Source organism: Triticum dicoccoides, chromosome 7B (genome assembly GCF_002162155.2).
Source record: "Triticum dicoccoides isolate Atlit2015 ecotype Zavitan chromosome 7B, WEW_v2.0, whole genome shotgun sequence".
NCBI classification, from domain to species: domain Eukaryota; kingdom Viridiplantae; phylum Streptophyta; class Magnoliopsida; order Poales; family Poaceae; genus Triticum; species Triticum dicoccoides.
Window position 1 is genome coordinate 247,570,388 of NC_041393.1, and position 72,089 is coordinate 247,642,476.

A 72,089-nucleotide genomic window follows, 5' to 3' on the forward strand; every position below is an offset into this window, starting at 1 on the left:
AAAAGTGACAGAAATTATGGAGGAACTATGACACTATTATTTTGAGGTCCATGAACTACAGAAGTACTTTATTGCAACTCATCCGAGTGATAAAACTTAAGTATAAAATGGGTGGAGTAGTTCCGCGTTCCAAGCTCGGGGCTCGTCGATATTATGCTCGACGTTGTAAAGACGGTACGCCCCGTTGTGGAGAACCTTGGTGACGATGAAGGGACCTTCCCAAGAAGGAGCAAGCTTGTGTGGTTTGTGCTGATCCACTCGGAGAACTAAATCTCCTTCCTGGAAGGCTCGACCTCTCACATTTCTGGCGTGGAAACGACGCAAATCTTGTTGGTAGATGGTCGACCGGATCAGAGCCATCTCCCTTTCTTCCTCTAAAAGGTCGACTGCGTCCTGCCGCGCTTGTTCAGCCTCTGCTTCGTTGTAGATTTCAACTCGAGGAGCATTGTGGAGAAGATCACTCGGCAAGACTGCTTCAGCTCCGTAGACCAAGAAGAATGGAGTTCTTCCGGTTGACCGATTAGGTGTGGTCCGCAGCCCCCAAAGCACTGAGGGAAGTTCGTCGACCCAAGCTCCAGCCGCGTGTTTGAGATCACGCATCAGTCGGGGCTTCAATCCCTTAAGAATCAGTCCATTAGCTCGCTCTGCTTGTCCATTCGACTGCGGATGGGCGACTGAAGCGTAGTCGACCCGTGTGCCTTGGGAGTTACAGAAATCTCTGAATTCCTCCGAGTCAAAGTTCGACCCATTATCCGTAATGATGCTGTGCGGGACTCCATATCTGAATATTAGTTCCCTGATGAAGCTAACAGCAGTACCGGTGTCAAGGTTCTTGATTGGTTTAGCCTCGATCCACTTGGTGAACTTGTCGACTGCCACCAGTACATGCGTGAAGCCGCTTCGTCCTGTTCTCAAAGGACCGACCATGTCCAATCCCCATACTGCGTAAGGCCAGACGAGTGGGATGGTCTTTAGAGCCGATGCAGGCTTGTGCGACATATTCGAGTAGAACTGACATCCCTCGCACTTATCCACTATCTCTTTTGCCATCTCATTCGCCTTTGGCCAGTAAAATCCGGCTCGGTATGCTTTGGCCACGATGGTCCGAGAGGACGCATGATGACCACAGGTCCCCGAGTGGATATCATTGAGGATGAGTCGACCTTCTTCTGGTGTTATGCACTTCTGACCAACTCCAGTCGCGCTTTCTCTGTATAATTGTCCTTTGATTACGGTAAAGGCCTTAGATCGACGGACGATCTGTCGAGCCTCTTCCTCATCCTCCGGAAGCTCTTTTCTCAGGATATACGCGACATATGGAACTGTCCAGTCGGGAATGACCACCAAGACCTCCATGATCAAGTCGACCACCGCTGGGACTTCAATCTCAGTCGGATCTGTGGCACTCTTGGGCTGTGGAGTTTCTTCAGTGAAAGGATCTTCTTTGACTGACGGAGTGTGTATATGCTCCAAGAACACACCACTCGGAATGGCTTCTCTCTTGGAACCTATCTTTGCTAGATCATCAACTGCTTGATTTTTCAGTCGGGGTATATGATGGAGCTCCAACCCCTCGAACTTCTTTTCCAGCTTCCTCACTGCACTGCAGTATCCAGTCATGGCTGGGCTTCTCACGTCCCACTCCTTCATCACCTGGTTGACCACTAAATCCGAGTCGCCATAGACCATCAGGCGATGGACGCCGAGTGAAATGGCCATGCGCAACCCATATAAGAGGGCCTCATATTCGGCCTCATTGTTGGACGAATCAAAGTGAATCTGGAGCACATATCTGAGCTTATCTCCTCTGGGGGAAACCAGGACAACCCCAGCACCGGAACCATTCAACATCTTAGAGCCATCAAAGAACATGGTCCAATGCTCCGAGTGAACTTCAGTCGGCTGCTGCTGTTCAATCCACTCGGCGAGGAAATCTGCTATTGCCTGGGACTTAATGGCTTTCTTTGCCTCAAACTTGATATCAAGGGGAAGAAGTCCAATCGCCCATTTGGCCACTCGACCAGTTGCATCTCTGTTGTGCAAAATCTCTGATAGTGGAGCGTCGTTGACGACTGTGATGGAATGATCAGAAAAATAATGAGCAACCTTCTTTGTGGTCATGTATATTCCATACACAAGCTTCTGATAATGAGGATATCTCTGCTTGGATGGAGTCAAGACTTCAGACAAATAATACACTGGGCACTGAACTTTGAGAGCTTTTCCTTCTTCTTCCCGCTCGACCGTAAGCACAGTACTGACGACTTGTCCTGTGGCTGCGATATAGAGCAACAGAGGCTCTTTGCTGATTGGAGCAGCAAGCACCGGCTGGGTGGAGAGCAGAGCTTTTAGCTCGGCAAACGCTGCATCAGCTTCTGGAGTCCACTCGAACTTGTCTGTCTTCTTCATCAGTCGGTAAAGAGGCAATGCCTTTTCACCGAGTCGTGAGATGAATCGACTTAATGCGGCCAAGCATCCAGTAAGCTTCTGGACATCGTGCACTCGCACAGGGCGTTTCATTCGGAGAATTGTGCCAATCTTCTCTGGATTAGCGTCGATTCCCCGTTCGGAAACGAGAAAACCTAGTAACTTGCCACCAGGAACTCCAAATGTGCACTTTGATGGATTGAGCTTGATATCATACCTTCTGAGGTTGGCAAATGTTTCGGCGAGATCAGCGAGCAGGTCGGAACCTTTTCGTGACTTGACAACGATATCATCCATATATGCTTCCACATTCCGACTGATTTGAGTGAGTAGACACTTCTGAATCATTCGCATAAATGTGGCTCCGGCATTCTTGAGGCCGAATGGCATGGTGATATAGCAGAAGCACCCGAATGGAGTGATGAAAGCTGTTTTTACCTCGTCGGGTCCGTACAGACGGATCTGGTGGTACCCGGAGTAGGCATCTAGAAAAGACAGTCTCTCGCATCCCGCGGTCGAGTCAACAATTTGATCTATGCGAGGGAGAGGAAAATGATCTTTCGGGCAGGCCCGGTTGATGTGCTTGAAATCAATGCACATTCGGAGCGACTTGTCCTTCTTAGGAACCATGACGACATTAGCGAGCCACTCGGAGTGGTATATCTCTCGGATAAATCCTGCCGCCAACAGTCGAGCCACTTCCTCACCAATGGCTTTTCTCTTCTGGACGGCGGACCGCCGAAGATGCTCTTTGACTGGTTTTGCAGATGAGTCGACTCTTAGGCGATGCTCAGCCAGTCCCCTGGGAACACCTGGCATGTCAGCGGGCTTCCATGCAAAAATGTCCCAGTTCTCACGGAGGAACTGGATGAGCGCTTCTTCCTATTTTGGGTCGAGTGTTGTGGAGATGCGGGTCGGAGCTCCATCGGGGTCGGTCGGGTGAATGTGAACAGGCTTCGTCTCACCGGACGACTGAAATGCAGACTCTGTGGCGGGTTTCTTGGATCGTAGCAAGTCACTCGGATCTGCATTTTGCTTGTATTCCTCGAACTCGACCGCTGTCACCTGGGAATCGGCAATCTTTGAGCCCTTCTGAAAGCACTCTTCTGCCTTTTTCCGATCACCGGTGACAGTGATCACTCCTTTGGGGCCGGGCATCTTCAATTTGAGGTACACGTAACATGGTCGAGCCATGAACCGTGCGTACGCTGGTCTCCCCAAAATGGCATGATATGCACTCTGAAAATCCACGACCTCAAACGTCAACTTTTCTTTGCGAAAATGTTTCGAATCACCAAACACCACGTCCAAAGCTATTTGGCCGAGTGACTCGGCTTTCTTCCCTGGTATAACTCCATGAAAGCTCATGTTACTAGTGCTCAGTCGGGACATCGGAATGCCCATTCCTTTCAGTGTGTCTGCATACAACAAATTCAGCCCGCTTCCACCGTCCATTAGCACTTTTGTCAGTCGAGTGCCTTCGACAACTGGATCGACCACCAAAGCTTGCCTCCCAGGGGTGGCAATATGAGTCGGATGATCAGATTGGTCGAATGTGATGGGTATTTGGGACCATTTCAGATAATTTGCTTTTGCTGGGGCAACCATGTTCACCTCTCGGTTAATGACTTTCAGTCGACTCCTGCTTTCCACATCTGCAAAGATCATCAGAGTGGAGTTGATATGCGGATATCCTTCCTCACTGTCCTCCTTGTCTTCGGCCTTGTCCGACTCCTTCTCCTTGTCCTTAGACTGTTTTCCCTGAAACTGCTGGATCAGGAGTCGACATTGGCGAGTGGTGTGCTTCGGGTAGATGATATTCCCCTCTTCGTCTTTCTTCGTGTGGATGTGACATGGCATATCCATTACGTCGTTCCCTTCTTTATCCTTTACCTTCTTGGGGTTCCAGGATCCTTTTGGTTTCCCCTTAAACTTTCCCTGAGTCACGGCCAGAGCCTCTCCAGGAGCTGCCGGTTCAGCCTTCCGCTTCTGTTTCCGACTGGTGTTTCCTTTTTCCGACTGACTCGGCTTGTGCTTGCCGCTTCGGAGTCGGTCTTCTTCTTCGCCGTTGGTGTACTTGGTAGCAATCTCCATCATCCGACTCAAGGTCATGTCACCAGTTCGAACAAACTTCAAACTCAGTTCTCTGTTCTTGACGCCGTCTTTGAAGGCGCAGACTGCCTGATGATCAGACACATTCTCCACAGTGTGGTGCAAAGTGATCCATCTCTGAATATACTCTCTGAGAGTCTCATTAGCCTTCTGCACGCAGACTTGCAACTCTGTCAATCCAGCTGGTCGCTTGCAAGTTCCTTCAAACGTTCTGATGAACACTCGGGACAGATCTTCCCAAGTGTAAATGCTGCTAGGAGGTAATTGAGTCAACCATGCCCTGGCAGAACCTTCCAGCATGAGGGGAAAATGCTTCATGGCCACCTCGTCATTCCCACCACCAATCTGAACTGCCACTCGGTAGTTTTCAAGCCAAGTTTCAGGCTTAGACTCACCAGTGAACTTGCTGACTCCTATTGCCAACCTAAAATTGGGAGGGATAACTGCGGCTCTGATAGCTCTGCTGAAACATTCAGGACCAGAAACATGCACTCGACTGCTTGTGGGTGCATCTCTGTCGAGTCCGCCTCGATGGGCTCTGTTCCGGTTGACCAAACCTTGCACGATAATGGATCGCGCGTCGAAGCCTGGTTCTCTGGGGTCGACTGGAACCCTTCGCCCTGTACTGAACTGACGCCTGTCATCTTGCTGCCGAGGAGCGTAAGACCCACCCCTCGGAGGGGAATGGGGCACTCGACGCCTATCATCTCGGTCGAGTCGGTCACCATATTGGCCTCGCCGATTCTCGTGCCCCTCACGCCACGGAGGCGATCTGGGACTGTGAGCCGACTGAACCGTATTCACAGTGACGGATCGACTGTGAATTCTGTTGCGCGACTGAGACACGGCTGAATTCTGATCTCCTGCTGCCCGGAGCAGATCCCTGATCTGCATCAAACCTCTGCCAGCTTCCGACTGAGAAGGCTGGATGGACTCTGCTATACGGGTCGCAGCTGCTAAATTCTGGATTGGGGTTCGATATACCTGAGTCGGCGGGAAGAGTTGACGTCGACTAGTGTCGGGAACTCGTTGCCGCGCGCGCTCGTCGAGTGCTCGCTGAAGATTCTCCAGTCGAGTGCGTTCGGCCAAATTGGCCAGACGTGCCTCCTCCAAGGCACGAGCCTCGGGGGTTTCTCCTGCGATGGGAGTACGCAGGGCATCCACGTTCCTGCGGCGAAGTTCCTCTCTTTGCAGAGAGTCGAGTGGTTCGGGCTGGTACTCTTCGTGGCCTCGTGCGGGGTCGCCTCCGTCACCTGCTCCATCATCACGGGAGAAGCCGGGGGGACTGCGGGGCCCGTCGACCATCAAGATTTCCGCCGCTGGATCACTGCTATCGCACTCGGATGCAGTCTCTACGGAGCCAGTCGACAGATCGAACAAGCCGTAGAGAGATTCGTCGGGCTCGATTGCCGCAACTTGGATGGTGGCCGACTGGCGAGCCACCGCGTGCCTCACCCATCGCTGAAGCCTCGACCGGCCCGAGCGCTTGCGCTGGCGGGAGACCGGGAGGGTGGACGATGGAGGAGTCGTCCGATACGGGGTCGACGGTTGCCGCAGCAGAACGCCGCGGACACATGCGCGAAAATGCGTCGCACCGCGGACGGGGAGCGCATCAACGTCGAGTGGAGCCTCCTAGAGCCAGGCGGAGTCGTCGGCGATGAAGGTGAGAGTGCCGAGACAGACCTCTCGACCCTCGACCAAAACTCCAGCAGCCATCATGATGAAAGTACTCGGAAGAATCGCAACTTCTCCACAAAATCGCTAAAACACCAGCCCCACGGTGGGCGCCAACTGTCGTGGTTCTAAGCCTGACAGTAGAGTGGGGGGTAGGTATGGAGAGGCAAGGTCCTAGCTATGGAGAGGTTGTAAACACAAGGGATGTACGAGTTCAGGCCCTTCTCAGAGGAAGTAACAGCCCTACGTCTCGGAGCCCGGAGGCGGTCGAGTGGATTATGAGTATATGAGTTACAAGGTGCCGAACCCCTCTACCTGTGGAGGGGGGTGGCTTATATAGAGTGCGCGGGACCCCAGTCAGCCCACGTAGGAGAGGGTTTAAGGTGAGTTAAGTCCGGGGCGTTACTGATAACGCCCCACATAAAGTGTCTTTACTACCATAAAGTCTACTTAATTACAGGCCGTTGCAGTGCAGAGTGCCTCTTGACCTTCTGGTGGTCGAGTGAGTCTTCATGGTCGAGTCCTTCAAGTCAGTCGAGTGAGTCCCTCGTTGGTCGACTGGAAGGCGACCTCTTCTAAGGGTGTCCTTGGGTAAGGTACTTAGATAAGGTTCATGACCCTACCCTAGGTACATGACCCCATCACCGGGGGCCGTAGATTTCACTAGTGGCTTCTCTCGAGAAAAAGAGCATACGGCGGGTAAACAAATTACTGTTGGGCAATTTATAGAACTTCAAATAACTATGATGATATCCAGGCAATGATCATTATATAGGCATCACGTCCAAGATTAGTAGACCGAGTCCTGCCTGCATCTACTACTATTACTCCACACTTCAAGCGCTATCCAGCATGCATCTAGTGTATTAAGTTCATGGAGAAACGGAGTAATGTAGTAAGAACGATGGCATGATGTAGACAAGATCTATTTATGTAGGAATAGATCACATCTTGTTATCCTTAATAGCAACGATACATATGTGTCATGTCCCCTTCTGTCACTGGTATTGAGCACCGTAAGATCGAACCCATCACAAAGCACCTCTTCCCATGACAAGAAAAATCGATCTATTTGGCCTAACTAAACCAAAGATTCGAAGAAGAAATATGAGGCTATAAGCAATCATGCATATACGAGATCAAAACTCAAATAACTTTCATGGATAAAATAGATCTGATCATAAACTCGAAGTCCATCGGATCCCAACAAACACACCACAAAAAGAGTTACATCAAATAGATCTCCAAGAGACCATTGTATTGAGAATCAAAAGAGAGAGAGGAAGCCATCTAGCTAATAACTACGGACCCGAAAGTCTACAATGAACAACTCATGCATCATCAGAGAGGCACCAATGAGGATGATGAACCCCTCTGTGATGGTGTCTAGATTGGATCTGGTGTTTATGGAACTTGCGGCGGATGGAATTTTGTTTCGTCGACTCCCCTAGGGTTTTTGGATTTTCAGGATATTTATAGAGCAAAGAGGCGGTGCGGGAGTGATGACCCACAAGTATAGGGGATCAATTGTAGCTCATTTCGATAAGTAAGAGTGTCGAACCCAACGAGGAGCAGAAGGAAATGACAAGTGGTTTTCAGCAAGTTAATGTCTGCAAGTGCTGAAATTATAAGTAACAGAGTAGTTTGATAATAAGATATTTTTGTAACGAGCAAGTAATGATAGTAGTAAAAAAGTGCAGCAAGGTAGCCCAATCCTTTTGAGGCAAAGGACATGCCAAAATGGTCTCTTGTAGTGAGCAAAGTGTTCTTGAGGGTACACGAGAATTTCATCTAGTCACTTTCATCATGTTTGTTCGATTTGTGTTCGCTACTTTGATAATTTGTTATGTGGGTGGATTGGTGCTTAGGTGCTGTTCTTACTTGAATAATCCTCCTACTTATGATTAACCCTCCCGCAAGCATCCGCAACTACGGGAAAAGTATTAAGAATAAATTCTAACCATAGCATTAAACTTTTGGATCCAATCGGTCCCTTACGGAATAGTGCATAAACTGGGGTTTAAGCTTCTGTCACTCTCACAACCCATCATCTAATTACTACTCCACAATGCATTCCCTTAGACCCCAATATGGTGAAGTTTCATGTAGTCGACGTTCACCTGACACCACTAAGGGAATCACAACATACATACTATCAAAATATCGAACACACATCAAGTTCACATGATTACTTCCAACATGATTTCTACCGTGACCTCAAGGACAAAAGTAACTACTCACAAATGATAATCATGCTCAAGATTAGAGGGGTATTAAATAGCATATTGGATCTGAACATATAATCTTCCACCAAATAAACCATATAGTAATCAACTACAAGATGTAATCAACACTACTAGTCACCCACAAGCACCAATCTATAGTTCTGGTACAAAGATTGAACATAAGAGATGAACTGGGGTTTGAGAGGAGATGGTGTTGTTGAAGATGTTGATGGACATTGCCCTCCCCAAGATGGGAGAGTTGTTGGTGACGATGATGATGATGATTTCCCCCTCCGGGGGGGAAGTTCCCCCGGCAGAATCGCTCCGCCGGAGGGCAAAAGTGCTCATGCCCAAGTTCCACCTCGACACGGCGGCACTCCGTCCCGAAAGTCCTCTCCTTATTTTTTATAGGTCAAAATGACTTATATACCAAAAGATGGGCACCAGAGGTGGGCCTGGGTGAGCACAACCCACCAGGGCGCGCCTGGGCTCCCTGGCGCGCCCAGGTGGGTCGCGCCCAGGTGGGTTCTGCCCACCTAGTGAGCCTCCTCTGGTACTTATTTGCTCCAATATTTATCAAATATTCCATAAAATTCTCCATGAAGTTTTAGCTTGTTTGGAGTTGTGCAGAATAGGTAGCCTGATGTAGCTTTTTCAGGTCCAGCTGCCGGAATTCTCCCTCTTGGTGTGTACCTTGCAAATTATGAGAGAAAAGGCATTAGAATTACTCCAAAAAGCATTATTATACATAAAAACATCATAAACAACAGTAAGAAAACATGATGCAAAATGGACGTATCAACTTCCCCAAGCTTAGACATCGCTTGTCCTCAAGCGAAAACCAAAATCGAAAAACATGTCCACATGCTTAGAGAGAGAGGTGTTGATAAAAACAAAATACAGACATAGAAGCATCATGTAGATTATTATAACAGCAAGAAATTTAAACATAAGACTTTTATCATAGAGCTTTTATCATAGACTTCCCATGAATAAGTGACAATTCATCACACAATTGAAGTATAAAGCATAAACTCTATTAGAAACCAACAAACTATGTTGTCAGTCAACTTTGCAACTACAATTCATCATATTTTCAGGAAGGGTCACGTATCGGAGCCTTTAGGCAAGTCCACATACTCAACCATCTTATAGTCTTCTATGATTGCTAACACTCATCGCATACACATGAGCAAAATGTTTCAACCGGACACATAGAAAGACTGGGGCTTATAGTTTTGCCTCCCAATGTATTCACCTCAAGGGTGATCTCAACAATAATAACTCATGCCACCCATATTCAACTGGACATATGTTCCTAGATCTTTCCTCACCACATGATGCTTGCCAAAGGAGAAAAATAAAAAGGAATAGAGAGAAAACTTTGACTCTTGCATAAAAGGAAAAGATAGGCCCTTCGTAGAGGGAAGCAGAGGTTGCCATGTGCTTATTTGTTTGTATGCTCAACCCCTTAGTGCAAAAGAACGTCACATTGTATTGCCCCTTGTGATAGCGACCTTTATTATGCAATCTGTCGCTTTTATTCTTCACCATCACAAGTTCGTACAACGCTCAATTTTGTCTTACACTAAATGATCTCACACTTTTAGAAGCAATTTTTATTGCCTTATTGCACCGATGACAACTTACTTGAGGGATCTTGCTCAATCCCTAGGTAGGTATGGTGGACTCTTGAAAATAAGATTTGGGTTTAAGGGTTTTTGGATGCACAAGTAGTATCTCTACTTGGTGCGAAATTTTTGGCTAGCAAAGATAGGGGCAAGCACCACATGTTAATGGATCTAACAATATGACTTCTATGTGAATATGAACAAACATAAATCATTAAGTTGTCTTCCTTGTCCAACGTCAACAATTTTGGCATAGAATATTTTGATGGGGGCTCACAATCACAAAAGATTTCTAGGATACATATTTATATGTGAATCTTCTCTTCCCTTATTAATTCTTTCATGAGTTGCATCATTGACTAATGCTATGTTTATCAATCTCTAATAAAAAAATTCTACTTATACTTTTCCTTATGTGGTGTCATCACCTACCATAGGATTAGCATATGATCTTCTTGATTTATTTCCTTTCTTTTTATTGCAACATGAAAGTAAAGAAAGCAAAAACTCAAACTAACTTTATGATATATCTCGCAAACGATTACAAGGATAGATCACTAAGCAAAACTCTCAAAAAGAAAGGACCGAACTAAACTTTTATTCATCTAATAGCAAAGGATCGAACTAAAATAAGTAAAGGCAAAATATAATGGGGATGATACGATACCGGGGCACCTCCCCAAGCTTGGTGGAATCCAAGGGGAGTGCCCATATCCGATACTCAATTTTCTTTTGGCGATGAAGAAGAAGGTGGTGGTGATGAAGTGGATGCGATCTTGTCCTCAGGTTTCCATGGCAGAGGTCCACCATCGTAAGAGGAAGAATGAGTCTCACGGGTCCTGCAACTGGCAGCCAAACTCATACCTTTAAACCTCGCCTCATATTCAAAGACTTGGTTTTGAAGATCATAGATCTGGCTTTAAAGGAAGTTGATTTGCTCGTTGAGGGTGAAGATGATGTCCTTCATGGACTTGCTATCCACCTTGAGATCATGGGAAAGGTCTGTGATCATGAGGTGATTGGCATTGAGTCCACGCTCCACCATCCCCTTGCACCGGAAGACCTCCTGCTCCATAGCCTCAAGCCTGGCCTCCACGGTTCCCGTACCCTTGGGTCCTTGCACATCGCAGATGTGCAGCACCCCCTCATGCATCTGGATGGCCTGAGGGCGCTGCACCACCTCCCGCAAATATGGGTTGATGACGTTCTTGAAGAATTTGTCCTTATAGGAGCTTGAAGCAGCCATGGTAGATGGGATCTGACAGAAAACATCAAGGAAAAGAAAACAGAAGATTTCTCCGTGATACATTGGTTAATAGGTTCGGGGGGTATATAAAGATTTTTTATCTTGGGAAACAAGCAAACGGAAGAAAAACAGAGTCCGAAAGGTGCCCCAGGTGGGCACAACCCACCTGTGCGCGCTAGGCAAGCCAGGCACGCCCTGGTGTCCTGTGCCCACAAGGGTTTCCCGGTAGTTTCTTATTTTCCTAATTTTCTAAATATTCCAAAACTGCTAAAAAATATTTTTGCGGATTTTTCAGAGTTCGTTTACTTATCGTATCACGTACCTCTTTATTTTCACGATTCTGGAGTATTCCGGAAGGACTCTTTTATGTGTTCTTCCCATGTCAAAGTTTGGATAACATTGCTTTCAACATTAATGGGCGTACCTGAGATATAATGTTTTATTCGTTGCCCATTAACAACTTTCGGGTTAGTACCTTTGGCATTATTTATTTTGATAGCTCCAGACCAGTAAACCTCCTCAATAACATAGGGTCCTTCCCATTTTGAGAGGATTTTTCCTGCAAAGAACCTGAAACGAGAGTTGTACAAAAGAACATATTCTCCAACTTTAAACTCACGCTTTTGGATTCTTTTATCATGCCATCTTTTAACTTTTACTTTAAACAACTTGACATTTTCATAAGCTTGGGTTCTCCATTCATCTAATGAGCTAATATCGAATAATCCATTTTCATCGGCAAGTTTGAAATCATAGTTGAGTTCCTTGATTGCTCAATATGCTTTATGTTCTAATTCAAGAGGCAAATGACAAGATTTTCCACAAACCATTTTATAAGGAGACATACCCATAGGATTTTTATATGTTGTTTAGTAAGCCCAAAGTGCTCCATCTAATTTCTTAGACCAATTCTTCCTGGACCTATTGACAGTCTTTTGCAAAATTGATTTTATTTTTCTATTGCTAAGCTCAACTTGACTACTAGACTGAGGATGATAAGGTGATGCAATTCCATGGTTAACATCATACTTGGCAAGCATTTTATGGAAAGCACCATGAATAAAGTGTGAACCACCATCAGTCATTAAATATCTAGGGACTCCAAACCTTGGGAAAATAACCTCCTTAAGCACTTTAATAGAGGTGTTGTGATCAGCACTGCTGGTTGGAATAGCTTCTACCCATTTAGTAACATAATCAACAACAACCAAAATATGTGTATACCCATTAGAGGAAGCAAAAGGTCCCATGAAATCAAATCCCCAAACATCAAATGGTTCAATAGCAAGTGAATAATTCATAGGCATTTCTTGACGCTTACCGATATTACCTATTCTTTGGCATTCATCACAAGATAAGACAAACTTACGGGCATCCTTGAAGAGAGTAGGCCAATAAAATCCAGATTGCAATACCTTGTGAGCAGTTCTATCTCCAGCATGATGCCCTCCATATGCTTCGGAGTGAAATTTCCGAAGAATTTGTCCCTGTTCATGCTCACGTACACAACGTCTAATAATACCATCTACTCCTTCTTTATAAAGATGTGGGTGATCCCAAAAGTAGTGTCATAAATCATAGAAGAATTTTTTCTTTTGTTGGTATGTAAAGCTAGGTGGGAAATATTTAGCAACTATATAATTAGCATAATCGGCATACCAAGGAGTATTATGATCGACATTTATTGCAGCTAACTACTCATCAGGAAAACTATCATCAATAGGTAGTGGGTCATCAAGCACATTTTCAAGCCTAGACAAGTTATCAGCTACGGGGTTCTCAGCTCCTTTCCTTCAGTGATATGCAAATCAAATTCTTGTAGCAAGAGAACCCATCGAATAAGTCTAGGTTTAGCATCTTTCTTTTCCATAAGATATTTAATAGCAGCATGGTCGGTGTGAACAATAACTTTAGAGTCAACAATGTAAGATCTAAATTTATCACAAGCAAACACCACTACTAGAAATTCTTTCTCGGTAGTAGCATAATTCTTTTGAGCATTGTCTAGAGTTTTACTAGCATAATGAATAACATTTAGTTTCTTATCAACTCTTTGTACTAGAACAGCACCAACAGCATAATCATTAGCATCACACATAATTTCAAAAGGCAAGTTCCAATCAGGTGGTTGAATAATAGGTGCGGAAATTAAGGCTTTATTGATTGTTTCAAAGGCTTCAAAACAATCATCATCAAAAACAAAAGGGACATCCTTTTGCAAAAGGTTTGTAAGAGGCCTAGAAATTTTAGAGAAGTCTTTGATAAATCTCCTATAGAAACCAGCATGACCTAGGAAACTACGGATACCTTTGATATCCTTAGGACATGGCATTTTCTCAATTGCATCAACCTTAGCTTTGTCCACTTCGATACCCTTTTCAGAAATCTTATGTCCCAAGACAATACCTTCATTAACCATAAAGTGGCACTTCTCCCAATTCAAGACAAGATTCGCTTGTTCACATCTCCGCAAAACTCGATCAAGATTGCCTACAAAATCATAAAAAACTTCCCATAGACGGAGAAGTCATCCATGAAAGCCTCAACAATCTTTTCACAAAAGTCAGAGAATATAGCATACATACATCTTTGAAAGGTAGCAGGTGCATTGCATAAACCGAAAGGCATACGTTTATAAGCATAAGTTCCAAAGGGACAAGTGAAAGTGGTCTTTTCTTGATCAGGTTGAGAAACAGGTATTTGTGAAAAACCAGAATATCCATCAAGGAAGCAAAAGTGTGTGTGCTTAGATAATCTTTCTAGCATTTGATCAATAAAAGGAAGAGGGTAATGATCTTTTCTAGTTGCTTTATTTAATTTTCTAAAATAAATTACCATTCTACAGCCTCTAACAATTCTTTGTGGAATAAGTTCATTCTTATCATCTATTTATATATAAAAAGTACTTCATGGGCTAACCAGAAAAAAGAAAATTAGCCTAGAAATTACCACAAAAAGTAGAAACATCTGACCGTTAATTTAACACTAAAAAATATATGGGCATTAGATTAGATTTAACTTCAAAATTACCCACCATTGCCATTATATTACCTTATAATAGGAAAAACTTCCCTCACGTCTACCTTTTATATTTCTTTTAAAAGTCTTAACCTACCGTGGCTAACTTATGAAGAAGCGATCTAACAAAATCAAAAGAAACCTACGCTAAGGAACCCTAGCTTCCCTAAATCATCTTCACGGTCTCTCAAAAAAAATCATCTTCACGGCCATTGCATTGGGGTGTTTCCAGGCTTGCACGCATACATCCTTCCTCCTCTCAGGTCAGCGATCCAGCAAATAGGGCTGGAAGGCACATGTCGCCCCTCCAAGGTGGCTCTCACAACAATATGCAGCATGACCAGCGGCCCAAGCAAAGATAGGTTTGTTGATCGCTTCTCCCAAACAATCCAACCCTGCACGGATCATTTGCATGTATTCTCTTTTGTTTTTTTCCTAATACCATATACATTGATCTCAGGATCAATCTTACGGCTTCTCCCAAACAATCCAACCCTGCATTTATCATTTGCATGTATTCTCTATTGATTTTGTTCCTAATACCATATACAGCAATCTCAGGATCAATCTTACAGTCCATCACATATTGTTTACACCAATCTCACAATCAATCTCACAGCCTCATAAACAAAACCCATGATAGATTAGATTTGTACCCATCGCATGCAACCCTCCAGCTTTTTACTTGTCATTTTTGCAGATGATGTAGCTATTACTCCAAATAAATATACACGGCAATGATGGCTTTCTAGCAAAGAAGAAAAATAACTCTCACAAGCAAGTGCCCGAATATCCTCAATTGTGCCATCGGTCCATCGAGCGAGTCTCAAGTAAGTACCATCTGCACAGATCAAAATCAATAATCAGTCAAGATGGTATGACTAAGAGGTAAGTAGCTACAAAGTTCAATCCAGATCTACAATTTGACATTCATGAACCTGGTATTTCTTTTAGGGGTGTGTAAAGGACTACAAATAACACAAAGTGTACAACATAAAAAATTAGGATAGAGAAAAAAAACAAATCGTCTATCATTTTCTTTTCAGTACCAAAAAGAACAACTATACATTATGAATTTTAAATTGATGCTGAATTAGGAAACTTGAATAGGACATTGGAGAGGGCGGATATGGAAACTTGGGACGTCAGAAATCCAAGCTGCAGGTGAGTATGTGGTGCAATATTCTGGTACGAAGAAAGAACTTCAGGTAGAGCGAGAAGCATGCCATCTTTCAGACTGCTACCAACAGGGCAAGGTTGACTTTCCACTATTGAGAGAGCCGCAGGATAACCATGCCAAATTGCCAAGGAAACACTACATGCAAAATATTCAGATTGTACAAGTCCATGTCCGCTTTCACATCAACGGGAGGAAAGGTAGACATAAAAATAAACAATGGTCGTGGAACTTATGTATTTTGAATGAATGGCCAAAAATACCTCAGAATAGGAACTCTACTACCTGAAGGTAAAGACGAACCATGCACAGTGCAGTTATGCACCTATGAACCTACAAATGAGGTAAAAACAGGATTAACGCGTCAGCATCAGAAGATACAAGGGAGTCAACAGATCATCACATTGTCGAGGGCCTTAAAAATATGTTGGATAGAGATAATGGACTAGCAAAAACACTCAGAATGGCAACCGAAGTTGCAGGCTTGATTGTGAATGATACAATAGGGAATAGAAAAGGATGGATATCATTGTTCAGTAAAAGGCCATTAGGCCGAGAAGAATATCAAAGAAACATTCATAATTCATGGCTCTGCAGTATCCATTATTATTCCCCTACAGAAAAGATGGGTACAGAGGAAATATACAAGATATATTAAAATAAGGTGCAAAATGCAAGAGAAAGCATGTAACAGTGTTGGAATACAATGAGTCATATACAACACCATACTAACCAATCGAAACACTTCTTGGTGTGTGAAAAGCTAAAACTGCAGTTAAGTGTGGATGCCCTTGCATGCATTTTACAGTACAAACTGGACTGGATCAAAAGACACCAAGGACACCTAAGAATGGAATTATATGCTGGCTTGCAAGAGGCAATAGAAAGAGGAGACACAAGGGATGAACAGGTAAGAAAGAGAATACTACTTCCATGCTCTATTTATAAAGTGCCCTGCTTCAGACGCTTCAGCATCGCTTAAGCGGTAAGGCGCCCTGACAGCGCCTTAGAAATATACCCGCTTTAGGCGCTTAGGCGTCGCTTAAGTATCAGAGCGGATGGTGCTCACTTTAGGTTGCTTTACCACCTTATAAACCATTCTGCCATGTGCCATCCAGCTTCATAGATAGCCCAAGATACAAAGCACAAAACTACCAGGATGCCATGGCAATATGTCAGTGAGTTGGATATGCAGACCAATTTGTGACATTCATGTTCAACGCAGCTTGGCCGGAGATACAGTCTATGCTACAGGAAGTAGGCCAAGCTGCATCAGAAAGACCTGATATTGTTGACTGAGTGTTCCACATAAAGCTCAAGGAGTTCATGAGACACAAGAGAAATGGGTACTCAAAACACTTGCAAGTAATACCATGCTGACTTGATCACACCGGTTATTTTCTTTTCTATAGCAAATAAACTAACGAGGACATATGGTCAAGAACATAGTCAACAAAAAAATATTCAAAGGGTAGGAACGAAAAACACGAGTACATATGCTACTAGCTGTTTTAGATAACCATAAGTAGATGGAAAATTAGTACACTGCAAACTATCCTCAAAATAAAATTGAATTTTCTATGCACACATGATATGGCAGAACGGATATGATCTACTACTCGCGGAAGTATTTGTAACATGCATCAACATTCGATGGAAGTAGCTCAATAATACCAATAAGTCGACACTATATATTATCTAACATTTGAAGCAAATTCTATTGTACTACCTCCATTCCAAAATATAAGACGTTTTGGTAGGATAAAATGGCCTACCAAAATGTCTTATATTTTGAAATGGAGGTAGTACGACAATAGTGACAACCGACAACATCCATGGATTGTTAGAGTTCATATGTAAAATGTAATAGCGCCTATTTTCATATTCACTTTTAAAAATTAATTCTATATTTGGAAAATAGTAAAACTAAAACTAATTACAAATTAACTAATTAATTTCTTAGATGTTTTGAATATGAATGGGGGCAGGGGGCCTAACACTTCAGATACCTGTCCCAAGTACGGGAAAATGTGTATGGGGCCATAAATAGATTTACATATTTCACTAACAAGGCGTGCCTTCATGTACATTATATTGCTTTAGCCATACATATGCAGAGAAAGGATAAGAAACAAGAAAAAAATACGAGTATGAGATAGGCAGGAAAGGAAGAAGGGGGACCTGCAGGTGAAGAATGAGCCGCCGAAGTCAGGCTTCCACTGTCGAGGATGAAGATGACCTGCCCGGGCGCCTCGCTCCGGGACGTCCACGATGCGATGGAATACAACACCACCAGCATCCTCACAATCGAGGTGGATTCGAGCAGGATATGGGAGACGAGATCCACGCCCACGTCGCCACCAAGGACGTCGACGGCAGCGGCACTGTCAAGATCGACAAGCTAGCCTTCTCCATTGTGTAGCTTCTCATCGAGCCCTGCTAACCCTACATCGCCGTCGACCGACTTGGCAGATCGAGGAGGCGTACAGGGAGCCAAATCAGGCGCACGAGATGGCCACCCCGTCGCCGCGACAGTCAGCCGAGCTGCAGAGGTGCGTGCAGGTGTGTACGAGCAAGGTCGCGGCAAGGAATCAAGAGGAGAAACTGAGGTGGTGTTGGGAATTAAATCCGCAGCGCTCGGGTGGAACGAATCTTGTACAAAGGAGATCAGGAAAGATGAACATTTGGTGAGCTTAGAGAATAAGGAGAAAGGGGATCGGGAAAGATGAACATTTGTCACTGTGTGAAATAATGAATAGTAGAAGAAGAGTGGAGAAGTCAAGATGACTATGGAATGGGGAAAGTCAAGAAGATATATATTCTTTCTTTGACCTGGAACCACTTGGATCCCATTACTCAACTGGCTCAGCGACATCGCTGGCCACCAACACGCATACATCGTTAGGCACAGCCTCCATCCACAGACGGTGAGGTACCTGGCCATTACTCCCCAATGCAGCAAGTGCATGGGCAACCTTATTACAATCTCGAGGAGCAAACACATAGTTTACGATATTAAAACTAAGACGAATAAACTGGCGAATGTCTCTGTATAGAATGCCTTCAGGAGCTCGATCATAGCTTGTACTTTGCAGGGCCTTCAGTAGGATTTGACAGTCTGATTCAATCACTATGTTGGAGATACCCCATGCAGCCGCTGCCGCCAATGCGTTAAAACACGCTTCCGCTTCGGTTTGTAATGCACTGCTCGCATGCAAAAAAATTCCAGTCCCTGCTCCGCGCGCATCCTCAGCGCTATCACGGATAATGAAACCCCAACCCCCACTCCCACTGGTACTATGAAACGCCCCATCGATGTTGATTTTCAACATGTCCTCATCAGGTCTTGTCCATCTGCTAGGCTGTGCAGCAGCCGGCACTGTCTGCTCCTTACTAAAAAATTGCATTGATTCAATCGCCCAGGACCTAGCATGAGCAGCAGTAACTTCAACTGAGATATTGGTGGGACCCATCGCACGTATGGCCTTTCATAACGTGATAATATAAGCCATGTGTCTGTACATGAAGCAGAGTGGATACTTTCAGAGCAAAATATATAAACGTGATGATATAAACACCCTTGCTACAGCTGCTGCTGCTTGCACGTGTATGAAAGCAAATACTGACCAACAAAACCATTATGGATGTGTATAGCTTTTAGGCGTGGGTATACACGCACATGATTCAGAAGAAAAGATTGTAAAAAATTGCAACAAAAATATTCTAGCATAATACTTCATGTTTAATGTTTCAACAAATATTGAGGTGTATCGTACTATGAGTGAAAACAATTATAGCTAGAAAAACCATGAATTGTAGCTTTCACATAGCATTGGTTCTATCGTATTTCACTAACAATACAAAAGAACTATTTATATCAAAAATTAAATAAATACGACTATTATGCTAGATCATGTATGTTTCCAAAATGTTTCAAAAATACTTTATTATTTTTACAATTTTAATTTCAAAGCCCGCGCAACAAGGTTCACAGTTCTATTTTCGTAAATATTGTATATAACTTTTTTGAACAAAACCACTCAATAAACTATGCCAATCTATAATATTGCTAGCAAAATAAACTATCACTACACAAACAAAAACATAACTTTTAAATTGGTGCTTACATGAAAAACTGAGCACCATGATAAAATTGTCACGATAAATATGCAAACGAAAATTTGAAGAATACAAACGATCACAAAACAAAAGTTCGTACATAATGCATAATTATCAACTAAAGTATCAAGGGACACCAAATATATTTATAACTAAAATTCAAACATTACAAAAACTCTGCTCGCAAAGTACCTATATTTGAAATTTTAATCAAATTCGCTTTCAATTTTCTGTTACATAAAACAAAAAATATACACTCACATTTAACTTAATAAAATCCTAGCCCGCGCATCGAGCGGGCTACTTTGCTAGTTAGGAACAACAGTAATACCTCCTTTCTTAGGGACACAATGAACATGACTTACCCATCTACTATCAGCTATAGGATAGATTATACCTGCTTCCAGAAGTTTTAATATCTCTGTTCTTACCACTTCTTTCATCTTTGGATTTAACCGACGTTGATGATCAACAACGGGTTTAGCATCAGGTTCCATATTAATCTTGTGCTGACATAGAGTGGGACTAATGCCCTTTAAATCATCAAGAGTATATCCAATGGCAGCTCGGTGCTTCCTTAGAACTTTCAATAATCTTTCTTCTTCATGTTCTGAAAGGTTGATATATCTTCTTTTCATTAAGATAAGCATATTTCCAAGTTTCTGGCAATTGTTTTAATTCAAACACAGGATCATTTTTAGATGGAGGAGGACCTCCTAGAGTTTCAACAGGCAAATTGTGTTTAAGCAGAGGACGTTGTTCAAAGAAAATATCATCTATTTCATTTCTTTCATGCATATGTAAATCATTTTCATGGTCTAGCAAATATTTCTCTAGTGGATCAGTAGGAGACACAGCAATAGAAGCAAGACCAATTATTTCATCCTGACTAGGCAATTCTTTTTCAAGAAGCTTTCTACTAAACTTGGAGAAATTAAATTCATGAGACTCATCGCCAAAACTAACACCGATAGTTTGTTTCTCACAATCTATTCTAGCATTAACGGTGTTCAAGAAAGGTCTACCAAAGATAATTGGACAAAAGTAATATTGTGGGGAACCAAGAACAAGAAAATAAGTAGGGTATTTTATTTTCCCACACAAGACTTCAACATCTCTAACAATTCCAATTGGTGACATAGTGTCTCTATTAGCAAGTTTAATAGTAACATCTATGTCTTCTATCTCTGCGGGTGCTATGTCATTCATAATTTCTTGATATAAGGAGTAGGGAATAGCACTCACGCTATCACCTATGTCACATAAACCATGATAACAATGATCCTCTATTTTAACTGAGACAACGGGCATGCCAACAACAGGTATGTGTTTATCCTTTTTATCAGGTTTGGCAATTCTAGCAGCTTCTTCACAGAAGTACATAACATGCCCGTCTACATTTTCTTCCAAGAGATCCTTAACCATAGCAATACTAGGTTCTACTTTAATTTGTTCATCTGGTTTAGGTGTTCTAATACCACAGTTGAAACTTTAGCATGTTCCTTTATCCTAACAGGAAAAGGTGGTTTATCAATATAAGTAGTGCGAACAACTGGATCAACATTATAAAGTATAGTTTCTTCCTTAGCTAATGTCGGTTCTTTAATTTCTTCTTTAATAGGTCGGTGATATTTAAACCACTTCTCTTTAGGGAGATCAACATGAGTAGCAAATGATTCACAAAAGGAGGCTACTATCTTAGAGTCAAGTCCATATTTAGTGCTAAACTTTTGAAAAGCATCGGTATTCATAAAAGATTTAACACAATCATACTTAAGCTTAATAACTGACTCTTTACCTTCGTCGAGTTCCCAATCTTCAGAGTTGCGTTTAATTCTTTCCAAAAGATCCCACCTGAATTCAATAGTCTTCTTCATAAAAGAACCAGTACAAGAAGTATCGAGCATGGATTGATCATCACGAGAAAGCCGAGCATAAAAATTCTGAATAATAGTTTCTCTTGAGAGCTCATGATTGGGGCATGAGTATAACAATGACTTAAGCCTCCCCAAGCTAGAGCGATACTTTCTCCTTCACGAGGCCAAAAATTATATATGTAATTCCGATCACGATGAACCAGATGCATAGGATATATTTTTTGGTGAAACTCCAATTTCAATCGATTCCAGTTCCAAGCTCCAATATCATCGCATAGCCTATACGATGCCAATGCTTTTCCCTTCAAAGATAAAGGGAAATAATTCTTCGTAACTTTTTCTCCGGGTAAACCTGCGAGCTTAAACAATCCACAAATTCATTCCACATATATCAAGTGCATATCAGGATGTTTGGTTCCGTCTCCTGCATAAGGATTAGCTAGCAGTTGTTCTATCATACCCGAAGGAATTTCATATTCAATATTTTCAGTAGGTGCAGTAGGTTGAGGGGTAGCTAAATGTGGTTCCGTTCTAGGTGAAGATACCCCGAACAAACCCCTCAAAGGATTGTTCTCCATAGTAACAAGTGACAATAAATTTCAGCATACTATATAAATGTTTCCTTACCAAATTCCACTTACCAAAGGTGCTTCACTCCCCGGCAGCAGCGCTAGAAAATAGTTTTGATGACCCACAAGTATAGGGGATCAATCGTATCTCTTTTCGATAAGTAAGAGTGTCGAACCCAACGAGGAGCAGAAGGAAATGACAAGTGGTTTTCAGCAAGGTAATGTCTGCAAGTGCTGAAATTGTAAGTAACATAGTAGTTTGATAGCAAGATATTTTTGTAACGAGCAAGTAATGATAGTAGTAACAAAAGTGCGGCAAGGTAGCCAAATCCTTTTGAAGCAAACGACAGGCCAAAACGGTCTCTTATAGTGAGCAAAGCGTTCTTGAGGGTACACGGGAATTTCATCTAGTCACTTTCATCATGTTGGTTCGATTTGTGTTCGCTACTTTGATAATTTGATATGTGGGTGGATCGGTGCTTAGGTGTTGTTCTTACTTGAACAAACCTCCTACTTATGATTAACCCTCCCACAAGCATCCGCAACTATGGGAAAAGTATTAAGAATAAATCCTAACCATAGCATTAAACTTTTGGATCCAATCGGTCCCTTACGGAATAGCGCATAAACTGGGGTTTAAGCTTCTGTCACTCTTGCAACCCATCATCTACTTACTACTTCACAATTCATTCCCTTAGGCCCAAATATGGTGAAGTGTCATGTAGTCGACGTTCACATGACACCACTAAGGGAATCACAACATACATACTATCAAAATATCGAACACACATCAAGTTCACATGATTACTTGCAACATGATTTCTCCCGTGACCTCAAGAACAAAAGTAACTACTCATAAATGATAATCATGCTCAAGATCAGAGGGGTATTAAATAGCATATTGGATCTGAACATATAATCTTCCACCAAATAAACCATATAGTAATCAACTACAAGATGTAATCAACACTACTAGTCACCCACAAGCACGAATCTATAGTTCTGGTACAAAGATTGAACACAAGAGACGAACTAGGGTTTGAGACGAGATGGTGTTGTTGAAGATGTTGATAGAGATTACCCTCCACAAGATGGAAGAGTTGTTGGTGACGATGATGACGATGAATTCCCCCTCCGGGAGGGAAGTCCCCCGCCGGAATCGCTTCACCGGAGGGCAAAGGTGCTCCTGCCCAAGTTCCGCCTCGAGACGGCGGCACTCTGATACGTCTCCAAGGTATCTATAATTTTTTATGTATTCATGCCATGTTTATAATATTTCTACATGATTTTGGTATGATTTGATTAGAACTAACCCGGACTAAAGCTGTTTTCAATAGAACTACCATGGTGTTGTTTTTGTGCAGAAATAAAAGTTCTCGAAATGCGCTGAAAATCGACGGAGATTTTTTCTGGAAAATATAAAAAATACTGGAAGGAAGAGTTACCGGAGGGGACTCCCGTGGGCCCCACGAGGATGGAGGGCACGCCCACCCCCCTAGGGCGCGCCCCTGTGCCTCGTGGACTTCCTGTGGGGCCTCCTGACTTGTTCTCGACGCCAACCTCTCCTATAAACCCCCAAACCTCCAGAAAATAACCGATATCAGGAGTTCCGCTGCCGCAAGCCTTTGTAGCCACCAAAAACCAATCGGGGCCCTATTTTGGCACCCTGCCGGAGGGGGATCCATCACCGGTGGCCATCTTCATCATCCCGGCGCTCTCCATGACGAGGAGGGAGTAGTTCACCATCGGGGCTGAGGGTATGTACCTGTAGCTATGTGTTTGATCCCTCTCTCTCGTGTTCTTGATTTGGCACGATCTTGATGTACCGCGAGCTTTGCTACTATAGTTGGATCTTATGATGTTTCTCCCCCTCTACCTTCTTGTAATGGATTGAGTTTTCCCTTTGAAGTTATCTTATTGGATTGAGTCTTTAAGGATTTGAGAACACTTGATGTATGTCTTGCATGGGATACCCATGGTGACAATGGGGTATTCTATTGATTCACTTGATGTATGTTTTGGTGATCAACTTGCGGTTTCCGTGACCTTGGGAATCTATGCATAGGGGTTGGCACACGTTTTCGTCTTGACTCTCCGGTAGAAACTTTGGGGCACTCTTTGAAGTTCTTTGTGTTGGTTGAATAGATGAATTTGAGATTGTGTGATGCATATTGTATAATCATACCCGTGGATACTTGGGGTGATATTGGAGTATCTAGGCGACATTAGGGTTTTGGTTGATGTGTGTCTTAAGGTGTTATTTTACTACGAACTCTAGGGCTATTTGTGACACTTATAGGAATAGCCCAATGGATTGATCAGAAAGAATAACTTTGAGGTGGTTTCGTACTCTACATTCGTTTGTTCTCCGCTATTAGTGACTTTGGAGTGACTCTTTGTTCCATTTTGAGGGATTTTTATATGATCTAATTATGTTATCCTTGTTGAGAGAACTTGCACTAGTGAAAGTATGAACCCTAGGCCTTGTTTCGAAGCATTGCAATGCCGTTTTTGCTCACTTTTATCATTAGTTACCTTGTTGTTTTTATATTTTCAGATTACAAAAACCTATATCTACCATCCATATTGCACTTGTATCACCATCTCTTTGCCGAACTAGTGCACCTATACAATTTACCATTGTATTGGGTGTGCTAGGGACACAAGAGACTCTTTGTTATCTGGTTGCAGGGTTGTTTGAGAGAGACCATCTTCATCCTACGCCTCCCACGAATTGATAAACCTTAGGTCATCCACTTGAGGGAAATTTGCTACTGTCCTACAAACCTCTGCACTTTGAGGCCCAACAACATCTACAAGAAGAACGTTGTGTCGTAGACATCAAGCTCTTTTTTGGCGCTGCTGCCAGGGAGGTTAGTGCTTGAAGGTATATCTTTAGATCTTGCAATCGAATCTTTTAGTTTCTTGTTTTATCACTAGTTAGTTTATAAAATAAAACTACAAAAAGAAAATGGAATTGAGGGTGCCTCATATGCTGCATCTTTTTAATGTCTTTCGTGAAAATAAGGATCCCGATAATTGTGCCAAAGTGTTAGAAGAAGAATGCAATAAAATGTTTGGCATACAATCTTTGAATGATGAGCATGATTAAAATATTGTTAGTATGAACTCTTTGAATGTCCGTAGTACTAATGATGATTGCACTAGTAATGATAAAAATGTCCCTTATAAGCATGTCAATTTTTGTGGAGTGCATAGAGCTTGCAAGCACACACCAAATAGGGAAGATAGATTTTGCAAGAGGTATAAGTATCTAGAAACTAAATGGTTGCAAGAGAGGCTAGATGCTTGTGCTGAAAATTTAAAATTTCTTTGCCATTCTTGTGAACTTTGCAATGAACGTGATCATTTAAATCTCCAATGCAAATTGTTTCATGATCGAATTGTGTCCAAAAATTGTGATGACTTGATTTCCCTTGCACATCATAATGAACTTAGTTTGCTTGTGGGTTATGAAGAAATGCAACGTATAACTAAGGATCTTCCAGAATTTGTCCTTGATAAAGTTCTTGATTTTGATCTAGAGGAAATTTATATGTATTGTGCAGTGAATTGCATTAAAAATCCTTATATTGCTAATTACATAAAGATAAGAAAACAAATAGAAGATGAAGAGAATACTAATGAAAGGGAAGAGGTTTCCCTGTATCCTCCTATTCTTTCTTATGATGAATCAGGTAACGAGGAGGAGCTTTCTCAACCAATCTCATTAATAAGGAGCTCCAAAAAGAGGATTAAACCCATACTTAATGTGAAGAAGAAAAAGAAAAGACGGAGAAGCAAAGGTAAAAAGGTATCCCTCCCAAATGATTTTGCTCCTATTACTCATTGTGATGATGATAATTGCTATACTATTGGTGCTATCCATACTATTAATGATGAGAGTGATTATGCTTATGATATGAAAAGGCCCAAGCTTGTGGATGCTATGTTTGATGAGAATGACATGTTTGAGAATTTATTTGCTGCAATTAATGTTTGTCCCAAGCTTGGGGATGCTATGTTTAATGAAGATGATATTTTTAGTCTCCCGAGTTTTGATGAGCAAATTTATTATGATGATAGCATGCCTCCTATTTATGATGATTATATTGATGAAAGTGGGTTTGGAAGAGTGTCAGCTTTATGAAGTAATGATCCCACTATTTTGAAGGGTGTTGAATCTTATTGTGATAATTATAAAAGTGGATTTGGAGAGGTCATGCCTTTATTTAGTAATGATTCCACTATCTTGGAAGAGGTTTCAATTGATTATGATGAGAACAAAGTTGCTACTTATGATGATTACTGTGATGATACTTATGCTATATAAAGTAGTGATGATTATATTTATAAAACTTGTCATGATTATGATTACCCTTTTTCTGAACATTACTCTTTTAATGTGGAAACAATTTATAGTATTCGAGTTTCTTATGATACTCCCACTATTCCGAATGAGAAGAATTTTGCTTATGTGGAGAGTAATAAAATTTATATGCTTGGGGTCATGAAAATAATGCTTTATGTGATGGTTATATTATTGAATTCATTCATGATTATACTGAAAATTATCATGAGGGAGGAACATATGCTTGTAGTAATTGCAACAATATCAAGTTTCCTCTCTATGTGTTGAAAATCTTGAAGCTATGCTTGTTTTGCTTTCCTATGTTGTTGATTCTTGACATAAGTTGTTTGATCAAAAAATCCCTATGCATAGGAAGTGGGTTAGACTTAAATGTGCTAGTCATATTCTTCATGATGCTCCCGTTATGTTTCAATTCTTATCTTTTATGTGAGCATCATTGAAATCATTATGCCTAGCTAAAAAGGCATTAAAGAAAAGTGCTTGTTGGGAGACAACCAAATATTTAACCTTACTGTTTTTGTGTGTCCACATGATTAAGATACTTTAGTAATCATGTTATATAGCTTTTGTTTCAATAAAGTGCCAAGTAGAACCTTTGGGAAGACTTTGGTGAAAGTTAATGTGATCTTGCTGTAAAAAACAGAAACTTTGTGCTCACGATATTAGCTTTCATTTTTTTTACAGAAGAGTGATTTTGAGTTAATTCTTTTTTCAGAAGATTAATAGACAAATTCCTCACGTCCACCAATTTATTTCAGAATTTTTGGAGTTACATAAGTATTCTAGAGTTACAAATTACTACATATTGTTCTGCTTTTGACAGATTCTGTTTTCTATGTGTTGTTTGCTTATTTTGATGAATCTATGAGTAGTATCGGAGGGTATGAACCATAGATAAGTTCGTATACAGTAGATATTACACCAATATAAATAAATAATGAGTTCACAATAGTACCAAAAGTGGTGATTTATTATCTTATACTAACGGAGCTTACGAGTTTTCTGTTGAGTTTTGTGTTGTGAAGTTTTCAAGTTTTGGGTAAAGATTCGATGGACTATGCAATAATGAGTGGCAAGAGCCTAAGATTGGGGATGACCCGGAAGGCATCCCCTCTTTCATCTTCGTTCATCGGTAACTTGGAGCTATATTTTTATTCACCACATGATATGTGTTTTGCTTGGAGCGTCATTTTGTTTTATTTTGTTTTGCTTGCTGTTTGAATAATATCCCAAGATCTGAAATTCTTAAATGTTAGAGAGTCTTCACATAGTTGCATAATTATTCGACTACTCATTGATCTTCACTTATATCTTTTGGAGTAGTTTGTCGTTTGCTCTAGTGCTTCACTTATATCTTTTTAGAGCACGATGGTAGTTTTATTTTTGAAGAAATTGATGAACTCTCAGTGCTTCACTTATATTATTTTGAGAGTCTTAAATAGCATGGTAATTTGCTTAGGTTATGAATTTAGTCCTAATATGATAGGCATCCAAGAGGGATATAATAAAAACTTTCATATAAAGTGCATTGAATACTATGAGAAGTTTGATTCTTTATGATTGTTTTGAGATATGAAGATGGTGATATTAGAGTCATGCTAGTGGATTAATTGTGAATTTGAGAGATACTTGTGTTAAAGTTTGTGATTCCCGTAGCATGCACGTATGGTGAACTGTTATGTGATGAAGTTGGAGCATGATTTATTTATTGATTGTCTTCCTTATGAGTGGAGGTCGGGATCGCGTGATGGTTAACTCCTACCAACTCTTCCCCTAGGAGCATGCGCTTAGTACTTTGTTTCGATGACTAATAGATTTTGGCAATAAGTATGTGAGTTCTTTATGACTAATGTTGAGTCCATGGATTATACGCACTCTCACCCTTCCACCATTGCTAGCCTCTCTAGTATCGTGCAACTCTCGCTGGTACTATACACCCACCATATACCTTCCTCAAAACAGCCACCATACATACCTATTATGGCATTTCCATAGCCATTCCGAGATATATTGCCGTGCAACTTTCCGCCATTCGGTTTATTATGACACACATCATTATTGTCATATTGCTTTGCATGATCATGTAGTTGACATCGTATTTGTGGCAAAGCCACCATTCATAATTCTTTCATACATGTCACTCTTGATTCATTGCACTTCCTGGTACACCGCCGGAGGCATTCATATAGGGTCATATTTTGTTTTAAGTATCAAGTTGTAAGTAAATAAAAGTGTGATGATCTTCATTATTAGAGCATTGTCCCATGTGAGGAAAGGATGATGGAGACTATGATTCCCCCACAAGTCGGGATGAGACTCCGGACGAAAAAAAGGAGGCCAAAAAAAGGAGAAGGCCCAAAAAAACAAAAAATGAGAGAAAAAAATAGAAGGGGCAATGCTACTATCCTTTTACCACACTTGTGCTTCAAAGTAGCACCATGATCTTCATGATAGAGAGTCTCCTACGTTGTCACTTTCATATACTAGTGGGAATTTTTCAATATAGAACTTGGCTTGTATATTCCAATGATGGCCTTCCTCAAATTGCCCTAGGTCTTCGTGAGCAAGCGAGCTGGATGCACACCCACTTAGTTTCTTTTTGAGCTTTCGTACATTTATAGCTCTAGTGCATCTATTGCATGGCAATCCCTACTCACTCACATTGATATATATTGATGGGCATCTCCATAGCCCATTGATACACCTAGTTGATGTGAGACTATCTTCTCCTTTTTGTCTTCTCCACAACCACCATATTCTATTCCACCTGTAGTGCTATGTCCATGGCTCACGCTCACGTATTGCATGAAGATTGAAAAAGTTTGAAGAACATCAAAAGTATGGAACAATTGCTTGGCTGAAACCGGGGTTGTGCATGATTTAAATATTTTGTGTGATGAAGATAGAGCATAGCCAGACTATATGATTTTGTAGGGATAACTTTCTTTGGCCATGTTATTTTGAGAAGACATGATTGCTTTGTTAGTATGCTTGAAGTATTATTGTTTTTATGTTAATATTAAACTTTTGTCTTGAATCTTTGGGATCTGAATATTCTTGCCACAATAAAGAGAGATTACATTGATAAATATGTTAGGTAGCATTCCACATAGAAAAATCTATTTTTATCATTTACCTACTCGAGGACGAGCGGGAATTAAGCTTGGGGATGCTGATACGTCTCCAACGTATCTATAATTTTTGATGTATTCATGCCATGTTTATAGTATTTCTACATAATTTTGGTATGACTTGATTAGAACTAACCCGGACTGACGCTGTTTTCAGCAGAACTACTGTGGTGTTGTTTTTGTGCAGAAATAAAAGTTCTCGGAATGCGCTGAAAATCGACGAAGAATTTTCTAGAAAATATAAAAAATACTGGAAGGAAGAGTTACCGGAGGGGAGTCAATGGGCCCCACGATAGTGGAGGGCACGCCCACCCCCCTAGGGCGTGCCCCTGTGCCTCATGGACTTCCTGTGGGGGGCCCTGACTTGTTCTCAGCGCCAACCTCTCCTATAAATCCCCAAACCTCCAGAAAATAACCGAGATCAGGAGTTCCGTCGCCGCAAGCCTCTGTAGCCACCAAAAACCAATCAGGACCATGTTCTGGCACCCTGCCGGAGGGGGGATCCATCACCGGTGGCCATCTTCATCATCCTGGCGCTCTCCATGATGAGGAGGGAGTAGTTCACCCTCGGGGCTGAGGGTATGTACCAGTAGCTATGTGTTTGATCTCTCTCTCTCTCTTGTGTTCTTGATTTGGCACGATCTTGATGTACCGCGAGCTTTGCTACTATAGTTGGATCTTATGATGTTTCTCCCCCTCTACCTTCTTGTAATGGATTGAGTTTTCCCTTTGAAGTTATCTTATCGGATTGAGTCTTTAAGGATTTGAGAACACTTGATGTATGTCTTGTGTGGGATACCCGTGGTGACAATGGGGTATTCTATTGATTCACTTGATGTATGTTTTGGTGATCAACTTGCGAGTTCCGTGACATTGGGAATCTATGCATAGGGGTTGGAACACGTTTTCGTCTTGACTCTCCGGTAGAAACTTTGGGGCACTCTTTGAAGTTCTTTGTGTTGGTTGAATAGATGAATCTCAGATTGTGTGATGCATATCGTATAATCATACCCGCGGATACTTGGGGTGACATTGGAGTATCTATGTGACATTAGGGTTTTGGTTGATGCGTGTCTGAAGGTGTTATTTTACTACGAACTCTAGGGTTGTTTGTGACACTTATAGGATTAGCCCAATGGATTGATCGAAAAGAATAACTTTGAGGTGGTTTCGTACCCTACAATAATCTCTTCGTTTGTTCTCCGCTATTAGTGACTTTGGAGTGACTCTTTGTTCCATGTTGAGGGATTGTTATATGATCTAATTATGTTATGCTTGTTGAGAGAACTTGCACTAGTGAAAGTATGAACCCTAGGCCTTGTTTTGAAGCATTGCAATACCGTTTTCACTCACTTTTATCATTAGTTACCTTGCTGTTTTTATATTTTCATATTACAAAAACCTATATCTACCATCCATATTGCACTTGTATCACCATCTCTTTGCCGAACTAGTTCACCTATACAATTTAACATTGTATTGGGTGTGTTGGGGACACAAGAGACTCTTTGTTATTTGGTTGCAAGGTTGTTTGAGAGAGACCATCTTCATCCTACGCCTCCCACGGATTGATAAACCTTAGGTCATCAACTTGAGGGAAATTTGCTACTGTCCTACAAACCTCTGCACTTGGAGGCCCAACAACATCTACAAGAAGAAGGTTGTGTAGTAGACATCAAGCTCCGTCCCGAAAATCTTCTCCTTATTTTTTTCTAGGTCAAACTGACTTATATACCAGAAGATGGGCATCGGAGGTGGGCCTGGGTGAGCACAACCCACCAGGGCACGAGTGGGCTCCCTGGCGCGCCCAGGTGGGTTGTGTCCACCTGGTGGGCCACCTCTATTACTTATTTGCTCCAATATTCATCAAATATTCCATAAAAATTCTCCATGAAGTTTCAGCTTGTTTGGAGTTGTGTAGAATAGGTAGCCTGGCGTAGCTTTTTCAGGTCCAGATCTTCAGCTGCTGGAATTCTCCCTCTTGGTGTGTACCTTGCAAATTATGAGATAAAAGACGTTAGAATTACTCCAAAAAGCATTATTATACACAAAAACATCATAAATAATAGTAAGGAAATATGATGCAAAATGGACGTATCAGGGAGGCGGCTGAGGTGGGCACAACCAACCAGGGCACGCCCAGGTGGGTTGTGCTCCCCTCAGAGCCCCCCTCTGGTACTTCCTTGGCCCATCGTGTGTCTTCTGGTCCAGAAAAAAATCTCCAAAAAGTTTCATTGCGTTTGGACTCCGTTTGGTATTGATTTTCTACGAAATAAAAAGCAAGCAAAAAACAACAACTCGCACTGGGCACTATGTCAATAGGTTAGTCCCAAAAAATGATATAAATTTGCTATAAAATGATTGTAAAACATCCAAGAATGATAATATAACAGCATGGAACAATAAAAATTATAGATACATTGGAGACATATCAGGGCGCCACCCCTGCCTTCCTCCTGCACTCAAACATGGAAGGGGGCGCGGCTTGGGGTAGGAGCCCAAGTGGGAGTCGGCCCCACTTGGGGCGCCTCCTGGCTGCCTCCCCTCTCCCCCACCTATGTATATGTGGGAGGGGGTGCCACACATAACCACGACAATCTATTAGCCGTGTGTGGCGCCCCCCTCCAAAGTTTCGTCCCTCGGTCATATTTTCAGAGTGCTTTGGCGAAGCCCTGCGGAGATAGCATCACCACCACCGTCACCACGCCATCGTGCTGCCGAAACTCGTCCACTACTTCGCCGTCTTGCTGGATCAAGAAGGCGAGGACGTCACCAAGCTGAAGTGTGCTGAACACGGAGGTGTCGTACGTTCAGTACTCGATCGGTTGGATTGCGAAGAAGTTTGACTACATCAACCGCGTGAATAAATGCTTCCGCTTACAGTCTATGAGGGTACGTAGACACACACTCCCCTTTTGTTGCTATGCATCTCCATGGATAGATCTTGCGTGTGTGTATAATTTTTTTGTTTTCCATGCAACATTTCCCAACAATATTCAGCTGACCCGACTCAAGGCCGAGACGCCCAACGAAACCTACTTCAACTTTAATTACCCATGAGAGTCATTAAGTTAGACTTCATGACAACAATAACCTATCAGGAGATAAAATCGAACGGCGCTCTAGGGGTCACACCACGGGAGACACGCGAGGAGCAGGACCCCGTGGAGGAGCGCAAGGTTGTCTCCCTAGGGGTCCTACTACAAGCCGCCAACAAGGGGTTGCATTGGTCGCCATCATGGACGAAGAAACACTGGATGGGCCGAATGTCCTACCACGAACGGAGATAACCCAGTTGGCATGCCGAAGATGTTGTGGCATTGGTGTCAACGGTGCACTGCAGGGTGATGTCGTGCGCTCTGTAACAAGTCTTGCGACACGTAGGAAGGTGTTGTCCTATCCTATGTTTGTGTGGAATGGCGGTGCACATTGGAGTGCTACCCTCTCATTTATCTCTCTCTCCATAACTTTCTTTGGACATGTGGGTTGGCGATGACGGTGGTACCATCTGATGAGCGGAAATTGGTCCGTCGTCCCATGGAGCATGTGTACATGGTACATGTGGTTCACAATGTATCCTCTGGTCTACATCGACAGCCGTGTCGACCAGTATGTGACTGCCACCAATGTGCAACTCTCCTGGGCATCACTGGGCAACAACCCGCTTTGCTTGACCTGCTAGCACCCGGATCTGGCATGTGACATTATGGGTGGCGTGTTATGTTTTTTTCCCACTGCAATGCACATGCATGTTTGCTACTCAATTTAAGAACCAACACTATTCAAAACATGCATGTCAACACACAATTCCCAAACTATCAGTAGATTCAGAAGCCGCCCCACATGCTCTTCCAATCTGCATTAGCCTGAACCTCCAACCACATGAAGAGTTGACACCATGTGGTTATCGTCAGTCAGCATCCTATTGGGAAACGTAGTAGAAAACAAAAAAATCGCCCAACTATCACCCAGGAAGACTATGAAGAAGTAATAAATAGTTTGGATCATATTGTTACCGACTCCAAGTTGTAGCGGAAGAAGACGAGTCGGTGTATATCGTACTTGAAGTCCCTTTAACCGTAGATGAACGCTCCCTTGAACCGTCCATGAACAATCCCTCGAATGGAAGGCCGAAAGCACGACCTCTCCATAGTTTCCAAGCGTATGGTCTTCGCGATCCGGCAGCGGTTCACCGTCCAGAGCTAATCGTCGCCAGAGAATTAGAGAAGAGAACTATGCAGGGCTTCTTTATTATGAGGATTTAGAGAGAACTAGACGAGAACTAGATCAAAAGAGAAACTAGAGGAGGCTTCAAAACTTATGATCTAGGGGCTAGCCCTGCCCCTCTATTTATATGTTGAACCATGGGATCGCAACTTGGGGAGGGGGCCTCCCCAAAGTCGGTTTGGAATGTAAGGAAGAGACCTCCTCAGATTCCAACACGAAACGCTAAAGTTCCTGGCATTTCCGTAAACTCCAAGGACCTCGGTGTCTGGCCCAGGACTAGACGCTAGGGACCCTTGCGTCTGGGCCTGTCCTCCACAAAACCCCTTTTGCACTGACATCAAGCCTCGTGGTCCTTACCCCTTGGCCCAGCTAAAGTGTCTTCACACCAGAACATTTCTGGAAACATCTGAAACTCTTTCGGAATTCTCTTGAAACTATTTTTATGTTCCCGGAACTATTCCGAGAATATTTTCTCATAACTCTTACTCCACTAACACTCTACAGATCACCATTCCCTTAAGCTTGTGACCCTATAGGTTTGGTAAAAACATAGACATGAATTAAACCTCCTTTCATTCAATGACCGATAGCGGAACCGTGGACATCCATATTGATCCCTATGAATACACGAATGACATGCGAGTGAAGCTTTGGTTATAATGTGCCATTGCCTTTGCTTCACGATACTTTACAAAACCCGAGGTGAGATATATAGGGTATCCTCTTGAGTCATTCTCATGCTCACTATACCAGTCTCCTTGTTATCGGTTTTGTTCTTATTTCTCGTTGACATGTTTCAGCATCCCTGTGACCTAGTCACATGTGTCTGGCCAGGCAATGATGGATGTCTTCACACCAAGGGGGCCCTAAGAATATCTCTCCATCGTCGGAGGAGCAAATCCCACTATTGAGCTATCTAGCCCCTTGTCAAACTTATCAATGAACCTGTAAGTTGTCGTTATGATCACCGTGTTACAGATGACGTTGGAGCAACCCCAGAGTCCATCGTACGATAAGAAGTGACTACGATATTCTCATGGTCTAAGGAACTAGATCACACGTTAACTCTATGTGTTATAACAATTAACTTGTGACGATTGTATCTCAAAGTATAACAAATAAGTTTGGGTCGATTCGATATAATCGTTCTTCCAACGTCATATTCTCAAAGTTGTTTTAAGACTATTGTTACACTTAACGATATCCTAAGATCCGGAAAACATGATCACCAACAAATACATGAGCTAGTCTTAGAGGCGAGACTAGGAATCATATTTTACCATTTATGATTCTACATGTGCATATGAGTTTTCCACTGAATCGCATATTCTAGGATCATAACAATCATAGCATAGAATATAAACTCTTAATTATAAACATGGAAATATAATAATACAATATTATTGCCACTAGGGAGTATTTCCAACACATTCCACTTCACCGCTTGATCTTCGTGTGAAAATGTCAATAAAAATGGACCAAGAAAGGGAGAATAAGAATGTCGCTCACCTCTAGTGCTATATGGAAGCAGAACATAGGGGGCATAGCATGGCACGACCAAACCTGGCGTAAACATGGTGCCCAGAGCAGAGAGAGAATGGGATGCCTGTCCCAAATAGAAGCTACAGCACAACACTAAACTACCCTATCCAAGAGAAAAAAACCTAACCAAGATGTTGTCCCGAAACTCAAAATACAGTACCAAACACACCACGAGCAAGCAAGATGATGCCTTCATGAAGGGGAATGACCCCATGATGTCGCTGTCGTTCGGTCTGAGGAACTGGACCTGGGGTTTCCCCCGGTGCTCGAGCAGGGGAACAAAGAAAATGCCGCGACAACACCTCTAGGAAGGGGACGACACCCGCAGGTGTCGTTGTTGCCAGCATCAGCAAGCCGGGCAGGGATTTCGCCATGGCCAATGTCTGAACAATCCCAAGGCCACTGCGATAAGATCCAAAGAAGAAAACATGTCGTAAGCTAGGTCCACCATCGTCGGAAGGGGGGCTATGCCCACAACCGAAGTGGCAACAAGAGCCGTCGGAAGCAAGAGCATTGTATCTGTTGAATGATGTGATGGAAGCACGAGCATTGTATCAAATAACGGAATCACATCATTAGGAGAATGATGTGATGGACAAGACCCATGCGTATGAAAGTTCCGTTTATTGCTACTGCTTTTTTAAATGTCAAATACACATTCCTTCGACCATAAGATCATGCAACTCACGGATACCGGAGGAATACCTTGTGTGCTACCAAAAGTCACAATGTAACTGGGTGATCATAAAGATGCTCTACAGGTATATCCGAAGGTGTCTGTTGAGTTGGCGTGAATCGAGATTGGGATTTGTCACTCCATATGACGGAGAGGTATCTCTGGGCCCTCTCGGTAATACAACATCACAAGAAGCTTGCGAGCAAAGTGACTAAGGAGTTACTTATGAGATGATGTATTACGGAACGAGTAAAGAGACTTGCCTGTAATGAGACTGAACTAGGTATGTGATGCCTGCTAGAACTACGTCGGTATTTCCCCAAAGAGGAAGGGATGATGCAGCACAGCGGCGGTAGGTATTTCCCTCAGTGATGAGACCAAGGTTATCGAACCAGTAGGAGAACCAAGCAACTCTACATAAACAACACCTGCACACAAATAACAAATACTCGCAACCCGACGTGTAAAAGGGGTTGTCAATCCCTTTCGGGTAGCGGCGCCAAAGATGGCAAACAGACGTGAGAGAGTTGTAAATATTGATAGATCGAATGCCAAATAAAATAAATTGCAGCAAGGTATTTTTGTACTTTTTGGTTTAATAGATCTGAAAATAAAAGGCAAATAAAATAGATCACAAAGGCAAATAATATGAGAAAGAGACCCGGGGGCCGTAGGTTTCACTAGTGGCTTCTCTCGAGAAAATAGCAAACGGCGGGTGAACAAATTTCTGTTGGGCAATTGATAGAACTTCAAATAATCATGACGATATCCAGGCAATGGTCATTATATAGGCATCACGTCCAAGATTAGTAGACCGACTCCTGCCTGCATCTACTACTATTACTCCACACATCGACCGCTATCCAGCATGCATTTGGTGTATTAAGTTCATGGAAACAGAGTAATGCAATAAGAACGATGACACGATGTAGACAAGATCTATTTATGTAGAAATACACCCCATCATTTTATCCTTAGTAGCAATGATACATACGTGTTGGTTCTCCTTCTGTCACTGGGATCAAGCACCCTAAGATCGAACCCACTACAAAGCACCTCTTCCCATAGCAAGATAAATAGATAAAGTTGGCCAAACAAAACCCAAATATAGAAGAAGAAATGTGAGGCTATAAGCAATCATGCATACAAGAGATCAAAGAAACTCAAATAACTTTCATGGATAAAAAGATAGATCTGATCATAAACTCAAAGTTCATCGGATCCCAACAAACACACCGCAAAAAGTTACATCATATGGATCTCCGAGAAACCGTTGTATTGAAAATCAAACGAGAGAGAGGAAGCCATATAGCTACTAACTACAGACCCGTAGGTCTACAAATAACTACTCACGCATCATCGGAGTGGCACCAATGGACATGATGCACCCCTCCGTGGTGTCTAGATTGGATCTGGTGGTTCTGGACTCTACGGTGGCTGGAATTGATTTTCGTCGACTCCCCTAGGGTTTCTGGAATATTGGGTATTTATAGAGCAAAGAGTCGGTTCAGGGGGCACCCGAGGTGGGCACAACCCACCAGGGCGCGCCTGGGCCTCCTGGCGCACCCTGGTGGGTTGTGCTCCCCTTGGAGCACCCCCCCGGGCGCTTCTCTGGCCCACTAGATGTCTTCTGGTCCAAAAAAATCCACAAAATTTTTTGCTGCATTTGGACTCCATTTGGTATTAATTTCCTGCGATGTAAAAAACATGCAGAAAACAACAAACTGGCACTTGGCACTATGTCAATAGGTTAGTACCCAAAAATTATATAAAATGACTATAAAATGATTATAAAACATATAAGAATGATAATATAACAACATGGAACAATAAAAAATTATAGATACGTTGGAGACATATCAGTATGGAGATACCGACGATCGAATCTCGGGCAAGTAACATACCGACGGACAAAGGGAACTATGTATGTTGTCATAAAGGTTCGACCGATAAATATCTTCGTTGAATATGTAGGAACCAATATGGGCATCCAAGTCCCGCTATTGGTTATTGACCGGAGAAGCGTCTCGGTCATGTCTACATCATTCTCGAACCCGTAGGGTCCGCACGCTTAACGTTTGTCGATGATATAGTATCATATGAGTTATGTATGTTGGTGACAGAATGTTGTTCGGAGTCCCGGATGAGATCACGATCATGAAGAGGAGTTCCAGAATGGTCCGGAGGTAAAGATTGATATACAGGATGATATGGTTGGGCCAAGGGGTAAGGCCCACGGGGCTTTAGGTCGGTGCAAAAGGAAGTTTTGCGGAGGTCAGGTACTAGACGCCAGGGCCCTGGGCCATGATACATCTCCAACGTATCTATAATTTTTGATTGTTCCATGCTATTATATTATCTGTTTTGGATGTATTATATGCATTAATATGCTATTTTATATTACTTTTGGGACTAACCTATTAACCTAGAGCCCAGTGCCAGTTTCTATTTTTTCCTTGTTTTTGAAAGGAATACCAAACGGAGTCCAAACGGAATGAAACCTTTGCGATGATTTTTCTTGGACCAGAAGACAACCAGGAGACTTGGAGATGAAGTCGGAGGAGCCACGAGGCGGCCACAAGGACGGAGGGCGCGCCCCAGCCCTTGTGCTCCCCCCTGGTGACCCTCCTGACCTAATTCTTTCGCCTATATATTCCAAAATATCCCCAAACCACTAGAGGCATACGAAAACACTTTTCCACCGCCGCAACCTTCTGTACCCGTGAGATCCATCTAGGGACCTTTTACGGTACCCTGCCGGAGGGGGATTCAATCATGGAGGGCTTCTACATCAACTCTATTGCCCTTCCGATGAAGCGTGGGTAGTTTACCACAGACCTACGGGTCCATAGCTACTAGCTAGATGGCTTCTTATCTCTATTTGATTCTCAATACCATGTTCTCCTCGATGTTCTTGGATATCTATTCGATGTAATGCTTTTTTGCAGTGTGTTTGCCGAGATCCAATGAATTGTGGATTTATGATCAGCTTATCTATGAATATTATTTGAATCTTCTCTAAATTCTTTTATGCATGATTTGATATATTTATAATTCTCTTCGAACTATCGGTTTGGTTTGGCCAACTAGATTGGTTTTTTTGCAATGGGAGAAGTGCTTAGCTTTGGGTTCAATCTTGCAGTGTCCTTTCCCAGTGACAGTAGGGGCAGCAAGGCACGTGTTGTATTGTTGCCATCGAGGATAAAAAGATGGGGTTTTCATCATATTGCTTGAGTTAATTCCACTACATAATGTCATCTTACTTAATGCGTTACTCTGCTCTTCATGAACTTAATACTCTAGATGCAGGTAGGAGTCGGTCGATGTGTGGAATAATAGTAGTAGATGCAGAATCGTTTCAGTCTACTTGACACGGACGTGATGCCTATATTCATGATCATTGCCTTAGATATTGTCATAACTTTGCGCTTTTCTATCAATTGCTCGGCAGTAATTTGTTCACCCACCGTATTATTTGCTATCTTGAGAGAAGCCTCTAGTGAAACCTATGTCCCCCGGGTCTATTTTCTATCATATTAGTTTCCGATCTACTATTTTGCAATCTCTTACTTTCCGATCTATAAACCAAAAATTACCAAAAATATTTACTTTACCGTTTATCTATCTCTATCAGATCTCACTTTTGCAAGTAAATGTGAAGGGATTGACAACCCCTTTATCACGTTGGGTGCAAGTTGTTTGATTGTTTGTGTATGTATTAGGTAATTTGTGCGTTATCTCCTACTGGATTGATACATTGGTTCTCAAACTAAGGGAAATACTTATCTCTACTTTGCTGCATCACCCTTTCCTCTTCAAGGGAGAAACCAACGCAAGTTGAAGAAGTAGGAGGAAGAATTTCTGGAGCCGTTGCCGGGGAGATCTACGCCAAGTCAAAACATACCAAGTACCCATCATAAACTCTCATCTCTTGCATTACATTATTCGCCATTTGCCTCTCGTTTTCCTCTCCCCCACTTCTAAAACGATTTTCGAAAAGATTTGCCTTTTTATTCGCCCTTCTTCCATTCGTCTTTTTGTTTGCCATTATGTCTTACTTGGCTTGTTTGCTCATTTGCTTAGTATAATTGTGTGTTTATTGAAAATCAAGAACCAAAAGGGTTATGGATCCTCATCCACTTGCTAATCTTTTTAAAAGATCCAATTATGATGAACCAATTTCTAGTGAATTGAGTGCACTAGATTATCTCTATGAAGTTTTGCTTGAAATTCGTGAATCTGAAAAGTGTGATGAAGTGTTGAAAGAAGAAAATTATAAAGTGATTCACGATAGTGCCTTGGATGAATAGCATGATTGCAATGATGTTATTATAAAATCCATTAATGTTAATTGTGTTAATGATATGCAAAACCCTAAGCTTGGGTATGCTAATTTTTGCTATGTCTACTACTTGTTGCAATGATCATGATTGGGGTGATTCTTCTTATGATCTTGAAAATTTATTTAAGCCCCATGATGAATATGAGATTGATAATAATTTTTGCAATAATATTGAAAGTGGGTTAGTGTCAACTTTAGATCCCACATATTTGGAGAATGTTCAATCTTATGAAATTTTGATAAAAGTGGGTTTGGGGAAGTCATGACTTTAGTTAATGTTAATCCCACTATTTTGGAAGAGTGTCAACTTCGCATGCATGTGGATCGTGTTGAGAATATGTTATGTGATAGATATATTGTTGAATTTTCTTATGATCCTACATGTAATTATTATGAGAGAGGAAAATATGGTTGTAGAAATTTTCATATTGAGATTGCTATCGTCTCTTCATGTTGAGATTGACATCGTCTCTTTCTTCTTCCTTGCATATGCTAGTTTTTGCTTGCCTTGATAATTTGTTTGCTTATAAAATGCCTATGCATAGGAAGTACTTTAGACTTAGATGTGTTTGTCACGTATTTTATGATGCTCTATTTGTGCTTCAATTCTTCTCCTTTATGTGAGCATCATTAAAATTATCAATGCCTAGCTAAAAGGCTTTAAAGAAAAGCGCTTGTTGGGAGACAACCCAATTTTTGTCCTTGCTGTTTTGCAATAAATAATTCATCTAGCCTCTGGTTAGATGTGGTTTTGTGTTTAATTTAGTGTTTGTGCCAAGTAAGACCTTTGGGATGGCTTACGGTGATAGTTGTTTTGATCTTGCTGAAAAACAGAAACTTTTGCGCCCAGGAAAATAATTTTCATTTTTTTAGAGAAGCGTGCTTTTGATCTGATTCTTTTTGCACAAGATTGGTACACAAATTTACCTGGTTTTCCTAATTTTTCAGATTTTTGGAGTTACAGAAGTATTCTAGAGTTACAGATTACTACAGACTGTTCTATTTTTGATAGATTCTGTTTTCTATATGTTATTTGCTTATTTTGATGAATCTATGGGTAGTATCGGGGGTATGAACCATTGAAAAATTGGAATACAGTAGATATTACACCAATCCTATATCCTAAAAAAATTCACCCCCACTAACCTATTTATCTAAACATACAAGCTATCCGCGTCATCAACCATGCCATCTCAATTGCGTTAGCCATTGTATCAGCTATAGCCGTGATTATCTCCACCGACCCTAATGTGCACTACTATTAATGCCCAATTGACCATGTTACATGGGTTCAGCGCAATCTTCTCCCCTTCACATCCCATATTTTCTTTTCTTCCCTCCTGCCGCTCACATCTTCCACGCAAGAGGCAACCCATCGAGCCCCCTCCCGATATCTTATCCCATCCACAATACAGGGCGGCGGCGGCGGCTGGGATCCCATCTCCATGCCAAGTGCTCTCTGGCACGACCGCCAATTTGGCTTGCCTCCGTAGCACTCGAGGATTCTCTAGGGCTATGTTTCGCTGGTGTGGTGTGCATCGTCAAGACGGCGGTGCCCCGGTCCTTCCCCCATCTATGTCTTCGTTCCATCCAAGGTAGCTCCGGTGCTGCTCCTCCACCGGCCGTCTGCGCCACCCAAATCAGGCGTAACCTCTTCTTGTGTCCACCGCCCAGACATGTGCCGGCCAAGCTGGCCGCAGAAACACCAGCGACCTACATCGGAAGCATCACCGCTCGTATGGATGCCACCGCGGCTGCCTCATTGCAATAGCAGGCCACCGCACGCATCCGGAAACCGTGCAGAGATAAATCTACTACACACTCCAGCTAAGTTGATAATTTTTTCTTCCCTTTTGACTATTTCCAGATAATTAAGTGTTACACATGAAGTCTTCATGAGTAATCAAGATTGGTTCATTAATATCGCAATTTCCCTTTTGATTCCTGTGATCTCCCTAATCCTCTTCACCATAGCGTCTGGGTCCATAATCTTTCTTTTCATTTATTTTTGGGGATGGCTCCGTGCACCTATATATCTTGATTTTGCAGCAGGCCGCATGCCGTCAGGAATCCATCAATTCCTGCTTCTGCTACTGCATGAAGGTTCACACTGATGTTTATTCACGCTCTTGATCTTTCAAGCCCTTATTGCTGCATTCCAAGTCCTTCCCCTTCCCTTGCTGTTGTGCATTAGGATGGTCCCATATAGCTGCCTCTTGGTCTCTATTCAACCTTCTGACCGCTGGTAATCCTACACCTTGCAAAACTTCCTTCACTTTCAGTATCGGTGCCGCTTTCGGGCGCCTCAACCTGCACTTAGATCGGGAGAAAAAGGATAGCGGAGACTAGATAAAGGAAGAGGGGAAGTGGATATATCAACTTCGTATGACGCAACATGGCCAGGTAGATATGCAGCCGGCAAAAGCGTTTGCTTGGTTAGGGGAGGAGAGTTGTTGTGTCACACGTGAACTACATCATGATCTGCTGCCATCAAGAGAGACACCCAGCTCCAAAAAATAGTTTCAACTTGCAGATTTGTTGTTGACTAACCAATTTTCTCTAGCAGGTGCTGTCAATCATATTATTCTACCCCTTTGATATAGGCGATGCCTAAAATCCACTGAAGGTAACTCCTACTCCTCTGCTTTGTTAGTCGGATGCATTATTTTTGTAAGCATTGCTAAATAAGCCCTCTAAAGAAATTATCTTACAAAAAGTGCTCAAATCTTCTCTAATGGTATGCCATCAATAATCTTCTGTGTCATTCTACAAACCTTATATTTGTAATCTCTGATGTTTGCTAAATATATCTCTGGATAATCAAAATATTTTGCTAATTGCAGGTTACCTTTTTCTATATTCGGCGATTGAGTCTTAATCATTCTGATGTTTTACTGTCATGAGTTACTTCAACATATATTCGGCGGTTGAGTATAAATCATTCTGACAAGTAAATGCATGTGAACATTCAAAGGAAGATGGTAAAAAATAGTATATGATGGAATCATCTAGCAGTTCCTGGAGGTTGTGCTGTCAAGAATCGAATGCTATTTTCCCAATATATAGGCGTAAGAACATCTCCTGCTTTAATGGCCCCATTATTGAACCAAAGTTCCACCATGCTAAGTTTAAGAGCTTTCTCCCTTACCTGACATTGTCCTATGAAGTCAAATTGGCTCAGTACCTTATTTCATTCTAAAACTTACTTTTCTCGCTAATTGTTGTATCATAATTTCATTCACTGAATGTAGTAGATTGAATAAATTTGCAGAATTATGATACAACCTGAACTGGTACTACGGTTCTGTTCTCGCCATCATGCAACTTCCTGCACACTATTCTGTTTTGCCCTCCCTGTTAATGCAGATGACTGCTCGCTTTTGTGGCCAGATGAAGATAAGGAATTGAGATTCGATGCAAGTGATAAAGAAGAAGCATTACCACCTCCCAAGGAAATCTCCAATGTCTATTTGTTTTGTGTTTCTTTATCTGCTCTTTGTGTGTCAGTTATTTTGGTTCGGATGATGGAGCGGAAACACCGATAAACATTGAAATGATATAAAAAACACACAATCTTTGTATTTTTCTTCTGAGTTGTGCATTGTTCAGTTTTATAAAATGATTTTATTTTAGTTGGGAGATGACTGATTAACAAGTATATTCAAATCATCTATATTTCATTTCTCTAATATATCCTGTTATTTCTTGCTACAATTCCCACAGCAACGCGTGGGGTATCATCTAGTATAAATAAAGAATGAGTTCACAATAGTACTAAAAGTGGTGAATTATTTTTTTATACTAACGGAGCTTATGAGATTTTCTGTTGTGAAGTTTTGAAGTTTTGAGTAAGGATTTGACGGACTATGGAATAAGGAGTGGCATGAGCCTAAGCTTGGGGATGCCCAAGGCACCCCAAGGTAATATTCAAGGATAACCAAGAGCCTAAGCTTGGGGATGCCCTGGATGGCATCCCCTCTTTCGTCTTCGTTCATCGGTAACTTTACTTGAAACTACATTTTTATTCATCACATGATATGTGTTTTGTTTGGAGATCTCCCAATTATGCTGCCTATAATGAAAATCTGAGAAAAAGGGTCCCTACCGAGGTTTTGGTTGATAAGATTTCTGAACTCAATGATAAGTTTGCTATACAAAACAATGCATTAGAGTTTGTATTAAGAGATAGGCTTATGACGTTCCACCAAAGGAACACTTATAATGATGAGTTGATTATAAAATACAAGGGGCAGAAGGAGGAATCAATTCCTCCCAAACTACATCTTAGGGATCCTTATCCTATTAAATTTAGCACTTTTGATTATTTTTGCTTACCACAAAGTAAATTGGCCGCTGAAAGAAGGGAGTATGAGATGAGCATGGATGATCTCCCTTATTACTATGACAATACCTAGATCTATGTTTTATGCCTAGCTAGGGGCGTTAAACAATAACGCTTGTTGGGAGGCAACCCAATTTTAGTTTTATGTTTTTTGGTTCTGTTTTTCAATAAATACACATTATTACCTCTGTAGTAATTGTTTTTTGGTGTTTTAATTAGTGTTTGAGCCAAGTAAAGCCTTTGGGATACTTTGGTGTATCGTTGATTTGATATTGCTGAAAAACAGAAACTTTTGCTCCCAGAAACATAATTGATCTGAGCTGCTGGAGCGTGATAAATTCTTGAATTTTTTACACAAGATTGATATATGAATTGCCTCTGTTTTCTGATTTTTTTCTGAATTGTTGGAGTTACAGAAGTATACGAAGTTTACATATTACAACAGACTGTTCTGTTTTTGATAGATTATGTTTTCTATGTGTTGTTTGCTTATTTTGATATATCTATGGGTAGTATCGGGGGGTATGAACCATGGAGAAGTTGGAATACAGTAGATATTACACCAATATAAATAAAGAATGAGTTCACAACAGTACCAAAAAGTGGTGATTTATTTTCTTATACTAACGGATCTCATGAGTTTTCTGTTGAGTTTTGTGTTGTGAAGTTTTCAAGTTTTGGGTAAAGATTTGATGGACAACGGAATAAGGAGTGGCAAGAGCCTAAGCTTGGGGATGCTCAAGGCACCCCAAGGTAATATTCAAGGACAACCAAGAGCCTAAGATTGGGGATGCCCCGGAAGGCATCCTCTCTTTTATCTTCATTTATCGGTAACTTTACTTGAGGCTATATTTTTATTCACCACATGATATGTGTTTTGCTTGGAGCGTCTTGTGTGATCTGAGAATTTGCTTTTTAGTTTGCCATAATCATCCCTGCTATACACAACTTTTGAGAGGGACACGCATGAATCGTGATTTATTAGAATACTCCATGTGCTTCACTTATATCTTTTGAGCTAGGCAATTTTGCTCTAGTGCTTCACTTATATCTTTTTAGAGAATGGCGGTGGTTTTATGTTATAGAAATTGTTGAACTCTCATGCTTCACTTATATTATTTTGAGAGTCTTTAAACAGCATGGTAATTTTCTTTGGTTATAAATTTAGTTCTAGTATGATAGGCATCCAAGAGGGATATAATAAAAACTTTCATATAAAGTGCATTGAATACTATGAGAAGTTTGATTCCTTATGATTGTTTTGAGATATAGAGATGGTAATATTAGAGTCATGCTAGTGAGTAATTGTGAATTTGAGAAATACTTGTGCTAAAGTTTTATGATTGCCGAAGCATGCATGTATGGTGAACCGTTATGTGATGAAGTTGGAGCCTGATTTATTTATTGATTGTCTTCCTTATGAGTGACGGTCGGGAACGAGCGATGGTCTTCTGCTACCAATCTATCCCCCTGGAGCATGCATGTAGTACTTTGTTTTGATAACTAATAGATTTTTGCAATAAGTATGTGAGTTCTTTATGACTAATGATCAGTCCATGGATTATACGCACTCTCACCCTTCCACCATTGCTAGCCTCTCTAGTATCGCGCAACTTTCGTCGGTACCATACACCCACCAAATACCTTCCTCAAAACAGCCACCACACCAATCTATTATGGCATTTCCATAGCCATTCTGAGATATATTGCCATGCAACTGTCCACCGTTCCGTTTATTATGACACGTTCCATCATTGTCATATTGCTTTGCATGATCATGTAGTTGACATCGTATTTGTGACAAAGCCACCGTTCATAATCCTTTCATACATGACACTCTTGATTCATTGCACATCCCGATACACCGTCGGGGGCATTGATGAACCATAAGTATATGGGATAAAATTGTAGCTCTTTTCGATAATTAAGAGTGTTGAACCCAAGGAGGTGCACAGGGAAATGATAAGTAGATTTCAGTAAGATAATGTCTGCAAGTGCTGAAATTGTAAGTAACTGGGTAGTTTGATAGCAAGATAATTTGTAACGGGCAAGTAACGATAATAGTAGCAAAAGTGCAGCAAGATAGCCCAATACTTTTGAGGCAAAGGACAGGCCAAAATGGTCTCTTATGATAAGCAGAGCATTCTTGGAGGGTACACGGGATTTTCATCTAGTCACTTTCATCATGTTGGTTAAATTCATGTTAGGTACTTTGATAATTTGATATGTGGGTGGACCGGTGCTTATGTGCTTTTATTACTTGAACAAACCTCCTACTTATGATTAACTCTCCCGCAAGCATCCGCAACTACAAGAACAATATTAAGAATATATTCTAACCATAGCATTAAACTTTTGGATCCAATCGGTCCCTTACGGAATAGCTCATAAACTGGGGTTTAAGCTTCTGTCACTCTCGCAACCCATCATCTAATTGTTACTCCACAATGCATTCCCTTAGGCCCAAGTATGGTGAAGTGTCATGTAGTCGACGTTCACATGACACCACTAAGGGAATCATAACATACATACATCAAAATATCGAACACATATCAAATTCACATGATTACTTGCAACATGATTTCTCCCGTGACCTCAGGAACAAAAGTAACTACTCACAAATGATAATAATTCTCAAGATCAGAGGGGTATTAAATGGCATATTGGATCTGAACATATAATCTTCCACCAAATAAACCATATAGTAATCAACTACAAGATGTATTCAACAGTACCAGTCACCCACAGGCACCAATCTATAGCTCCGGTAACAAGATTGAACACAAGAGATGAACTAGGGTTTGAGATGAGATGGTGTTGTTGAAGATGTTCATGGAGATAGCCCTCCCCAAGATGGGAGAGTTGTTGGTGACGATGATGACGATGATTTCCCCCTCTAGGTGGGTTCCCCCGGCGGAATCGCTCTGCCGGAGGGCAAAAGTGATCCTGCCCAAGTTCCACCTCGAGACGGCGGCGCTCCATCCCGAAAGTCCTCTCCTTATTTGTTCTAGGTCAAAATGACCTATATACCAGAAGATGGGCACCGGAGGTGGGCCTGGGTGAGCACAACCCACCAGGGCGCGCCCAAGTGGGTTGTGCCCACCTGGTGGGCCCCCTCTAATACTTGTTTGCTCCAATATTCTTCAAATATTCCATAAAAATTCTTCGTGAAGTTTCAGCTTGTTTGGAGTTGTACAGAATAGGTAGCCTGCCGTAGCTTTTTCAGGTCCAGATTTCCAGCTGCCGGAATTCTCCCTCTTGGTGTGTACCTTGCAAATTATGGGAGAAAAGGCATTAGAATTACTTCAAAAAGCATTATTATTCATAAAAACATCATAAATAGCAGTAAGAAAACATGATGCAAAATGGACGTATCAACTCCCCCAAGCTTAGACCTCGCTTGTCCTCAAGCGAAAACCAAAATCGAAAAACATGTCCACATGCTTAGAGAGAGAGAGAGAGGTGTCGATAAAAACAAAATACGGACATAGAAGTATCATGTAGATTATTATAACAACAACAAATTTAAACATAAGACTTTTATCATAGAGCTTTTTATCATAGACTTCCCATGAATAAGTGGCAATTCATCACACAATTGAATTATAAAGCATAAACTCTATTAGAAACTAACAAACTATATTCTCAGTCAACTTTGCAACTACAATTGATCATCTTTTCAGGAAGGGTCACGTATCGGAGCCTTTAGGCAAGTCCACATACTCAACCATCATATAGTCTTCTATGATTGCTAACACTGACCGCATACACATGAGCAAAATGTTTCAACTGGACATATCTCTACTCCTAATGGACGAATTGGTTGAATAGTCCCCCCCACTTTCAACCGGTTTATTTTCAACCGGTTTATTTTCAAACGGTTTTTCTTCGTCCCACCACCCACCAGCCCCTCCCACTGGTTTTTCTCTTTTCTCGTCTGACCGGCAATACCCAACGTATTTATGGTAATCAATCATAATTAATCCACGTATCTCTACTCCTAATGGACGAATTGGTTGAATAGTCCCCCCCACTTTCAACCGGTTTATTTTCAACCGGTTTTTCTTCGTCCCACCTCCCACCAGCCCCTCCCACCGGTTTTTCTCTTTTCTCGTCTGACCGGCAATACCCAACGTATTTATGGTAATCAATCATAATTAATCCACGTATAGTAATAAATCAATCCAGGTATTGTAAGGTCATAACTCAGGAAATTTTGAATATGGCAATTATATGGTAATAAATTTAAATTACCCCAAAGGCTATCAATCCAGATATGGTAAGGCCATAACTCGGGAAATATCGAATATGGTAATAAATTTAAATTACCACCAGGTATGGTAAGGCTATCCACATATAGTAATAAATCATATAGTAATAAATCATAATTAATCCACGTATAGTAATAAATCAATCCAGGTATGGTAAGGTCATAACTCAGGAAATTTTGAATATGGTAATAAATTTAAATTACCCCAAAGGCTATCAATCCAGGTATGGTAAGGCCATAAATCGGGAAATATCGAATATGGTAATAAATTTAAATTACCCCAAAGGCTATCAATCCAGGTATGGTAAGGCCATAACTCGGGAAATATCGAATATGGTAATAAATTTCGATCTGTTTCATCTCAGCCTCCAGCCCCGAGAGGAGCCGCCGCCGAGAGGAGACGCCCTAGCCCCGAGAGGACCCACCGCCGCCGCCGCCGCCGAGAGGAGACGCCCCAGCCCCGATAGGATCCGCCGCCACCGCCGCCGGGGAACGAGGTCGCCGCCGCCTCCCTCGCCCGCGGCCATGATGACCGATCTGGCGTTGGCACCGCATATCACCCTCTGGTCCATGGCCTCGACTAGGTACGAATCCCTCCTCCACTTCTTCTGGTTTGGTTATTTCCGCATCTTGATTTGATTCGGACGTGTGTGCAGTTTGCTATGATCTGGCGACGGGGATGCAAGGAGAAGCTGCTGCGGTTTCAAGGGGCCATGAGGATGCCCACCATGAAGGCGTGTCTGGGATGATGAAGGTGATATCCGCCAGGTCCCCGTTGCCGTCGACTGGCGGCGGCCACCGTCTCCTCTTTCATGGCATCGTCGGGGCCTTCCCCTGCCAAGCGTAGCGGCTCCTTGGCTGGATCACCGTCGCACACCTCACCGGCGTGGTCGGCAAGATCTGCATCTCGATCCTCGCCACTCTCTATCCTCTTGCAGGTAATAGGCTTTCCGCCCCCTCTTTTATCTCCGACGTTCTCGTGTGCACGGATTGTGAGCGTGAAGGAATATTTCTCTTCTATTTCATGGTGCTGCTGTGCTCCTTCTGCTTTCACACTGCACATATATAGATTCTTCAAAGGAATTGGATGCTGATAATATCAACTAAGTTCCCTGAATGTGATATATATTCTTCCCTCGCTTTGAATTGATTGCCCCAAACAATATATCTCTGGTTGACAGTCATGGCCTATTATTATTGTTGTTAATTTACAACACTCTTCGCTGTATTGTCCAATCATGGTCCAAACTTCAACTTGGTTGTGGATTCATTGTATGTACCATATGCTGTTCATAGCTACAAAATTGCAATCTCGCGAAAATGTTCTTGAATACAGTAATTTTTTTGTCACATAACCCATATGCTGATGATAAAGTTTGTTGTATGAGCTTGTGGCATACTGATCAGACAGGTGGCAGGTATGCATTCAGATGTTGCAGCTCTAAGGAAGGGTAGTATATGGCACATGGCTTCGTGGGTTGTTCAACAAGAAGTGTTTTGGGCATATTCGACAGGCAATCTTGTGAAAATTATAGATCGATTTTCTTATTCCGTCATCAGCTTCTATTGATATGAGCGATACAAAAAGTTCAGCACTGAATTTTAGTATGTTAACTTGCAAGATTTCTCACGACTATGTTTTTTTGTTATAGGTTTATAAATTTCGAAATATAGTTGCAGCTTCACGGAATGGACGGCCCAAATTATGTTAGTGTCTATATGTTTACTTGGTGGTGGTCTAGCGTGAGTGACACCTGCATCTGTAACTTACCCATTGGATGTTCTTCGAAATCACCTGACAACACAGGTGATGCTTTTCTTCCTTTCGTGATTTGTGAATAACACTAAGCCAACCAGTCAATCAATATAACTTCCAGTTAGAACTTAGAGCATCTTTACCTAACGCTTTCATGCAATGTAGCTTTACAAACCAAAGGAACATGTTTTAGTAAGCTAAACTTTCATGTCTATAAAATTCTGCAGAAAACCACTAGGTATTACAAGGGCATCTTTCACACGTTGTCTACAATTTGTAGAGAAGAGAATAGTAGAGGATTGTATAAAGGCCTTTGGTCCACCTTATTGGTAAGCCGTATGTTTCTACTGAGAATTGTTTTTTAGTTGACTTCCCAGTAACTTTTATGTGTTACAGGGAGTTGGACCTGATATATCAATCAATGTTTATGTATATGAATCCCTGAGGTCTCATCGGAAAATGGAAAGTTGAATGTCAAACTGTGCGACCAATGATTTGGTATGGTACCTCCCTCTTCTCTCTTCTACGAACCCTATAACACACGTCTCAAATCTTAATTTCTTTTATCCTATTGCAGGTTAATTCCAGTTGGGTGTGTTAACCTACAGTAATCAATCAAGTCAACAAATATAACAATGATACTTTGTCTTCTGATTTTTGGTGATGATTTTTTTTGTGACTGAACTAACAGGAGTTGAAGCATGTGTTCTTTTTTTTATATGACTAGATGCATATGAACTGAAGCTCCATAACTTTCTTTTCAAGTCGACATTGGTGGCAACCAATACAATTAGCGTTATTTACAACCAATGAAGTCTTATAATTTTCTTTCTTAGAAATATACAGTGACGCTGACTATCATTTAGTAGCTCTACAGGCACTAGCTAAAAACAATAATGTTTATTTATTTAACCACCAAATAGAACAATAGGTTATTCTGCATTGTGGGTACACAAATCACAACACTATATTTCAGCTGTAGAAATCTATGTGGATGCCTGCTGATATTTTAAGCCTACATATTGCCGATTTGGTTTGAGTAATGCTTGAAGCATAATTTACTTCCTAATGTGCAAATAGCAGTATCATTTTTTGTCAAGAAACTGAGAAGACGGAAGAGAGTTGGTGTTGTCAGTGTGGTGAGCCTATGCGGCAACCACAAGGCTGAAGTCTGCTTTGATCGTTATTCAAGATTTGAGCCTTGGCTCCGGTTTTGATAGCTCTATATCAGTAAGTTTAGTCCAGTAACTATTTTAAGTATCTTTACTGTGCATAGTTGCATACATTTTATTCATGGATTAGTCTTGGTAATATTAACATTTGAAAAGCAATTTTTGTGTGACCATTTTTTCATCTTAGTATCTCCATCTACCAGCAAAAGTCAACATGCACAAACCTGTATTTAACATGCAACATGAGATAGTGTGCATCGAAACTATGCTTATGTTTGTGACATTCATGTGGCATCTCATGCAGATAGATTTTATTATCCATTTCTGTAGCATGCAATGTTTATTTTCTTCTTTTGGTCCATAATCCCTCCTAAAAGTAATATAAGAGTGTTTAGATCACTAAAGAAGTGATCTAAACGCTCTTATGTTTCTTTACATATGGAGTACATGTCATGATTGTTGGATACACATGCAGACTTTCAGCGAGTTTTTGTTCTCGGACTTGGGATCCACAGTCCAAAGTTGATTGGTGGATCAAGTGAACTTGGTGCATCTCCATTCAAGCTAGAGTACAATTACCGGCCTGCTTGTTTAGCGCAGTCTCCACAATCATACAAGCAAATGAGCAGCTGGCGACCCAACACACAAAGTTTCTATCTTCTTATTTTCTATACAAGTAGCAGCTGGCGCAGCGGTGGTGTTGATGAACGACACCCAATGCAGAGGCGACAGTTACCATAGGGAAGAGGTCAAGAACATCTAGCTCTTGTGGTGTTCCTCCTCATTATTGTCATCGCCATCAACAGCAACAATGACGACCGGCTCATGAGACAGCTACTAGAGAGGGAGCGAGGAAGGGGGAGACAAATCTTTCAGGTACAATGGTATGACAACCATGTTCTGAACTATCAATGAGATTTGGTGCTAAGTCAGCATCGTGTTTTATCCAATCTATCAAACACCATAAGTTTCATGTCGAATGTGTTGTAGAAATGTTCTTCCATAAATATGGTTTTAGTCCTTCATATTTTAGTATCGTTGTAAATTTATCCATTCACATATCACTCTGAGAAACATTTTTAATTGGGGGAAGGAAGAATGGGAGAAAAGAAGAGTGCTTTGACGTAAAAAAAGAAGTCGTCAATACAACCTGTTGCAACACACGGCGTTCTACTAGGAGATGCAAGTGGAGTGGAATAATGAAAATACATTGCATCAAATACATTTTTTGATTGTTACTGTAATTTTTTTCTATACATGTGAAATTGGAACCATAGGAGCAATACTTGGACCATAGGAGCAATACATGCTCACTGTTGAATAGGAGCATAGGAGCAATTCATAGGAGCATAGGAGCATAGGAGAAATTGGAACCATAGGAGCAATACATGCTCACTGTTGAATAATTTGTATATAACTGTTTATGCAATACTTGGACCATAGGAGCAATTCATTCTGTATATTTTGCTGGGGATTGTGCCTTGCAGTCAATTTATAGAAGGGTAAGATGTATCGCAATATCTTTGACTTGCATTCTCTGTGATGTCAAGTAAGAAAATAGAATATATACTCTTTGAATTATCTTTTCTTTTTTTTGATGTCTCTATCTTACTTATATAATCCAATTGGCATTCGCTAAAATTTCTGTTGATGAAACATTTGTTTTGTGATGTGAGGAGGTTATGTTTGTGAGTAGATACGGTTCGTAGATCATGATATCTGCACAATCTCAATCTACTTCCTATGACCATATATTGTATTAATGGGTTGTGTCAGGGTTATTTTATCAACTACTGGGTTGTTGATCTACATTACGGTTTAATTCTTACACGAATTAATGTTGACTCGATTCCCTGTAGTAGGTTGAGAGGCTTCTCCTCTCATGATTTACTATGATTAGTTTGCTTGGCTCCATGCTCCTCATGATTTCTTTGAATTTTTCTGTAGGTGCTCGGTCAAAAATCATCTAAGGAAAATATGTTGTTCTTCTCTACAAGGGTTGCATGTGGAATTTGAGGAGAATCTGTGCACCAGCATCTGACTCCTTGATGTTGCTCTGATCATATTGTGTAAATATATTTCCAATAAAGCAATCGCCCGATGGTGTACATGTTATAAATAACAAGAATCATCAAGTGTGAGAGATGGCAACATCATGATGGGATGGTATGTACTGTTGTGCTCATCAATAGAGTTAGATCACTTTTCTGTCTGAGAGTCGATTTTTTAGTGCGTTAGATGGATTGACAAGTACCAAAGATTGATGCCAAGCAGAACTAAAACATGTCCATGGATTACCTTCAGTCCCGCATTCCAATCAACAACATTGGGCCGAGCGAGCGCGCGGGTGGCACAAGAGGCAATGGGCAGCCGATGGAGACTAAGTGGTGAGCGGCGGTGGTGAGGTCGAGAGGTTGGCACCAGCAGCGAGTAGGCAATTACCGTGACGGGCGAGCGGACGGGGCTTGTAGGTGTCACGATTGCATCACAATTGGAATAAAGTAAACAATGCATACTCGTGTGGCGATTGACTGATTTTGTGTGTTGTGTGCTTGTGTTAACAGCCAGCCAAATCAATCAGCCAAGGGCCATTATGTACGTGAGTGTGTTAGCAGTGGGTATATCTGAAGATTATTTCTCAACTCGGCATGTGGGTAGAGACTAAAAAGACAATGCCATGGTAGCATGGCAGACCTGGCAAGTGCCACGAACATCATGATATTCTTCCTTTTCTTAATTCCTTGATTTGAAAAATAATTTGCTCTGCGTGTATAGGAACATAGCAGTCGGGCAAACGACACTTTGGCATCTTGATCTATCAAAGGAAATATTTTTTTTACTTTAGAAAATGTGGGTTCGGATTGGTCTGTTGAGTTATGGCTGGCTGATCGGAATAATTTTTCTATTTAAAAAATGTAGCAAATAGCATTTCATTAGAGATTGGTCTGTTGAGTTATGGCTGGCTCATCGGAATAATTTTCCTATTTAAAAATGTAGCAAATAACATTTCATTAGAGATGGCTTTGCAGCAAAACGCAAATCACGCAAACCAAGCTATCGCCGCCTCGTCGCTCTAGCCGGGAGCGACAACAACCGCGGGTCTCTTCTTCGCCTTCTTAGTCGGCATCTCCTCCATCCGGATGCCCTGCAGCACGAGCCACTCCGCCACCGCCTAGGACTGGACCTCCAGGAAGTTTAGGTCCGTCTTCGGCCATCCAGCACGCCACACCGCCACATCGTAGGCACGAGAGGCCTCATCAGCGGTGGGATACGTGCCGAGCCACCAACGCTGCCCGGCATCGGAGAACTCCAGTCCAAAGTTCCCGGAGGGCTTCGCCCTCATGCCGAAGAAACCGGACTTTCCCTTCGGCGTCTTCTTCGGCGCCATCGGGGAGCGAGCGGCGGCCGAGCAGGGAGCGGGAGGCGACGTCCGGCGTGGGGCGGAGGCGGACGGAGCGGGGCGGCAGCGTGCGGTGCGGGGCAGAAGCGGACGGAGCAATGCGGCGGATGAACTGGAGAGGAGGCGGACGGAGCAGGGCCGGAGAGGAGGCGGACGGAGCAGGGCCGGAGGGGAGGCGGACGGAGCGGGGCCGGGCGAAGGATGGATCGGAGGCGGAGGCGGCCGGAGAGGAGGCGGGCGGGGTCGGGGCGGAGGCGAATGCGATGGGGCAGCGCGGCGGCAGGCGGCGGCCTAGGCGGGGTAGAATCAGTGGTGGGGGTCTGGATCTATGGTGGGGCGAGACCTTAAAAAGTTAACATGTAACTCTTGCAAACTATTTCAAGAACCCGTGGCAACGCACGGGCAGTCTACTAGTAAAAAGATAGGAGCTTATGGTTTCGCCTCCCAACGTATTCACCTCAGGGGTGATGTCAACAATAATAACTCATGCCACCCATATTCAACTGGACATATGTGCCTGATCTTTCCTCACCATATGATGCTTGCCAAAGGAGGAAAATAAAAATGAACAGAGAGAAAAACTTTGACTCTTGCATAAAAGTAAAAGATAGGCCCTTCGCGGAGGGAAGCAGAGGTTGCCATGCGCTTATTTGTTTGTATGTTCAACCCCTTAGTGAAAAAGAACGTCATGTTGCATTGCCCGTTGTGATAGCGGCCTTTATTATGCAGTCTGTCGCTTTTATTCTTCACCATCACAAGTTTGTGCAACGCTCAATTTTCTCTTACACTAAACGAGCTCACACTTTTAGAAGCAATTTTTATTGCCCTTTTGCACCGATGACAACTTACTTGAGGGATCTTGCTCAAACCCTAGGTAGGTATGGTGGACTCTTGAAAATAAGATTGGGTTTTAAGGGTTTTTGGATGCACAAGTAGTATCTCTACTTAGAGCGGAATTTTTGGCTAGCAAAGATAGGGGCAAGCACCACATGTTAAAGGATCTATAACAATATGACTTCTATGTGAATATGAACAAACGTAAATCATTAAGTTGTCTTCCTTGTCCAACGTCAACAATTTTGGCATATAAAATTTTGATGGGGGCTCACAATCACAAAAGATTTCTAGGATAGTATATTTATATGTGAGTCTTATCTTCCCTTATTAATTCTTTCATGAGTTGCATCATTGACCAATGCTATGTTTGTCAATCTCTAATAAAATTTTCTACTTGTACTTTTCCTTATGCGGTGTCAGCACCTACCATAGGATTAGCATATGATCTTCTTGATTTATTTCCTTTCTTTTTATTGCAACATGAAAGTAAAGAAATCAAAAACTCAAACTAACTTTATTATAAATCTCGCACACGATTACAAGGATAGATCACTAAGCAAAACTCTCGAAAAGAAAGGATCGAACTAAACTTTTATTCATCTATAGCAAAAGAACAAACTAAAATAAGTAAATGCAAAAGATAGTGGGGATGATATGATACCGGGGCACCTCCCCCAAACTTGGCGGAAGCTAGGGGGAGTGCCCATACCCGAAACTCAATTTTCTTTTGGTGATGAAGAAGATGGTGGTGGTGATGAAGTAGTAGAGGGTTTGCCCTTCTTCCTCAGCTTACGCTTGGGGATAGAATTTTCCTCCTTCAACTCTCTGATCTCCTGTTCAAGCTCCAGTACCTTTTTGCATAAATCCTGCTTATTTTTCTGCAAAAGGCGGAAGGGTATAAACTGAACCTTAGGACGCTTTGGTTTATTCGGGAGGCTTGACTTCTTGAATTCCACATGCATGTCCCCAGGTTGAGGCAGCGGGGTTTCGTCTTCATCTGAGCTCGTCTCCTCCTTTTCCCTAGGATAATAGTCTTCCTCTTCCTCTGTAGTCCAGCCATAGTGCTCCACATCCCCATAGGACTTGGGGTTTGAGATGAAATTAGCAACATAACTCTCACCCTCGGAGTCTTGGGATGACATATTTTCAGATCTGACAAGAAAACAGCAAGAAAAGAGAACATAACATTTCTCCGCGATACGATGGTCAACAAGTTCGGGGGGTATATAAATATTTTCTTTATCTTGAGAAACAAGCAAACAGAAGAAAAACGGAGTCCGGAAGGTGTCCCGGGTGGGCACAACCCACCTGGGCACGCCTGGCAAGCCAGGCGCGCCCTGGTGTCTTGTGCCCACCAGGGTACGCTTCCTGGAAGTTTCTTATTTTCCTATTTTTCTAAATATTCTAAAACTGACAAAAAATATATTTGTGGATTTTTCGGAGTCCGATTACTTACCGTATCACGTACCTCCTTATTTACATGATTTTGGAGTGTTCCGGAAGGACTCTTTTATGTGTTCTTTCGGTGTCAAAGTTTGGATAATATTACTTTCAACATTAATGGGCATACCTGAGATATAATGTTTTATTCGTTGCCCATTGACAACCTTCGGGTTAGTACCTTTGGCATTATTTATTTTGATGGCTCCAGACCTATAAACCTCCTCGATAACATAAGGGCCTTCCCATTTTGAGAGGAGTTTTCCTGCAAAGAATCTGAAACGAGAGTTGTACAAAAGAACATATTCTCCGACTTTAAACTCATGCTTTTGGATTCTTTTATCATGCCATCTTTTAACTTTTTCTTTAAACAACTTGGCATTTTCATAAGCTTGGGTTCTCCATTCATCTAAAGAGCTAATATCAAATAACCACTTTTCACCGGCAAGTTTGAAATCATAGTTGAGTTCCTTGATTGCCCAATAAGCTTTATATTCTAATTCAAGAGGCAAATGACAAGCTTTTCCATAAACCATATTGTGGGACATACCCACAGGATTATTATATGTTGTTCTATAAGCCCAAAGTGCATCATCTAATTTCTTAGACCAATTCTTCCTCGACCTATTGATAGTCTTTTGCAAAATTAATTTTATTTCTCTATTGCTAAGTTCAACTTGACCACTAGACTGAAGATGATAAGGTGATGCAATTCTATGGTTAACATCATACTTGGCAAGCATTTTACGGAAAGCACCATGAATAAAGTGTGAACCACCATCAGTCATTAAATATCTAGGGACTCCAAACCTTGGGAAAATAACTTCCTTAAGCATTTTAATAAAGGTGTTGTGATCAGCACTACTAGTTGGAATAGCTTCTACCCACTTAGTAGCATAATCAACGGCAACCAAAATATGTGTATACCCATTAGAGGAAGGAAAAGGTCCCATGTAATCAAATCCCCAAACATCAAATGGTTCAACAGCAAGTGAATAGTTCATAGGCATTTCTTGATGCTTACCGATATTACCTATTCTTTGACATTCATCACAAGATAAGATGAACTTACAGGCATCCTTGAAGAGAGTACGCCAATAAAATCCAGACTGCAATACCTTGTGAGCAGTTCTATCTCCAGCACGATGCCCTCCATAAGCTTCGGAGTGACATTTCCATAGGATTTGTCCCTGTTCATGCTCAGGTACACAACGTCTAATAATACCATCTACTCCTTTATAAATATGTGGGACATCCCAAAAGTAATGTCGTAAATCATAGAAGAATTTTTTTCTTTTGTTGGTATGTAAAACTATGTGGTAAATATTTAACAACAATGTAATTAGCATAGTCATCATACCAAGGAGTACTATGAGCAACATTTATTGCAGCTAACTACTCATCAGGAAAACTATCATCAATAGGTAGTGGGTCATAAAGCACATTTTCAAGTCTAGACAAGTTATCAGCTATGGGGTTCTCAACTCCTTTCCTATCAGTGATATGTAAATCAAATTCTTGTAGCAAGAGAACCCATCGAATAAGTCTAGGTTTAGCATCTTTCTTTTCCATAAGATATTTATGTTGGGGAACGCAATAATTTCAAAAATTTCCTACGATCACGCAAGATCTATCTAGGAGAATCATAGCAATGAGCGGGGAGAGTGTGTCCACGTACCCTCGAAGACCGAAAGCGGAAGCGTTTTATCAACGCGGTTGATGTAGTCGTACGTCTTCACGATCTGACCGATCCTAGCACCGAACGTACGGCACCTCCGTGTTTAGCACATGTTCAGCTCGATGACGTCCCTTGTACTCTTGATCCAGTTGAGGCCGAGGGAGAGTTTCGTCAGCACGATGGCGTGGCGACGATGGTGATGAAGTTACTGGCTCAAGGCTTCGCCTAAGCACTACGACGATATGACCGAGGTGTGTAACTGTGGAGGGGGGCACCACACACGGCTAAGAGATTGTTAGTTGTGCTTTGGGGTGCCCCCTTGGCCAGGTATATAAAGGAGGGAGGAGGAGGAGGCCGGCCTAGGAGAGGCGTGCCTATAGGGGGAGTCCAACTAGGATTCCCAATCCTAGTTGGAGTCCCCTTCCTTTTCAAAGAGGGGAGAGAGGGAAGGAGTAGGAGAGGGAGAAGAAAAGAGAGGGGGCGCCGCCCCCTCCCTGGTCCAATTCGGACTTGCCATGGGGGGGGCACGGCCACCCCTTGAGGCCCTTCTCTCCTTTCCCGTATGGCCCATTAAGGCCCACTACTTCCCCTTGCGAATTCCCGTAACTCTCCGGTACTCCGAAAAACACCCGTATCACTCGGAACCTTTCCGATGTATGAATATAGCCTTCCAATATATCGATCTTTACCTCTCGACCATTTCGATACTCCTACTCATGTCTGTGATCTCATCTGGGACTCTGAACAAACTTCGGTCATCAAATCACATAACTCATAATACAAATTGTCATCGAATGTTAAGCGTGCGGACCCTACGGGTTCGAGAACTATGCAGACATGACCAAGACATATCTCCGGTCAATAACCAATAGCGGAACCTGGATGCTCATATTGGCTCCTACATATTCTACGAAGATCTTTATCGGTCAAATCGCATAACAACATACGTTGTTCCCTTTGTCATCGGTATGTTACTTGCCCGAGATTCGATCGTCGGTATCCTCATACCTAGTTCAATCTCGTTACCGGAAAGTCTCTTTACTCGTTCCGTAATGCATCATCCCGCAACTAACTCATTAGTCACATTGCTTTCAAGGCTTATAGTGATGTGCGTTACCGAGAGGGCCCAGAGATACCTCTCCGACATTCGGAGTGACAAATCCTAATCTCGATCTATGCCAACTCAACAAACACCATCGGAGACACCTGTAGAGCATCTTTATAATCACCCAGTTATGTTGTGACGTTTGATAGCACACTAAGTGTTCCTCCGGTATCCGGGAGTTGCATAATCTCATAGTCATAGGAACATGTATAAGTCATGGAGAAAGCAATAGCAATAAAACTGTAACGATCATAATGCTAAGCTAACGAATGGGTCTTGTCCATTAAATCATTCTCCTAATGATGTGATCCCGTTCATCAAATGACAACACATGTATATGGTTAGGAAACATAACCATCTTTGATAAACGAGCTAGCCAAGTAGAGGCATACTAGGGACATTCTATTTTTGTCTATGTATTCACACATGTACTAAGTTTTTGGTTAATACAATTCTAGCATGAATAATAAACAATTATTATGAAATAAGCAAATAAATAATAACTTTATTATTGCCTCTAGGGCATATTTCCTTCAGTCTCACACTTGCACTAGAGTCAATAATCTATCTCACATCGCCATGTGATTTAACACCAATAGTTGACATCTTTATGTGATTAACACCCATAGTTCACATCGCCATGTGACCAATACTCAAAAGGTTTACTAGAGTCAATAATCTAGTTCACATCGCTATGTGATTAACACCCAAGAGTAATAAAGTATGATCATGTTTTGCCTGTGAGAGAAATTTTTAGTCTACGGGTCTGCAACATTCAGATTCGTATGTATTTTGCAAATTTCTATGTCTACAATAGTCTGCACGGAGCTACTCTAGCTAATTTCTCCCACTTTCAATATGTATCTATATCAAGACTTAGAGCCATCCAGATCAGTGTCAAAGCTTGCATCGACGTAACTCTTTGTCACCTCCATAATCGAGAAACATTTCCTTATTCCACTAAGGATAATTTTGACCGATGTCCAGTGATCCACTCCTGGATCACTATTGTACCCTCTTGCCAAACTCATGGTGAGGTACACAATAGGCCTGGCACACAACATAGCATACATTATAGAACCTATGACTGAGGCATAGGGAATGACTTTTCATTCTTTCTATTTTCTGTCGTGGTCGGGTTTTGAGTCTTTACTCAACTTCACACCTTGCAACACAGGCAAGAACTCTTTCTTTGACTGTTCCATTTCGAACTACTTCAAAATCTCGTCAAGGTATGTACTCATTGAAAAAACTTATCGAGCATCTTGATCTATCTCTATAGATCTTGATGCTCAATATGTAAGCAGCTTCACCGAGGTCTTTCTTTGAAAAACTTCTTTCAAACACTCCTTTATGCTTTCCAGAAAATTCTACATTATTTCTGATCAACAATATGTCATTCACATATACTTATCAGAAATGTTGTAGTGCTCCCACTCACTTTCTTGTAAATACAGGCTTCACTGCAAGTCTGTATAAAACTATATGCTTTGATCAACTCATCAAAGCATATATTCCAACTCCGAGATGCTTGCACTAGTCCATAGATGGATCGCTGGAGCTTGCACATTTCGTTAGCACCTTTAGGATTGACAAAACCTTCTGGTTATATCATATACAACTCTTCTTTAATAAATCCATTAAGGAATGTAGTTTTGATATCCATTTGTTATATTTCATAAAATATGGTAATTGCTAACATGATTCAGACAGACTTTAAGCATCGATACGAGTGAGAAAATCTCATCGTAGTCAACATCTTGAACTTGTCGAAAACCTTTTTGGGACAATTCGAGCTTTGTAGATAGTAACACTACTATTAGCATCGTCTTCCTCTTGAAGATCCATTTATTCTCAATGGCTTGCCGATCATCGGGCAAGTCAACCAAAGTCCACACTTTGTTCTCATACATGGATCCCATCTCAAATTTCATGGCCTCAAGCCATTTCACGGAAACTGGGCTCATCATCGCTTCCTCACAGTTTGTAGGTTCGTCATTGTCAAGTAACATGACTTACAGAACAGGATTACCGTACCACTCTGGTGCGGATCTTACTCTGGTTGACCTACAAGGTTAAGTAGTAATTTGATCTGAAGTTTCATGATCATCATCATTAGCTTCCTCACTAATTGGTGTAGGAATCACTCGAACTGATTTCTGTGATGAACTACTTTCCAATTCGGGAGAAGGTACAATTACCTCATCAAGTTCTACTTTCCTCCCACTCACTTCTTTCGAAAGAAACTCCTTCTCTAGAAAGAATCCATTCTTAGCAACGAATATCTTGCCTTCGGATCTGTGATAGAAGGTGTACCCAACAGTCTCCTTTGGGTATCCTATGAAGACGCATTTCTCCGATTTGGGTTTGAGCTTATCAGGCTGAAACTTTTTCACATAAGCATCGCAACCCCAAACTTTAAGAAACGACAGCTTAGGTTTCTTGCCAAACCATAGTTCATACAGTGTCGTCTCAATGGATTTAGATGGTGCCCTATTTAACGTGAATGCATCTGTCTCTGATGCATAACCCCAAAACTATAGTGGTAAATCGGTAAGAGACATCATAGATCGCACCATATCTAATAAAGTACGGTTACCACGTTCGGACACACCATTACACTGTGGTGTTCCAGGTGGCGTGAGTTGCAAAACTATTCCACATTGTTACAAATGAAGACCAAACTCATAACTCAAATATTTGCCTCTGCGAACAGATCGTAGAAACTTTATTTTCTTGTTATGATGATTCTCCAGTTCACTCTGAAATTCTTTGAACTTTTCAAATGTTTCAGACTTATGTTCTATCAAGTAGATATACCCATATCTGCTCAAATCATCTATGAAGGTCAGAAAATAATGATACTCATCACGACCCTCAACACTCATCAGACCACATACATCAGTACGTATTATTTCCAAAAAGTCAGTTGCTCGCTCCATTGTTTCGGAGAACGGAGTTTTAGTCATCTTGCCCATGAGGCATGGTTCGCAAGCATCAAGTGATTCATAATCAAGTGATTCCAAAAGCCCATCATCATGGAGTTTCTTCATGCGCTTTTCACCAATATGACCTAAACGGCAGTGCCACAAATAAGTTGCACTATCATTATTAACCTTGCATATTTTGGCTTCAATATTATGAATATGTGTATCACTACGATCAAGATCCAACAAACTATTTTTATTGGGTGTATGACCATAGAAGGTTTTATTCATGTAAACAGAACAACTATTATTTTCTGACTTAAATGAATAACCATATTGCAATAAACATGATCAAATCATATTCATGCTTAAGGCAAACACCAAATAACATTTATTTAGGTTCAACACTAATCTCGAAAGTATAGGGAGTGTGCGATGATGATCATATCAATCTTGGAACCACTTCCAACACACATCGTCACTTCACCCTTAACTAGTCTCTGTTCATTCTGCAACTCCCGTTTCGAGTTACTACTCTTAGCAAATGAACCAGTATCAAATGCCGAGGGGTTGCTATAAACACTAGTAAAGTACACATAAATAACATGTATATCAAATATACCTTTGTTCACTTTGCCATCCTTCTTATCCGCCAAGTATCTAGGGCAGTTCCACTTCTAGTGACCATTTCCATCGCAGTAGAAGCACTCAGTCTCAGGCTTAGGTCTAGACTTGGGCTTCTTCACTTGAGAAGCAACTTGCTTGCCGTTCTTCTTGAAGTTCCCCTTCTATACCTTTGCCCTTTTCTTGAAACTAGTGGTCTTGTTAACCATCAACACTTGATGCTCTTTCTTGATTTCTACCTTCGTCGATTTCACTATCGCAAAGAGCTCAGGAATTACTTTCGTCATCCCTTGCATATTATAGTTCATCACGAAGTTCTTGTAACTTGGAGATAGTGACTAGAGAACTTTGTCAATTACTATCTTATCTGGAAGATTAACTCCCACTTAATTCAAGTAATTGTAGTACCCAGACAATCTAAGCACATGCTCACTGGTTGAGCTATTCTCCTCCATCTTGTAGGCAAAGTACTGTCAGAGGTCTCATACCTCTTGACACGGGCATGAGTATGAAATACTAGTTTCAACTCTTGGAACATCTTATATGCTCTGTGGCGTTCAAAACATTTTTGAAGTCTCGGTTCTAAGCCGTAAAGCATGGTGAACTAAACTATCAAGTAGTCATCATACCGAGCTTGTCAAAACGTTCATAACGTCTGCATCTACTCCTGCAATAGTTCTACCACCTAGCGGTGCATCAAGGACATAATTTTTCTGTGCATCAATGAGGAAAATCCTCATATCACGGACCAAGTCCGCATCATTGCTACTATCATCTTTCAACTTATATTTCTCTAGGAACATATAAAAAACAAACGGGGAGCTACATCGCGAGCTATTGATCTACAACATAGATATGCTAATACTACCAGGACTAAGTTCACGATAAATTAAAGTTCAATTAATCATATTACTTAAGAACTCCCACTTAGATAGACATCCCTCTAATCATCTAAGTGATCACGTGATCCAAATCAACTAAACCATGTACGATCATCACGTGAGATGGAGTAGTTTTCAATGGTGAACATCACTATGTTGATGACATCTACTATATGATTCACGCTCGACCCTTTGGTCTCAGTGTTCTGAGGCCATATCTGCATATGCTAGGCTCGTCAAATTTAACCCGAGTATTCTGCGTGTGCAAAAATGGCTTGCACCCGTTGTATGTGAACGTAGAGCTTATCACACCCAATCATCACGTGGTGTCTCGGCACGACGAACTGTAGCAATGCTGCATACTCAGGGAGAACACTTATACCTTGAAATTTAGTGAGAGATCATCTTATAATGCTACCGCCATACTAAGCAAAATAAGATGCATAAAGGATAAACATCACATGCAATCAATATAACTGATATGATATGGCTATCATCATCTTGTGCCTTTGATCTCCATCTCCAAAGCACCGTCATGATCACCATCGTCACCGGCTTGACACCTTGATCTCCATCGAAGCATCGTTGTCGTCTCGCCAAATATTGCTTCTACGACTATCGCTACCGCTTAGTGATAAAGTAAAGCAATTACATGGCGATTGCATTTCTTACAATAAAGCGACAACCATAAGGCTCCTGCCAGTTGCCGATAACTTTTACAAAACATGATCATCTCATACAACAATTTATATATCATCACGTCTTGACCATATCACATCACAACATGCCCTGCAAAAACAAGTTAGACGTCCTCTACTTTGTTGTTGCAAGTTTTACATGGCTTCTATGGGCTTAGCAAGAACCGTTCTTACCTACGCATCAAAACCACAATGATTTTTTGTCAAGTGTGTTGTTTTAACCTTCAACAAGGACCGGGCGTAGCCACACTCGATTCAACTAAAGCTGGAGAAACAGACACCCACTAGCCACCTGTGTGCGAAGCACGTCGGTAGAACCAATCTCATGAACACGGTCATGTAATGTCGGTCTGGGCCGCTTCATCCAACAATACTGCTAAATCAAAGCATGACATGCTGGTAAGCAGTATGACTATTATTGCCCACAACTCTTTGTGTTCTACTCGTGCATATAACATCTACGCATAGACCTGGCTCTGATGCCACTATTGGGGAACGCAATAATTTCAAAAATTTCCTACGATCACGCAAGACCTATCTAGGAGAAGCATAGAAATGAGCGGGGAGAGTGTGTCCACGTACCCTTGTAGACCGAAAGCGGAAGCATTTTATCAACGCGGTTGATGTAGTCGTGCGTCTTCACGATCCGACCGATCCTAGCACGGAACGTACGGCACCTCCGTGTTCAGCACACGTTCAGCTCGATGACGTCCCTCGTACTCTTGATCACGTTGAGGCCGAGGGAGAGTTTCGTCAGCACGATGGCGTGGCGATGGTGATGATGAAGTTACCGGTGCAGGGCTTCGCCTAAGCACTACGACGATATGACTGAGGTGTGTAACTGTGGAGGGGGGCACCACACATGACTAAGAGATTATCTGTTGTGCTTTTGGGTGCCCCTTGGCCACGTATATAAAGGAGGGAGGAGGAGGAGGCCAGCCTAGGAGGGGCACGCCTATAGGGGGAGTCCAACTAGGATTCCCAATCCTAGTTGGAGTCCCCTTCCTTTTCCAAGAGGAGAGAGAGGGAAGGAGTAGGAGAGGGAGAAGGAAAGAGAGGGGGTGCCGCCCCCTCCCTAATCCAATTCGGAATTGCCATGGGGAGGGCGCGGCCACCCCTTGAGGCCCTTCTCTCCTTTCCCGTATGGCCCATTAAGGCCCACTACTTCCCCCGGCGAATTCCCGTAACTCTCCGGTACTCCGAAAAATACCCGAATCACTCGGAACCTTTCCGATGTTCGAATATAGTCTTCCAATATATCGATCTTTACCTCTCGACCATTTTGAGACTCCTCGTCATGTCCGTGATCTCATCCGGGACTCCGAACAAACTTCGGTTGTCAAATCACATAACTCATAATACAAATCATCATCGAACGTTCAGCGTGCGGACCCTATGGGTTCGAGAACTATGTAGACATGACCAAGACATATCTCCGGTCAATAACCAATAGCGGAACCTGGATGCTCATATTGCCTCCCACATATTCTATGAAGATCTTTATCGGTCAAACCTCATAACAACATACGTTGTTCCCTTTGTCATCGGTATGTTACTTGCCCGACATTCGATCGTCGGTATCCTCATACCTAGTTCAATCTCGTTACCGGCAAGTCTCTTTACTCGTTCCATAATGCGTCATCCCGCAACTAACTCATTAGTCACATTTCTTGCAAGGCTTATAGTGATGTGCATTACCGAGAGGGCCCGGAGATACCTATCCGACATTCGGAGTGACATATCCTAATCTCGATCTATGACAACTCAACAAACACCATCGGAGACACCTGTAGAGCATCTTTATAATCACCTAGTTACATTTTGACGTTCGATAGCACCCTAAGTGTTCCTCCGGTATCCGGGAGTTGCATAATCTCATAGTCATTAGAACATGTATAAGTCATGGAGAAAGCAATAGCAATAAAACTGTAACGATCATAATGCTAAGTTAACGAATGGGTCTTGTCCATCACATCATTCTCCTAATGATGTGATCTCGTTCAACAAATGACAACACATGTCTATGGTTAGGAAACATAACCATCTTTGATAAACGAGCTAGTCAAGTAGAGGCATACTAGGGACACTCTGTTTTTGTCTATGTATTCACACATGTATTAAGTTTTCGATTAATACAATTCTAGCATGAATAATAAACATTTATCATGAAATAAGGAAAATAATAATAACTTTATTATTGCCTCTAGGGCATATTTCCTTCAATTTAATAGCAGCATGGCCGGTATGAAGGATAAATTTAGAGTCAACAATGTAAGATCTAAATTTATCACAAGCAAACACCACTGCTAGGAATTCTTTTTCAGTGGTAGCATAATTCCGTTGAGCACTATTTTTACTAGCATAATGAATAACATTCAGTTTCTTATCAACTCTTTGTCCTAGAATAGCACCAACGGCATAATCACTAGCATCACACATAATTTCAAAAGGCAAGTTCCAATCAGGTGGTTGAACAATAGGTGCAGAAATTAAGGCTTTCTTGAGTGTTTCAAAGGCTTCTAAATAATCATCATCAAAAACAAAAGGAATATCCTTTTGCAAAAGATTCGTAAGAGGCCTAGAAATGTTAGAAAAGTCTTTGATAAATCTCCTATAGAAACCAGCATGACCTAAGAAACTACGAATACCTTTTATATCTTTAGGGCATGGCATTTTCTCAATTGCATCAACCTTAGCTTTGTCCACTTCAATACCTCTTTCAGAAATTTTATGACCCAAGACAATGCCTTCATTAACCATAAAGTGGCACTTCTTCCAATTCAAGACAAGATTTGTTTGTTCACATCTCTGCAAAACTCAATCAAGATTGCTTAAACAACCATCAAAAGACTTCCCATAAACAGAGAAGTCGTCCATGAAAACCTCAACAATCTTTTCACAAAAGTCAGAGAATATAGCAGTCATACATCTTTGAAAGGTAGCAGGTGCATTACATATACCGAAAGGCATACGTCTATAAGCATAGGTTCCAAAGGGACAAGTAAAAGTGGCCTTTTCTTGATCAGGTTGAGAAACAGGTATTTGTGAAAAACTAGAATATCCATCAAGGAAGCAAAAATGTGTGTGCTTAGATAATATTTCAAGCATTTGATCAATAAAAGGTAGAGGGTAATGATCTTTTCTAGTTGCTTTGTTTAATTTTCTAAAATCAATTACCAATCTATAGCCTGTAACAATTCTTTGTGGAATAAGTTCATTCTTATCGTTAGGAACAACAGTTGTAACTCCTTTCTTAGGGACACAATGAACATGACTTACCCATCTACTATCAGCTATAGGGTAGATTATACCTACTTTCAGAAGTTTTAATATTTCGGTTCTTACCACTTCTTTCATCTTCGGATTTAACCGACGTTGGTGATCAACAACGGGTTTAGCATCAGGTTTCATATTAATCTTGTGCTGACATAGAGTGGGACTAATGCCCTCTAAATCATCAAGAGTATATCCAATAGTAGCTCGGTGCTTCCTTAGAACTTTCAATAATCTTTCTTCTTCATGTTCTGAAAGGTTAGCACTAATAATAACAGGATATATCTTCTTTTCATCAAGATAAGCATACTTCAAAGTGTCTGGCAATTGTTTTAATTCAAACATAGGATCACCTTTAGGTGGAGGAGGACCACCTAGAGTTTCAATAGGCAAGTTGTGTTTAAGCAGAGGACGTTGTTCAAAGAAAATCTTATCTATTTCATTTCTTTCATGCATATGTAAATCATTTTCATGGTCTAACAAATATTGTTCTAGTGGATCAGTAGGAGGCACAACAATAGAAGCAAGGCCAATTAATTCATCTCTAGGAATTCTTTTTCATGAAGCTTTCTACTAAACTTGGAAAAATTAAACTCATGAGACTCATCACCAAAACTAACACCGACAGTTTGTTTCTCACAGTCTATTCTAGCATTAACGGTGTTCAAGAAAGGTCTACCAAAGATAATGGGACAAAAGTCATCTTGGGGGGAACCAAGAACAGGAAAATCAGTAGGATATTTTATTTTCCCACACAAGACTTCAACATCTCTAACAATTCTAATTGGTGATATAGTATCTCTATTAGCAAGTTTAATAGTAACATCTATGTCTTCTATCTCTGCAGGTGCTATGTCATTCATAATTTCTTGATATAAGGTGTAAGGAATAGCACTCACACTAGCACCTATGTCACATAAACCCTGGTAACAGTGATATCCTAGTTTAACTGAGACAATGGGCATGCCAACAACAGGTCTATGTTTATCTTTTTTATCAGGTTTGGCAATTCTAGCAGCTTCTTCGCAGAAGTAAATAACATGCCCATCCATATCTTCTTCCATGAGATCTTTAACCATAGCAATACTAGGTTCTACTTTGATTTGTTCATCAGGTTTAGGTGTTCTAATATAGCTTTTGTTAACCATAGTTGAAACTTTAGCATGTTCCTTTATCCTGACAGGGAAAGGTGGTTTCTCAATATAAGCAGAAGGAACAACTGGATCAACATTATAAATTATAGTTTCTTCTTTAACTGGTACCGGTTCTTTAATTTCTTCTTTAATATGTGGGTGATATTTAAGCCACTTCTCTTTAGGGAGATCAACTTGAGTAGAAAATGATTCACAGAAGGAAGCTACTATCTCAGAGTCAAGTCCATATTTAGTGTTAAACTTTTGAAAAGCATCGGTATTCATAAAAGATTTAACACAATCATACTTAAGCTTAATACTTGACTCTTTACCTTCATCGAGTTCCCAATCTTCAGAGTTGCATTTAATTCTTTCCAAAATATCCCACCGGAATTCAATAGTATTCTTCATAAAAGAACCAGCACAAGAAGTATCGAGCATGGTTTGATCATTACGAGAAAGTCGAGCATAAAACTTCTGGATAATAATTTGTTTTGAGAGCTCATGATTGGGGCATGAATATAGCATTGACTTAAGCCTCCCCCAAGCTAGAGCGATACTTTCTCCTTCACGAGGCCAAAAATTATATATATAATTCCGATCACGATGAACCAGATGCATAGGATAAATTTTTTGGTGGAACTCCAACTTCAAACGATTACAATTCCAAGATCCAATATCATCGCATAGCCTATACCATGCCAATGCTTTTCGCTTCAAAGATAAAGGGAAAACCTTTTTCATAACTTCATCCCCGGATAAACCTGCAAGCTTGAACAATCCACAAATTTGTTCTACATATATCAAGTGCATATCAGGATGTTTGGTTCCATCTCCTGCATAAGGATTAGCTAGCAGTTGTTCTATCACACCCGAAGGAATTTCATATTCAATATTTTAAGTAGGTGTAGTAGGTTGAGGGGTAGCTAGTATGGTTCCGGTCGAGGTGAAGATACCCCGAAAAAACCCCTCAAAGGATTGTTTTCCATAGTAACAAGTGCCAATAAATTTCAGCACACTATATAAATGTTTCCTTACCAAATTCCACTTACCAAAGGCGCTTCACTCCCCGGCAACGGCGCCAGAAAATAGCCTTGCTGACCCACAAGTACAGGGGATCAATTGTAGCTCTTTTCGATAAGTAAGAGTGTCAAAGCCAACGAGTAGCAGAAGGAAATGACAAGTAGTTTTCAGTAAGGTAATGTCTGCAAGTGCTGAAATTGTAAGTAATTGAGTAGTTTGATAGCAAGATAATTTGTAACGGGCAAGTAACGATTGTTGGGAAACGTAGTAATAATTCAAAATTTTCCTACGTGTCACCAAGATCAATCTAGGAGATGCTAGCAACGAGAGAGAGGGAGTGCATCTTCATACCCTTGAAGATCACTATGCGGAAGCGTTACAAGAACGCGGTTGATGGAGTCATACTCGCGGCGATTCAAATCGCGGAAGATCCGATCAAGCGCCAAACGGACGGTGCCTCCACGTTAAACACACGTACAGCCCGAGGACGTCTCCTCCTTCTTGATCCAGCAAGGGGAGAGGAGAAGTTGAGGGAGAACTACAGTAGCACGACGGCATGGTAGCGATAGAGCTCGTGGTTCTCCGGTAGAGCTTCGCTAATCACTACGGAGGAGGAGGAGGAGGAGCAGTTGGAGGAGGAGAGGGTTGCGCTAAGGAAGGGGTGCAGCTACCCTGTCTCTCCCTCACTATATATAGGGGGAAGGGGGATGGAGGAGGCGCCCTAGGGTTCCCTAGGGGAGAGGCTGTTGGAGAACGTTGCATAAAATAAAAAAATTCCTACGTTCACTAAGATCAATCTAGGAGTTCATCCAGAAACGAGAGAGAGGAGTGCATCTACATACCCTTGTAGATCGCGAGCGGAAGCGTTCAAGAGAACGGGGTTGAGGGAGTCGTACTCGTCGTGATCCAAATCACCGAGATCCTAGCGCCGAACGGACGGCACCTCCGCGTTCAACACACGTACGGTCAGCGTGACATCTCCTCGTTCTTGATCCAGCAAGGGGGAAGGAGAGGTTGATGAAGATCCAACAGCACGACGGCGTGGTGGTGGATGCAGCAGGGATCCCGGCAGGGCTTCGCCAAGCGTCTGCGGGAGGGAGAGGTGTAGCAAGGGGGAAGGGAGGCGCCAAGTGCAAGGGTGCGGCTGCCCTCCCTCCCCCCTCTT

At 41.7% G+C, this 72,089-nt stretch overlaps 3 long non-coding RNA genes across 8 annotated transcripts; 2 read left to right on the forward strand and 1 right to left on the reverse strand.

Moving 5' to 3' along the window:
• Window positions 1-14,959: 14,959 nt before the first annotated feature.
• LOC119341608 lies at window positions 14,960-18,271 on the reverse strand. The gene is made up of 3 exons (XR_005165196.1): window positions 17,692-18,271; window positions 15,796-15,843; window positions 14,960-15,174 (listed from the first exon to the last, which is right to left on the reverse strand). It is a non-coding gene; the product is annotated as an uncharacterized LOC119341608 (long non-coding RNA).
• Window positions 18,272-41,666: 23,395 nt separating this feature from the next.
• Window positions 41,667-43,954, forward strand: LOC119341257. 2 transcript variants are annotated; one of them, XR_005165001.1, is made up of 3 exons: window positions 41,667-41,960; window positions 42,040-42,991; window positions 43,209-43,954. It is a non-coding gene; the product is annotated as an uncharacterized LOC119341257 (long non-coding RNA). The 2 variants fall into 2 exon arrangements; XR_005165000.1 differs by having other exon boundaries at window positions 41,667-42,991.
• A 5,271-nt stretch (window positions 43,955-49,225) lies between these two features.
• On the forward strand, window positions 49,226-54,440 carry LOC119341530. 5 transcript variants are annotated; one of them, XR_005165145.1, is made up of 8 exons: window positions 49,226-49,561; window positions 49,634-50,784; window positions 50,961-51,062; window positions 51,130-51,231; window positions 51,311-51,963; window positions 52,381-52,781; window positions 53,853-54,071; window positions 54,144-54,440. It is a non-coding gene; the product is annotated as an uncharacterized LOC119341530 (long non-coding RNA). The 5 variants fall into 5 exon arrangements; XR_005165146.1 differs by lacking the exon at window positions 54,144-54,440 and having other exon boundaries at window positions 52,381-52,789; window positions 53,853-54,117; XR_005165144.1 differs by lacking the exon at window positions 54,144-54,440 and having other exon boundaries at window positions 53,853-54,117.
• The last annotated feature ends 17,649 nt before the right edge of the window (window positions 54,441-72,089 follow it).